This window comes from Carassius carassius, chromosome 28, assembly GCF_963082965.1.
Source record: "Carassius carassius chromosome 28, fCarCar2.1, whole genome shotgun sequence".
Classification (NCBI taxonomy): domain Eukaryota; kingdom Metazoa; phylum Chordata; class Actinopteri; order Cypriniformes; family Cyprinidae; genus Carassius; species Carassius carassius.
The window spans coordinates 17,779,961-17,851,861 of NC_081782.1; the positions used below are offsets into that span (position 1 = coordinate 17,779,961).

At 38.4% G+C, this 71,901-nt stretch overlaps 4 protein-coding genes across 5 annotated transcripts; 1 reads left to right on the forward strand and 3 right to left on the reverse strand.

Moving 5' to 3' along the window:
- Nucleotides 1-1,293: 1,293 nt before the first annotated feature.
- c2cd3 (C2 domain containing 3 centriole elongation regulator) lies at nt 1,294-33,430 on the reverse strand. The gene is made up of 33 exons (XM_059514712.1): nt 33,261-33,430; nt 32,695-32,961; nt 32,382-32,539; nt 31,564-31,754; nt 30,824-30,942; nt 22,942-23,068; nt 22,708-22,845; nt 22,411-22,558; nt 22,231-22,316; nt 21,957-22,151; nt 21,738-21,847; nt 21,544-21,662; nt 21,327-21,458; nt 19,227-19,676; nt 18,958-19,109; nt 17,573-17,804; nt 17,313-17,490; nt 17,055-17,238; nt 15,927-16,099; nt 15,681-15,816; nt 15,269-15,537; nt 14,710-14,790; nt 13,653-14,273; nt 12,352-12,660; nt 12,139-12,277; nt 11,873-11,937; nt 11,583-11,788; nt 11,014-11,147; nt 10,783-10,926; nt 3,644-3,834; nt 2,747-3,569; nt 2,417-2,525; nt 1,294-1,618 (listed from the first exon to the last, which is right to left on the reverse strand). The coding sequence occupies exons 1-33, from the start codon at nt 33,310-33,312 to the stop codon at nt 1,487-1,489; spliced, it is 6,570 nt and encodes a 2,189-aa protein (XP_059370695.1). The 5' UTR covers nt 33,313-33,430; the 3' UTR covers nt 1,294-1,486.
- Nucleotides 33,431-34,184: 754 nt separating this feature from the next.
- On the reverse strand, nt 34,185-35,769 carry med29 (mediator complex subunit 29). Its single transcript, XM_059515162.1, has 4 exons — nt 35,461-35,769; nt 35,299-35,369; nt 34,650-34,734; nt 34,185-34,565 (listed from the first exon to the last, which is right to left on the reverse strand). The coding sequence occupies exons 1-4, from the start codon at nt 35,626-35,628 to the stop codon at nt 34,341-34,343; spliced, it is 549 nt and encodes a 182-aa protein (XP_059371145.1). The 5' UTR covers nt 35,629-35,769; the 3' UTR covers nt 34,185-34,340.
- A 1,933-nt stretch (nt 35,770-37,702) lies between these two features.
- On the forward strand, nt 37,703-43,310 carry rrp8 (ribosomal RNA processing 8). The gene is made up of 8 exons (XM_059514717.1): nt 37,703-37,796; nt 37,997-38,111; nt 38,198-38,471; nt 38,549-39,347; nt 40,040-40,169; nt 40,251-40,357; nt 40,486-40,582; nt 42,931-43,310. Exons 2-8 carry the CDS (start codon nt 38,028-38,030, stop codon nt 43,042-43,044), a joined length of 1,605 nt encoding a protein of 534 aa, XP_059370700.1. The 5' UTR covers nt 37,703-37,796; nt 37,997-38,027; the 3' UTR covers nt 43,045-43,310.
- A 502-nt stretch (nt 43,311-43,812) lies between these two features.
- LOC132108144 (uncharacterized) lies at nt 43,813-52,322 on the reverse strand. 2 transcript variants are annotated; one of them, XM_059514716.1, is made up of 14 exons: nt 52,152-52,322; nt 50,181-50,507; nt 49,764-50,072; nt 48,888-49,175; nt 48,657-48,804; nt 48,281-48,450; nt 47,895-48,182; nt 47,201-47,512; nt 46,655-46,939; nt 46,411-46,567; nt 45,102-45,262; nt 44,936-45,011; nt 44,562-44,601; nt 43,813-44,479 (listed from the first exon to the last, which is right to left on the reverse strand). In XM_059514716.1, exons 1-14 carry the CDS (start codon nt 52,216-52,218, stop codon nt 44,348-44,350), a joined length of 2,760 nt encoding a protein of 919 aa, XP_059370699.1. In that variant the 5' UTR covers nt 52,219-52,322; the 3' UTR covers nt 43,813-44,347. The 2 variants fall into 2 exon arrangements, 1 of the variants encoding a protein (XP_059370699.1); XR_009424411.1 differs by having other exon boundaries at nt 44,393-44,479; nt 44,835-45,011.
- Between the last annotated feature and the right edge of the window lie 19,579 nt (nt 52,323-71,901).

Sequence of the window (71,901 nt, forward strand, 5' to 3'; positions counted from 1 at the left end):
ATTCATAAGCTTCTTAAGGAGAAGACCAATCATTCCTTGAGTCAATCTGAGGTACAGCCGAGATATACGTTTCATGAAATGCAGATTCAGATATCAAAGACTTGAAAAAGTGGTTTCAAAGTTTTGATTGAGATTTCTGTCTTTCACTCTCCAGAATCTCTGGCAGAAGTTCATAGAAGGAAAGCTTCTTCTGACAGATTTTGTGGAATCACTTCAAAGCTCTCAGATTCTGTGTCATCGACGCCTTTTTCAAGCTGAAAAGATCCATAACCTCATAATACACGCACAAATATACAATCAAGAAGCTGATTTTTACCGTTTTGGGCATCATCCAAACTTCTTGCACTCGCCAACCACAATCAATGTTTTCAGTGGCAGCGCTCCTGTTATCTTGCTGCCTGGTTTCCAGTATCCTCATTTATCTCCAATATCAAATCTTCCTCCTCTTAATCATCAAGGCTGTGTGGCCACATGCTCCACTTTGATATCCAAAAATGACTCGAGCGCTGAGGCTCGCAGATGGTCTCAAAGACATGCTGCTTTACATCCACTCGACAAGATTCAACCTAACATTCACCAGACTCCCAAGTAAAGGTGTGCTGCTGATCTGGGAACATTAAAATATTTTGGAAAACCATTTTGTTGCTGGAATAGATAACTCAGAATATATTCACTAAATATATTCCGACATACTGGACAGCTGATTTTTAGTTTTGGTCAATTTCGAATAAATCACCGTTTGATTTCAGAAATTTTGAGTGCAATTTTTTAGCATTGATGTATTAGTCAAATAAACAAATGCAACCAAGTAATTATAACAATTTTATCATTAAAGCCTCCTCCGACACTCAAAGTAGTAAAATGGTTAATAATTGGTGATAGTTCGTAGATTTCATCTATTCTATTTAGCTTAATTTGCAGCCATCTTCTACAGCTCAGAAACCCTCAGTTGATTCATCTGGTTTAGAAGAAGGTCAACATGAGGACCAGTTGCTTGATCGGACTCATCTCTCTAATTAGAGCTCATTAAACAGGCTGAGAGGGTAAAGGAGAGCTTTTGTCAGGCCGTTGGCTTCTTTTGTCTCTGGATAATACTTTGGTTACATCACTGTCAGTATGTGCCATTGTCTGCAGCAGCTCAAATTGGCCAATTTTCTCATCTGTCAGCTAAATGCTTCTAGCCTTTGAGCAGCTCGGTCTGACAGACATTAACTGCCCCAGACAACTGACAACGTTAATAAGAGGTAAAACTAAACAGTGAGAACAGGACCGTCAAAAACAATTACCCGTAGATGATGGAAATACAAAATTCTTTATTACAAAAATAGATTCAATACTGTAAATAAACAACTTTTTTAATGCGCACATTATTATAATTACTGTTTAAAAGTATATACCATATTGCATCATGTATGAAATAAATAAGGATACCAATTATGTACTTATAAAAAAAAATGTAAAAACACAGAAATCTTGAATGAACATATCAACTTTCTTCAGTAAATTTCGAAGCAAATATCTTTGCAATTCTTCTAGTCTCTTCACTTCTCTGTGATGGAGGGATGCTTGGTCTTGATCGAGGTACTCTTCTATATAGACTTCCAGGATTTACAGTCTCCTAAATGAATGAATTTTAATAGCTGAATCATGACAGGCGTAAAAACAAATAAATAATTTTACAAATAAGTAAGCGTACCACAATACACAAACTTTGTAGATTATGCTTACACAAGATTAGTCATTATTGACCACATTTGAAAATGTAGTCACTCATATCTTCTGAATAACCCGATAGATTAGGGTAAGCTTAAAAAGTAGGTTTTTCCCAAAAACAAACAAAAATAATAATAATCATAATAATAAAAACAGGTGTTAGGGAATATATATGATCAACAGATCTGAGAGGAAGTTTCAGGACAGACTGATATAAAAGACGGACAGACAGAACAACAGATTTTTCTGTGTTTTAATATGCTCTGGTCATAGAGCTTTTTAAATGGATTTTGAGGCTTTTAAGGTCGGGTAGAATCTGCGATCCCTGACCCAGTACATTTGTTGGCTTCCATGGCTGCAGTACACAGTGTTTTCCACCAACTTGCAACCAAGGGTGTTAAAATACTATTGGGTAAGGTGGCAGTGGGCGGAGTAACACAGACCAAAACAAAAACAGACATTCTGACAAAGAATGCACATTTCAAGGTCAAATAACTGACTGTAGCAATGTTTTTCAGAGAAACGAGTATGTGAACTTAGCATGTTTCCTAAATATCTGCAAACATATTAGTATTTTTATGCTTTAGTATAGTAAAAAAAAACAAGAACAACAACAAAAATATAAACAGTGCATTTAACTTTTTCAAGATTACCAAACAGTAGCAGCAACTTTCTTTTAATAAAAAAAAGGGAGCGTACTCACAGATTCAGTTGTTGCCGATGGAAAGACAGGTGCCATCCTCAAAGCCCTCATGGACGCCTCCAGATGGTGAGCCGACAGGAAGAAATTTGGAATCTCTACAGATTCCAAACTGCACAGGGGTGTTTAGATAAAAATAACCCACATATATTTTAATAAAAGCAGACGTTTAAAACACCTGTCCCACAGACTTCCATTTCTAAAGTTTTTTGCGGGGGTTTTACAAACTGAGACAGATTATTATTTTTTTTTTGGTAATCAACAGCATGCCACAAAAGAGCTAGAGAAAAAAAAAACTGATATTTTCGGGTCATACAAAGCTTAGAAGGATACGGTTTTGCTGTCCTCTCGTCACTTTCCTCATCTGTCTCAGAACCAGACTCTGCAGAGAGAGGCAAGTTTGGTCTCTCATCACTTTCTTCATGTGCACTATTACTTTGTTCATAATCTTCCACCTCACTAATACTAGAAAGATCCCCATCTCCATCCAGACCATCTAAAGAAGGTTGCTGTTCCCGATGATCTGTGACAATAGCACCGTCACTCCTACATGCATCAAGATCAGTTTCAGATCTTTCACGGATATCTGAATCAGAATCAACGGCTTGTGATTCTCCAGTCAATGACTGCGGGTTAAAGTCTGGAAGAATTTCTCTGCTGTTTCTTTCCTCTCCTTGAGTGTGGATGGTGTAGTCATGAGCGTGATGCTGCACTAACTCCAGACTCTCCAGAGATCCCATATCTGGGTCAGACAGTAGGCTGGTCCAAGGGCTGGTCCTGTCTGTGACTGAGGTGACCTCATTAAGTGTTCGGGGCTGTATTAAAGTTTCCTCAAAGTCTTCATGCTCATCCTCATCTACACACTCCTCTTCATCAGATGAGTGATCGCTGGAGCGGTGGTGGAGCTTCTCATCTTCAGCAGCAGCTGGTGACTGTCTGATCTCTGCAGGAGCAGGAGCGCTGATGGGCCAGACTTCATCTTCTTCCTCAGACATCATGTCTGATTCTTTATGAAAGCGTGGCTCTGTCTCACAGCTATCAGACTCTGATGATATCAGCTGATCTACTCCAGATGTTAAGTGCTCCTCAACCACATCAAGAGAAGCTGAGCTTTTATGGCTAGTTGTAGCCTCTTCTGTTTGGTGTTCACTTAAGCCTGATTTAAAATAAAGAGTTAAAAATGGCTTTAAATAAACAGGAAATCACACTAACAGTTAACAGCTGACTCACCTTTTATGATGTTATTGACCTCTCCCACCAGCTGACTGGACTTCATTAGCAGTTGAGTGGTGTCTGACTCTGAGTCTCTATGCTCGTCCAGCCTGGAGGTTCCTCTCAGCTCACTCAGCTTTGGGAAGGCTGGAGTGGACAACTTTCGGCTGAAATACCTTTGAATATCATCCAGCTCACTGAGGTTTTTCCTAAAAATGCAACAAAAAAAATTCTATTGACAATCAAAACTGAAAGCCAAAGTGGAACAAACTGTCAATCCACATAAATACCTAAATCTAGAAAAATAAAAAACACATCAGATTGTGTTGAATCTAGGGATGGGACATTAGGGGGTTAAAAATGTATCACTAAATTTCTAGTATTTATTCTGATAAAGATATCAAAGAAAACAATTCAAGGAATCCTGTTTCTATAGAAAAAAAGTATTGTCTTTCCTATTTTTTATTTATAATAGGGTGTTGTGAGCATTAATGAGTACATGTAATGTAATGACTGTTTAATTCATACTGCAAGAATCTCCACATATGCATCGCAGAAGAACTACTACTGAGGATGCTTTATGAAATACCTAATATGGACAAAGGTATCCAGTTAGCTGAATAAAATGAACAACGGAGAGAAAGAAATTTGAACTGATGAAACTTGGAAGAAAATAAACATAAGACTGCACAAAAAGCATGTCAATAAACGACATCTGTGTTGAACAACAGGTTTGTAAATAGGCTCATACACACGTAAAACGTCTCCGGTTACTATCGTAACCTCGGTTCCCTGAAAGGCGGGAATGAGACATTACGTCAGCTAAGACGTATATGGGAACTCCTCCCTTCTCCACATTCGCTGAAATCTTATTGGCTAACGCCAGCTGGGGACAGCTGGCCAATTGACGCGAAGCATGCAAATACTGACAGATCAGCGGGCAGCATAAAATGCATGGGTGCAAAAATTACATCAGAATCAAGACTGAACGCTAGCACAGCTGATCAAACAGCGATCACGGCGGCTAACGCAATGTCTCGTTCCCGCCTCTCAGGGAACCGAGGTTACGATAGTAACCGGAGACGTTCACTCTCGAGGCGGTAACTCAACATTATGTCAGCTAAGACGTATATGGGAACTGTATAAAATCCCGCCGTGAGAGCAGTGAATATAAGCCCTGAATGGAGTCAATCACCCCCACACATAAGCAGGACAGTTGTAGCCAATGGCCATGTCGCTAAGAGTGCTTGCATCTGATAGGCGGAACTAGACCAATGAGACATCTGCTCCAACCCTAACAAAATTTGCATAACTTCAAGCAATAAATGGAAGTCTGCACTAACCAGGGCAGACACAACGCAATAAGCACTCAAGCATGAGAGTTAAACAGAGTCGACGGCGTTTGCTGTGACAACTGCATAAACCATATAAACCATAACACAGAGTTAGCAGCCATGGTAACTACTGTATAGCTGGTTATAACAGAATGAATAAAACTTAACTCACCGAAAGTACATGTGACGCTACAGAGGGTACATCCAGCTTGTAAAACCTGGCGAATGTGCTCTAGGAAGACCAGCCAGCAGCAAAACATAAATACTGGACAGACATACCTCTAGACCAGGCCCATGAGGAAGCATTTATATTGTCCTTGCAGAATGAGCTCTGATGTTGAGGGGATAATCCTTCCCATGGCATTCGATAGCGTCCACGATCCAGTGAGAAAGTCTCTGTTTAGAAACAGCACGTCCCTTATTACATCCACCAAACACACGAACAGCTGGTCCAACTTACGAAAGGCGGCCGAGCGATCCATATACATCCGTAAAACCATAACAGGGTCCCGGCGCTCTGAGCATCAGCGTCACGTGAGGCTGATGGCTCAGCAGATAAGGCGGGCAGGGAAACAAAACGGTGTATAGAGTGACTTCGGAATGAAACCCGGTCTCGGCCGGAGAGTGACATTACAGTCACCAGGTCCGAAACAGATGCAATATCGTTCACCAAAAAATCATGAAAGTCTCCAAGGCGCTACGCCGAGGCGAGAGCAAGAAGCTAAGCAGTCTTCAGGGAAGATCCCACGGCGGCACAGAGGGCGGCCGTGAAGGACACAATCTCCTTGCTCCCTGAGAAAACTCATTACCAGAGCGTGCTTACCGATCGTTTGCCCGTCAACCGGGGAACGAAAAGTGGCAATAGCGGTCACATTCACCTTCAGCGTGGATGGCAAACTCCCGCTATCCATATTGTGCTGTAGAAAGCGCAAAACATCCGACACGGAACAGGTCCCCGGGTCAATATAAATGTCCTCGCACCATTTTGTGAAAACTCCCCACTTCAGAGCATAGCAGCGACTGGTGGATGGTGCGCGCGTCTCCGTAAGTGTGTTTAGCACTTGTGAGTGCAGAGCGTCCTGCTCATTTATGGTCCCCGCAGCGGCCACACATGAAGGTTCCAGAGCTCGGGGGCTGGGGTGCCATATCGTGCTGTTCGCCTGAGACAGCAGGTCCTTCCTGAGGGGGATTCGCCATGGGGGAGCCATCACTAACTCTCTCAGGTCCGCGAACCAGGGCTGATTCGGCCAGTTCGGGGCCACGAGTATAACTGACGCTCTCTCCTCCCTGATTTTGCACAACACCATAGGCAGAATCTTCACCGGAGTGAACGTGTAAGCCTGGCTTCCGGCCAACGCGATGTCAGAGCATCTCCCGGCAGGGGGGAGTGAGATAGCGAGAAGAACGTCTTAAAGTGCGTGTTCTCGCTCGTGGCAAACAAATCCACTTCCGCCCTCCCTCCCAAATAATTTGATCTGATCCTGGGTGAAGCCTCCATCTCCTTGAGGAATCCCATTCCTCGAAAGCATGTTCACTCCATGGTTCAGAATACCGGGGATGTGCGACGCTCTTATGGAGATTAAGTGTCGGTCCGCCCACAAAAGGAGACTCGCTGTCTGTTTAAATAGAACTCTGGAGCGCACGCCGTCCTGGCGATTTATGTACGAGACCACAGACGTGTTGTCGGTTTGAATCAGTACATGTTGCCGCTCCAAATTCGACCGAAAGGCTTGCAGGGCTAAGGACACCGCCTCCAATTCCAAATGGTTTATGTGCCACCTTCTCTGTGACTCTCACCACAGGCCTGAGGCAGGTACGCCCAGACACACCGCTCCCCAGCCTGAAGTAGACGCGTTCGTAGAGAAAAGAACTCCTGGGCTGAACAGATTCAGGCTGTTCCACGGTCTCAGAGTGCTGACGCAACTGTGAATGACCGTTATGTGCTGGTGGACGAAGACCACGCCCTCGGCAGAACTCGAGTTACAGCCAAAACTGTAGTGGCCGCAAATGTAGCAGACCCAGTTGGCACACTGAAGAAGCCGCCGCCATCAGTCCCAGAAGCCTCTGAAATTCCCTCAGTGAAAACGACCTGCCCGGTCTGAAACAGCGCAGAGTCGATGAAATTGCGCTCTAGAGAGAGATGGGCTCACATCGCCATCGAGTCCAAACATATTCCCAGATATGTTACAGTCCGACTCGGTAAAAACACGGTCTTCTGCATATTCACATGCAGTCCCAGCGTATCCAAACGGCGAAGCATTGTTTCCACGTGACTGATAGCACATCTCTTGAGTGGGCTACATTCAGCCAATCTTCCAGATAATTCAACATGCGCATTCCGCTCGATCTGAGGGGAAATTTCGCTCTATCGCTCCCTCTCGAGTAGACTGAGAACTTCTTGTTGCAGAACAGGATGGTTTTGGGGCAAAGTCAGTGACGGGACCACGCCATAGAAGCAGGGAGGTCTGCGTTTGAATTGGAGAGAATATCTGTCGTTAATTATTCCCAGTATCCACGGTGAAACGCCCAGGATAGCCCTCCTACCGTCTATGAAATGACACCGTGGACGCGTTAGCTCGGTTTTGACCAGGGCCCCGCCCCCGCGAGGCTAGAAGCACTGGCGGGAGGGCGGTTTGCTGCGGCTATTTAGTGGTGTGGCACTCTTGCGCCCTCGAGAGGCCATTATAATCATGGGTTGTGGCTCAGCGCTTCTCTGAGACAGGACGAGTGGCACAGTGTTGAGTGTAAGAGGAAGTAAAGCTCTTTTGTTGATTGTTGATCGTAGTAACATGGGGGACATGATGCACCTGAACAGGGAGAGTGACACCGTGTTTTTGTGGTGTTGGCACTCTCGCGCCCTCGCGAGGCCATTATAATCAATGGGTTGTGGCTCAGCGCTGCTATGAGACAGGGCGAGTGACACATTGTTGAGTGTAAGAGAAACGAAAAGCTCTTTTGTTGATTGAGTACATGCTTCTATTGTGGAACTCACACAAACAGCATTTAAACACACATAGCAATCGTCGCCCGAAGGAACATGGGGGACATGATGCATTTGAACATGGCGCTTGGGGGTGGGGCCTCCCGCGCGCTCACTCTTTCACTTTATCAGTCCGTCAGGGAGACGGCTCGGTGGCCAAGGATGGCGCACTGGCTCTCTCGCGGCACGGGGTCCACAACTGACCCTGACGTTTCCTCCCAGGCTCTTACCACTGCTGGTTTCGGCCTAAAACGAGCGTCCGGTTCGGAGCGGGGTGCCACGGCAGGCTGTTTTAGCTGGTCTTAGAGCCTGACAAGGTGCAGAACAGCGGAACCTCGCAGATGATGACTGGAGTGAGCGCCGGGGCATCATGTGGCTCATCGACATGGCGCGCTTTCTGCGTCTCTGAGAAACGCTCCATGACTCCATGGCGTCACCAAACAGGCCGGAGGGAGCAACTGGAACGTTTAGGAGCGTCCTACGGTCCGCGTCTTCCAGGTCAGCTAGGGTAAGCCATAGGTGCCTGTAAGGACAACCATGAGCCCCATGAAACGGCTGAGCAGAGCTCTTAGTAGCCATCAGCGTGAGATCAGTTGCCGTGCGCAGATCCCTGATGATGTCAGCGCTACTGTGCCGCCGTCTGCCTGAAACACCTTGAGTATTGCCCTGGCATGAAGAGCAGAAGCTGCCTTCCCTCAGAAGTATAGGCTTTGTCCGTCAATGGGCCGTGAACCGCACGGCTTGGAAGGCAGGCTGTGGTCCGAACCCAATGCAGAGGAAGACGGGCACAGGTGTGCGGTAACAGTCTCCTTGACGGGGGGGAGGGCTCCCGTCCGGTCCAGATGCGTGAACATGGCCTGCGTGGCAGAGTGGGCGCGTGCCGATTGGGGTGCAGCCCACGACTTCACCACAAGCTCTTGCATGCCTCAATGCCGTTTGGCAGCAGCTCGACTGGAGGAGCCACGAGTCCAGCTACCTTTTACAGGCTAGTTTCAAGTGCGTTGTAGGCGAGACCCAACTCCGTGACGGCCTTTTCGAAGACCCTGACGAGCTCCTCCTGGAGGTCTGCAGGGCCCTCTTGGTTCGGGGCGGTCCGACTGAGACGCCCAAACCTTTTACGACGTCGAAAGCGACATGGAGTCACTTTCCTCGCCAGCTCCGAAGAGGACTAAGTTCGTGGGGTGGAAGCTATCGTCCACCAAGCCGACGTCGAACTCGTCTTCAGGCGGGGGAGGGCCCACCAGCGGCTCGCTGGCGGCAGTGGGCCTCATTCCCGCTGTTTTCCGAGCCACTCTGGCTCTGAGGGCGCGCACTGGCAGCTCGGCACAGTGGGCGCACGTGTGGTCCATGTGAGGCTCCCCAGCAGGTCACACAGAACTGGTGAAGGTCCGAATCTAGCAGTAGCAGCCATCAGATGCGGAGAGGAAAAAAAGGGTGAGTATTCCTCTATTACAACTTCCACGATGACTTAGATAAGACTTCTAACATGAAGAAAGAGATTCTGATGTAATTTTCGCATAAATGCATTTTATACTGCCCGCTGACCTGTCAGTATTTCCATGCTTCGCGTCAATTGGCCAGCTGGCGTTAGCCAATAAGATTTCAGTGAAAGTGGAGAAGGGAGGAGTTCCCATATACGTCTTAGCTGACGTAATGTCTCGTTCCCGCCTCGAGAGGGAACTATCGCACACATGCTTCCTAGTACATTTATTCAGACTGATTTTTGTGCACTGTACAGCCCTAACCAAACCAGTTCCAGATTATAGAAGGAGCTCCTCATTTAGGGATAAACCCCTCTTCAGTTTCACGCAGGGTTGCCAATTTAAATATTGTGTTTACATTCGATTTCTTCCAAAAGCACATAGCAAGAAATGTAGCTATTTAAATTTATTTGGCAATTTTGGATAAGTGACTCAAACGATAAAAAGGGCACACAATTTCTAATCACACAATCTTAATTACACAAAATGAGGAAACCAAAGATGCCTAGGAGTACACACACCACATTAAGTTATGCGATTTGCAATTGTTCAATTTAATAATAATAATTGAAAAAATTGGTAAATTTATGATACACCTTAGCTTGTACCTGTGATTGAGAATATTGACAAATATAAAAAAAATTTTTGCTGAGATTTCATTTGATGAAGACTAAGACTGAAGACTTTTGATGGGAAGACTAATTCTTATCGTGGGGAGAATTTTTACCAGTATATCGCAAATGATAAGATATCACCCATCCCTAGTTCAATCCATGATATTTGCCATCTTAATCTGTTATATAACAAAGTAAATATTAAATCTGACAAATAAACTACTGTTCTATTGTTCAGGTCTGATTTGTAATGTTTTTGAAAGAAGTTTCTTATGATCATCAAGGCTGCATTTATTTAATCAAAAATATAGTAAAAATGTAAACAATTGTGAAATATTAGAGTTTAAAAACAGTTTTCTATTTTAATACATTTTGAAATGTCATTTATTCCTGTGATGGCAAAGCTGAATTTTCAGCATCATTCCTCCAGTCTTCAATGTCACATGATCCTTCAGAAATCATTCTAATGCTGATTTGCTGCTTAAGAAACATTTCTTATTATTATCAATCTTGAAAACACTGTTGATATTTTTTTGTGGAAACTGTGACAGATGACTAGAAAGTTAAAAAGAACTGCTTTTATTTGAAACAGAAATCTACTGAAACATTATAAATGCCTTCACTGACACTTTTGTTAGGGAATAGAATTTCCATATGCAGAACTTCTATTTGGAATACATCTAATCTGATCATTATCTGATGTGACACTTTTATCTTTCACCCAGGAAGCAGAAGACAGTGTGGGTACCTGAGGACAGAGAAGAGTGCTGAACTGGATGGGTGGGAATCTCCAGCTAAGGAGGACTGGGATGCTTTATCTTCCTCATGCAAACTCTGATGGAACATTCTTATGTTGTCCATGTGTTCATCGTGGCGATCCGTCACACTGTACCTGAACACACATCCCCACAGTTATTACTTCAGACAGTAAATCTGACAATAAGGCAGCTTTTCTATATAATTTTCCCTAAATAGATACCTGTCAGAAAGCAGTCTTTCAATCTGATCAGGAGGTGTGCTGATCCTCTGCTCTGAGAATCGACTGATGTGGCTGGGGAAGCTGCTGTACGTAGCTGTTGTTTGATAGCTAAGTGGAAGGGCGCAAAAGAGAGCCTACAACAGGCACATAATCATCACCAAATGTGACAACTGTGTAGACACTATTAGGTTTTTTTATACAGTACCAGCCACAAGTTTGGAAAGAAATCTCTCATGCTCACCAATGCTGCACTTATTTGGTCAAAAACACAGTAAAAAACAGTTATATTGTGAAATATTATTGCAATTTAAAATAACTGTTTTTTATTTTAATGTATTTTAAAATGTGATGGCAAAGCTGAATTTTCAGCACCATTACTCCAAGTCTTCAGAAATCACTGATATGATGATTTGCTTCTCAGTTCGTAATATTATTACCCAGGATCCATCTTTTCAGAATACTTCAAATTCTTTTGAATGGTAACATATGGCTTAAAAAAATCAGTGCACAACTAAAACTTTTTCAACATTGAAAATAATAAGAAAGGTTCATCTGTTAAAATGGCTTACACTTGAGTCTGGAGCAGCGGCCTCGTGGGCAGGCAGTCTTTGTGCCCGGAATTCCTGCACTGCCCTCAGAGGAGACACAGACACCTTCAGCTGCCCCTGACACTGCCCGCTGAAATCAGTGATGTTATACCAGCCACAGACTGACTGAAATCCTGACAGAAGTGGTGACAGGTCAACAGACACGAATCCAATCACCCGCTCAACCTCTGCAAACCAAAACATAATGCAAAACAAATCTTTTATATTTTCTGGTGAACATATGATGAAATACGGTGCTATGGTTTCATTACCTCCTTTATGCCAAACTTTGAAAACCAAGGACTGCTGGGGATCCAAAAGTAGCTCCTTCGACAGTCTGAAAACAAAAAACAGCCACGAGTTTCCACCTTGTATTAAGATGCATACACGCATGATTGCTTCCACCTGGTCTTTACATGCATATCCTGTGTGTTCGGATTTCATTGAGATCCTCCCTTCTCTAGTATAATCTGTCACAATACACTTTCTTTTGAAAAGGGCTCATGGGAAAAGTATGAGGAATGCCCAATGGGTTTACCTGCATTCTTGCTGGTGGTCCCAGACGGGGCAGTCACTGTCTTTGATGAGTGCTGTGGTCACCGTGCCCGGGTCATCGGCGATGGCGTAAGAAACACAGCAACTAGGCAATCCTCCACCACGCTCAGCAAGAGGACACCCTGAGGATGACAACAGTGTTTAAACATCATAAATGAGAAAGAAGTCATATCAGTAATCCCTGTGATTATTTTACCCTTCAGGCTCAGATGCATGGCTCTGTCCACAGTTATGTTGGCTATGAAGGTGTCTTCATTGGTGATTTCTTTGGATGGTGGAGCTTCAGTGTTCATGGTTGATTTGATCAGCTGTTTGCTGGGGGATTGAGATGGTCTTGACAGCGCTGTGGTGGGGAGGCCTCCATCCTCCTCATCTTCTACTGGGCTGTTGAGCTCCTCAGTGGCTTGAGGCTCATGTGGTACAGAGTCTGTTGTGACAGTGATATGAACTCTGAGAGCAGCGCCACTCAGGTTTACAGCAGAGCGCTTGAACAAAGGATACACACCTAGCATAAGAGAGAGCCATGTGTTAGTCAGGGAATACCAAGTGGAATATCAAGGGAATACCAAAATGTTACTAAAATATTCACACATCACAGGAAAATAGGATTTTCGTAGCACTTATGAGATCTAATCAAAATGGGGTTCAAAATAGGGACTGAAATGTATTCAATTAAATCAAATTTCTGTTCTTCAACAAAATGGCAATGAAAGGAAGTGCTTAACCTTCGGAGATCTCAAACTAAACTACCTATATGTGTTGTTTTATTTTACATTTATTGGATATACAGTTAGCTGTTTTTTCAACCACATTACCAAATATTTCTCTACAAAAAAAAAATGGTCTTAATAGATAAAAAAAAAAAAAAAACTAGGTTATGCCTTACATTTGGCTCCAAATATTAGTTAGTAATTATACAAACTTTAAATTAAATTGAAATAAACACTATAATTTAAATGGTCTTTAATAACATTAATGTTATAGAAGATTTCTATTTCAAATAATGCTGTTCTTTTGAATTTCTATTCATCAAAGAATCCATCAGCATATTAGAATGTTTTTTGAAAGATCATGTTTTGAAAGATCATTTGAAAGACTGGAGTAATGATGCTGAAAATTCAGCTTTGCTTTCACAGAATTACAATAGTGAATAGCTGTTTTTAACTGTCAAAATATTACTATTTTTATTGTATTTTGGATAAAACGAAAAATGCTGCCTTGGTGAGGATAAAAAAACTTTTCAAAGCCTTAAAAACAAAAAATAACCTTACCAAGCCCATACTTTTGACCGGTAGTGTATATAGTATATATATAGTGAGTATTCACTTGTCTTGCAATATTCTGTTTAATAAGGGTGAAATTATCATGTTGTAACAGTGTTGCTGCATAATGATCTTTAAAATGATTATATTAGGCCAGCACAATATTATTTAATAATAAAAAGATAAAGTGCACAAATATCCCCTTCACAGATAAATAAACAGAGCAAATATCTACCGCTGATTGTTTGATGGTGCTTCAAGCTCCCAGCAAGAGCAGAGAGATCCACAAAAGCAGAGCCCACCAGACGGTCGGCGTTATGAGGCCGGACTCTCTTCTCCTTCCCAAAGGCCACCCACACCTGCACCTCCAGCTTCTCCTCCCTCAGGTACCAGCGCAGGGGTTGAGTCCTCCTCAGCAACACGCTTTTGCTCCCCTGAAATGCCAAGGTGGCTAAACCTTCTTCTCCTTCACTCTCGTCAGGAACAGGATGTGTAAGTTCAGAGCAGAAGGTCTGCCGGTTGTAGAGTTTGTATCTGTAGTAGCAGTAGGTGGAACGCTGTAAGTCTTCATGTCCTGGCAGCAGCAGGCAATGGATGGGCAGCCACGCTCTAGGCATGGATAGTGATAATGCCAGAGACTTTGTGCTTTCTTCCAATGTGTCTTCGTCCTCTATATCTGCTTCATCTTCACTGTCTTGCCCCACGTCCCATCCCAGTCCACGGGCTGAACTTACGACTCGCTCTCGATCTACATGATGGGAAAAACCGATGGAGACTTCAAGTCCTCCTGCTGAGGTCAGACTGTGAGATGAAGTTGTGCTCTGAGGTAGAGAGAGACTGTACCAGCCAGAAATGCCTTTAAAAAATATATTTATAAGCAATTGTTATATTGCTATTAATTTAAACACTTTCATACCACAAATAAATAAATACAGAAATAAATCTAAATACTAAAACATAGCCAAATAGAAGACGAAAGTTTTTTAAACGTTTAAATGTAAAAAAAATAAATAAATAAAAATAACAAAAAAAAGTAAATAAATGACGTAAATAACTTATGTAATTACATTTTTATATGTATATATAAACTAACAATACTATATATATACATATACACACACACAATGTAATAAAATTAACAAAAATATTTCCAAGTAATGTAAACAAATTTTTTAATTCTAAAAAGTAAATATTGTAGTAATAATAATAATACTATATTATATATCTATTACGCAACAATGTACAAAATAAACCAAAAACTTAAATCCTAATAATATTCAAGATTTTCATACCACTTCTTTTAGCAATCAGATCTGCAAGTCTAATTTTCACAGTGCCCAAGACAGTGTCCTTCGATCTTGTGGTATCAGCCACTACAATGAGATAAAAAAAAAACAAAAAAAACATGCAGTATATAGTATTTATAATGCTGGAATGGAGTGATAATACTAAAAACTAACAAGTTAATATCAAATTATTCTAAACAGTAAATGTAAAGACATAAAAATACACAAAAAAGTGCCTGAAAATACATACCATAAACAGGTAAAATATCATAACTAAAAATAAAATAAAATAATAATCTGAACCACTTATGTAATAATACTAAATCAGCAGACAAAACTTAATCTACCCACTAATTAAAAGCTCTTTTTTAGTCCTTGCAACACAGATCTACACCTACACACTTTTTTTCTGGATATTTCGCATTAAGGGATTATGCAATAAAGGCCTGCATGTTTGTATGGAGTCATTTGTAAACAAAAGCTATCCAAACATCCTTAACAGAAGTTTATCATAAGAAAACAAATGTAATCTTCACTGTCTACCTTTCCAAGTTGGGTAACTCACTTTTGCGTGTGTCTCTGTTGTAAATGGTGAAGACGGCCACTGCCTCCTGCAGGAGTTCAGCCAGACTGACGCTCTCCCCGCTGTCTCTCTGCACCAGCAGGTTACAGCAGAACTCGGCGTGATGTTCAAACTCTGGGCAGAAACTGCGGGCCACCACATGTGTGCTTCGTACCTCACTGTCCGGCAGGAAGGACAACTGCACAGTGATGAAGGAGTTGAGCCCCACTTCAGAGTAATACAGCAGTGAGCCGTCTGCATCTGCAAGAGCTCTGAGGAACAAAAAAAGGCAAATAAAAATACTATTTAAATGCCAAAATTATACTCCATGTAATGTTAAATAAATGTAATCAAGCTAGATTGCTGTTGGGGTATTGGTTAAAGCTAAAGGCAGATTTGAGGCGGATTGACTCACTTGGCTGCAGCCTGTAGCCCGGCTGCCCTGTGCACCTGTATAACCAGCATCACTCTGCGGGACGGCACAACCCCACTTCTCACTCCCACACTCCTCATTGGTCGAGACTTGTACTGAACGCTCACTTCAAGTATCCCTACAAGTAAGCACAGACGAAAACAGGTTTTACCTTATTACATTGGTTGAAAATTCATATAACACTGTATCTGTTATCTGCAGTTTGAAGATAATTAGATATGCAACTACCAGGGGGCTGATACTGTGTGTCAACAGGTCGATCGGTTCTTGGTACCAGAGGAAGGGAGAAAAGATGTGCATCGGTTTGACCCTGTTTCTGCATGGTTACCATGTCACACAGTTTGGACATGGGCAGCAGTCCTCTGGCTACTAGCTGATCTCTAACATTTGGATAATAATACCTGCAAATGTTTCAATAGGCTTTTAAAGATGTAATATTTTACCAAACAAACAATTTAAAATATTACTAAATTTGAGACATAAAAATAAATGAATAGAACGAAATAATAAAAATATTACCAAAGAAAAGCAATATATTTTTAAATGCTGAAATAAATAAATGTTAAAATTAAATGAATAAAATGAAAGAATAATAATATTGGCAAATAAAATATTGCTAAAATAAAATAATACTTTAAACGTAACATAAAAAGCAAATAAATAAACATTTACAAATAAAAGAGACAAATAAGTATATTAATTTAAAAAGTCAAAGAACAAGCTTTTAAATGCTAAAATCTAATAAAATAAATTACAATAAATTACAAAAATATAGCAAAAAATATTTTTTAAATGCTAAAATGTAAACAGTAAATAAATAAATAAATAAAACAGATGTTTTTTTAATGCTACAATGTGAAATTAAATAAATAAACAAACATTGCCAAACAAAAAGGCTAATTTTAATAATAAAATATTGCCAAAACATGTTTTTACATGCTAAAATGTAAAAGATAATAAAAAATAATAATAAAAATGATGCATTGTTTTTAATTCTATAATGTAAAAACAAACACTGCCAAACAAAAATAGACACAAGATGCTAACATGTAAATACATAAAATATTGCCAAAAGAAAACATGTAAAAACTAATTAAAAAAAAAAGAATAAAAACATTTAAAATATTGCTCTCAATGTAAAAAGAAACTAACTAACTAAATAAAATATGTATCTTTTACTTGGTAACATTTCTAAGCACTAAAATATAATAATAATAAAAATGTATATGTACATATAAATACATTTAAAATGAAATTATTGCCCCACACACACAGACACACACAAAAAACAATTTAAATGCTTAAATGTAATAAATAAATTTCAGGACTAAATTACAATTTCTGCATTTCCTGTACCTGCACCAAACCTCAAACTGCACCCCTCCTCCGTTCCTCAGCCCTTGACTGGCCAGTGAGCTCAGCAGTATTCTTTGCACTGGGACGTCAGGAGGAGCCAGCAGGACATGAGTCTCATTATGTCCAAACACGGGGTCAGGCATACAGAGAGTGGTCTCAGTGCGGTAGGCCTTGAGCTCCACATCTATGGAACAGAGCGTTGGTTGAGCTGAACAAAAAAAAAAACCTTTTAATATGGTCAGAAAGAAAACAGCTTACTGCTCTCAACAATATGTGGGTCCGTGTCCTCTCTCGACTCATTTTGTGCAGGGAAGGAGTACTGGATGTAACAGTCAGCTTCTCCCCACACTGTGGACTGCAGAGGCGTCAGACCCTTTACTCGCTCTACACGGACCATGAAGACATGCTCACGCAGAACATCCAGAGTGGTACTGGCCTGCAAAAACATCAATTTAAAAACAAATGAAGCTTCATTCTGAGCATCAGTGCTGCTTTTGGGAGTTTTAAAGTGAACTAGCCTTGGTTTCTGCATGTGGCCGGTGGTCTAACATGTGCGCTGGAGATACGTGGGTCAGCTCATCATCCCTCATTCGCTGCAGTGCCCCGATCTGCTGTGCTAGGCCCATTGCTAGACACACCCTGAGGTGTCCACGAGTGCTGCCGCTGAACACATCAACCACAGGCATAAAACTGTCCACTCCAACCACCGGACACTGAGACTGCAAGAGCAGCTCTGTGATCTTGGGGTCTCTGGAGACAAAGTCAAAAGAAAAACAAACTGTTAAGCTTACATGTTCCAGTGTTATTTTACTATTCTTTTATTTACTATTAGAGTACTTAATGTTTTTAATTACTTTTATTTTGATTTCAGTTTTATTTTATTTTATTATTTATTTTATTAGTTTATTTATTGTTTTATTTCATTTTTGTCTTCTTTTTAAATAAAAATATATTTATATATTACACATTTCTTTTTATTTTCTGTTTCAGTTTTACATCCCAACTCAATCCGAGCAGCTATATTAATCTTTATTTGACCCTATAACTCTAGCACTCTTTATTCTAAATCCATTCTTAAAAAAACTTGCCTCTTTTAGACTTGCACTCTATTAATCTACTAATTATTAAAAATAATATACTAATAATAAAAATAATAATAATAATACTAGCCTCTCTTTTTTCTATTCTGTCTATTTCTTTGCTTTTTATTTATTATACAATTAACAAAAGCAAAAAAAGCTGTAACACTAGTACTACGTTAAGCTGAGACTTGTCATAACACTTATCACATATCTTTTGTTGTTTTGATTGCTTCCATTGTAAGTCGCTTTGAATAAAAGCATCTGCTAAATCACTAAATGTTAATGTAAAAGTCATCTAATATTTACCCGCAACTCTACAAGGAATAAGCAGTTCAGAAAATTTTATCTTATTTTAGATTTATTTCAATAAATAAAAGCACTTTTTAATAGTTTTAGATTTATTTAATGATAACTACACTGATATATTTGATATAAAGTAATTCATCATATAGTGTTACTATTAATATAAAATGTATACTAATTAATATACATTACTAATATAATATAATGTTATTATTAATATATACTGTTGCTATTATTCTATTTATTATTATCATTGCATTATATAATAAATAATATTTTATTTATAACAAATATTTAATTTGACGCATTTTCACATATTTATAGGCAATGCATAATAATAAATTAAATATACTGCAACTACAAAAACTACCACAAAATGAATATACTGCACATAAATAGCATTACTAATGTTATATTTATGCCATCACATACATACTTATACATATATATATATATATATATATATATATATATATATATATATATATATATATATATATATATATATCTCGATCTACCTGAAGGACATGTAGAACTGGTGAAGAGGTAGTTTTACCAAACCAAGAAGTTTATCATGGTCTGAACTACTGGCCCTCAACCAAACTTCAATGACCATCATGTTGTTCTTCATTCTCTCCAACAGTTTGCCGGTCAGTGTGACTGGAGCCACCTATACCATATTAGAAATTAGATTGAAAACAAAAGATAAACTAACTTTATTGTGGGAACCACAAAGTAATATGGTAAAAGCCTGTGAACTTTCCTCGATTCTATATTTAGCACCGACCTGAATAAAGCCGAACGATGGATGTTTTTGACCCCAGCTCACTGTCGATCGAGCGGTTTCATCAGATCCGAGGAGCTTACAATTCAAGTAGATGTTGGGCTGCATGGGTGCACAGTTAAAATCTTTCCCTCCAGGCACCATGAGCAACATATGAAGCAAAATCTCAGTCTCCTCCACTTCCCGCTGCAGAGGCCCATGAAGCGAGCTCTGGTATCTGATGTGTGGTGATGTGGACCGTGATCTGGTTGGAGGTATCAGGATACTCTGGACTTGATGAACACTTGCACTAGGAGATGGGTCTCTCCTATGGTCAGTCACACATAAACCCTTTGGCCCATCCTGCTCTTCAGTCAAACGGGAAGGAGGAGGTCTTGCTGGACTCAGCATTCCTTTCGCAGGTCTCTTTTTGGTGGAGAAACCATTTTTGTCTGCTGCTAATTCAAATGAAACCTTAAAAAAACACGATGGACAAAGAATGAATCACTTACAGCCATGGCCAAAAGTTTTGAGAATTACATAAATATTAGTTTTCAAAAAGTTTGCTGCTAAACTGCTTTTAGATCTTTGTTTCAGTTGTTTCTGTGATGTACTGAAATATAACTACAAGCACTTCATATGTTTCAAAGGCCTTTATCGACAATTACATGACATTTATGCAAAGAGTCAGTATTTGCAGTGTTGGCCCTTCTTTTTCAGGACCTCTGCAATTCGACTGGGCATGCTCTCAATCAACTTCTGGGCCAAATCCTGACTGATAGCAACCCATTCTTTCATAATCACTTCTTGGAGTTTGTCAGAATTAGTGGGTTTTTGTTTGTCCACCCGCCTCTTGAGGATTGACCACAAGTTCTCAATGGGATTAAGATCTGGGGAGTTTCTAGGCCATGGACCCAAAATTTCAACATTCTGGTCCCCGAGCCACTTAGTTATCACTTTTGCCTTATGGCACGGTGCTCCATCGTGCTGGAAAATGCATTGTTCTTCACCAAACTGTTGTTGGATTGTTGGAAGAAGTTGCTGTTGGAGGGTGTTTTGGTACCATTCTTTATTCATGGCTGTGTTTTTGGGCAGAATTGTGAGTGAGCTCACTCCCTTGGATGAGAAGCAACCCCACACATGAATGGTGTCAGGATGCTTTACTGTTGGCATGACACAGGACTGATGGTAGCGCTCACCTTTTCTTCTCCGGACAAGCCTTTTTCCAGATGCCCCAAACAATCGGAAAGGGCCAAGGGGCTTCATCAGAGAATATGACTTTGCCCCAGTCCTCAGCCGTCCATTCACTATACTTTCTGCAGAAGATCAATCTGTCCCTGATGTTTTTTTTGGAGAGAAGTGGCTTCTTTGCTGCCCTTCTTGACACCAGACCATCTTCCAAAAGTCTTCGCCTCACTGTGCGTACAGATGCGCTCACACCTGCCTGCTGCCATTCCTGAGCAAGCTCTGCACTGGTGGCACTCCGATCCCGCAGCTGAATCCTCTTTAGGAGATGATCCTGGCGCTTGCTGGACTTTATTGGACGCCCCGAAGCCTTCTTTACAAGAATTGAACCTCTTTCCTTGAAGTTCTTGATGATCCTATAAATTGTTGATTTATGTGCAATCTTAGTAGCCACAATATCCTTGCCTGTGAAGCCATTTTTATGCAACGCAATGATGGCTGCACGCGTTTCTTTGCAGGTCACCATGGTTAACAATGGAAGAACAATGATTTCAAGCATCACCCTCCTTTTAACATGTCAAGTCTGCCATTCTAACCCAATCAGCCTGACATAATGATCTCCAGCCTTGTGCTCGTCAACATTCTCACCTGAGTTAACAAGAGCTTTAACTGAAATGATCTCAGCAGGTCCTTTAATGACAGCAATGAAATGCAGTGGAAAGGTTTTTTTGGGATTAAGTTCATTTTCATGGCAAAGAAGGACTATGCAATTCATCTGATCACTCTTCATAACATTCTGGAGTATATGCAAATTGCTATTATAAAAACTTAAGCAGCAACTTTTCCAATTTCCAATATTTATGTAATTCTCAAAACTTTTGGCCACGACTGTAGATCGATAAAATCTCCCAAATTTGGTTCTTATGATCGATTCTTTACCTTCAGAGGACCAGCTGCTTGTTTATCAATGTTTCCATCCGCTGTTTGAACATGAAGGGCAGCAGAAATGCTCAGCGATTCACTCTGCATCAGGGAGCTCAGTGGAAACATTGCTGATCCAATGAGAACGGGCTAAACAAATGATAAGATCAGACCTCCAACAGATAAAACCAAAAAAGCTTTGTTTGATTTTGTGATTGGAACACACTGCACTTACTGTCTTTTGAAGGCTATTTCTGGAGTAGATCTTGAATGTGACGTTCATCTCCCACCATTGTTTAACAGATGACCTACTGAACCTCACTGGAAACAAACCTTGGTGCTGAAACATCACGACTGAAACAAAAACGAATCACCAGATTATTACACTACTTCTGGTTTCTCGTGGTTTTCTAAAACAAATGTACTCACCGCCCTCTGTTACTTTACTAGAGACAGCTTTTGTAATCTCCGAAGGCACACGTTGAACATCCTCAAACCCAGCAGAGACCAGTGGAAAAAGGTACTCTATGATATAAAAGCTAGATAAACGAAATATTTACATCCGGTTAGTTTTTAAAAATGGACACTATTTTCTAGCCACCACCATCTATGAAAATGATCAGATGTAAAATATCATGATTGTCATACCATTTCTTTGTGGTGAGGGGACGAGGCGGTCTTCCTTTTTTAGAGAAACTTCTTGAAATACTCTCAGTGGAAACTTTTAACTCACTGATGGTGACCCTGGCAAAACGAATATCTCCAAGCAAAGCTATTTCTTCCATGCTAAGTCCAGAGAAATCATCTTCTGCTTCAGAATGCTGCACATCTTCAGAATCAAGCCTTCAAAAAAAAGTATATATATACATGTATTTATCTTTAAATTATTTAAAGCATTTTTTCTTGCATTAGTGTAACTGACTGGGCATTTTTAGTTGGTCTTGTGTGTACTGGCTTCTCCGCTGGATCTTTGTTTTGATGCTCTTCTTCCAAACATTCATCTGATATCTAAAAAAAGAGGCGGAAAATGATTTACAAAGTTATATGTTTAAGGAAACTAAACTACATATAACAGTTTGCTGTGTTACACTGTATGGCTTACAGGAGCTTTGTAGAAGAGGTTCTCCAGAAGACTCTGATCATATTGAGGGTCATTTAGCTCACTGTCCATGAGCACACTACTGTGATCAGAAAGAGAATCTGGGAAAGAACCCTCACCATCCCAGAAGTGCAGAACAGATCCATTAACACTGAGGAACAGAGCAATTACAAACATTAAAGCATATAGTTTGCAAACACAGAAAAAATCATTTGTCTCGCTCTAAAAGTTTCATCAAGTATTTATGAGCAAAGTTCCATTTTCGTCACTTAATCTAAAGCTATCAGTGGCCTCGACTACCTTCCCAGTAGCAGATCCACAGCCATGTCCTCTGGGTTGACTCTCTTCTGACCTGGTTCTCCAAGGTACTGAACAGGATGTTGGTGTTCAGCTTGAAGGATGTTCTCCAGAAACTGTCCTGATGAGGGCCTGGCTGGCCTTTAGGAGGAAGATGATGCTCATCATCAACATTCTGCTATTTTATTACTATTTTGACCCCTCATAGGTATGTGAAAGAATAAGAAGAGTTCATACAAGGTATCAGTGTTGTCTTTGGAGAGAGGCAGGGGTATGTCCTTCAGAGGAACATCTGACTCCACATCAGATTTTAAGGCTGAAACCACCATGGCATTTCTCAGTTTGCTGCCACGCTCCAGAAGAACTGAAAAAAAAGTAATATATAATTAAAATTAAGTAAACTAAATAATGGACAATAGAAGTAAAGAATAAATAAACACTCGGCGTATACATCACTAACTAGTTTTAAATGAGTTTAAAGAGCTGTCATTTCTTTTTGTCTACAGATCTGCCAACAGAACTTCCACAATGGCTTCAACCATCTCTAACAAAAACTGTGTAATTTGTTTAGTGCTGTAGAGCCATGTCTGGCCCGTGTCCAACAGTTTACCAGAATTACTGGCCGAGCAAATCTCCCCCCCCTTCTCCCAAAACAGCTTAAACTACTGTTTTAGCTATCAAAATATTTAACTTTCGTATGTAATGGCAAAGTGATTTTGGTTCGTTAAATACAGTTTTTGTTTTTTAAAGTAACCACCAAGTGGCCAGAATTGTCTAAAATAAAATCTTTAGATACAAAACAGTTCAAGCAAATGTGCACAGTTAGACACATATTCAAACACACAATGTAGGAAAGGCCCCAAAGTTATGTTAGTGTTACTATTGGGGTGTAACGGTACGCAAAAAAATCACGGTTCGGTATGTACCTCGGTTTTAAAGTCACGTTTCGGTTCATTATTGGTACAGTAAGGGAAAGAAATTCAAACATTAAACTGCAGGTTGTTTATTACTTGAAACTTTTTTACAATTTGTTTGTCTTTTTTTAAACACTTTAATAAAATATAATAAAATATATATATAATAAAAAATGAATAAGAAATAAAATAATGCTGCAAATTTCTCCACTAAATAAAATACTCTCAGTCTCAAACCAATATCACATAATAAAATAGAATAAAAAATATAAATAAATAACTATGATTACAGTGCAGCATTACCAATCCCAGCTTGTAGGCCTGCTCATATTTAAAAATATATATATAACTTTTCCAAAGTGTAAAGTGCAGCAACAGCAGTTTCAGTTTTTAGACCTGCTCAGATTTCGTTATTGGGTTGGCCCGATCGGAATTAAGAGCAAAGGTCTGTTTAAATGCAGACGGGAGCTGTGTTTGAATTACGGTCGTTTTTTTCCCTAGTTGTAGTGATGTTCACACTCGCGTGATGCCTTTTGAAACATAGACATCATATAGGTAGACGATTTGCGGCCGCCATCTTGAACCGGTCATACTCCTAGTTTCGTTGCGTAGCAGCAGTTAAGATACCAGAGCACTGTGCAGCATTTTCCTGTTCTAATCGGCGGACCACCACAAGTATGGCTCGGGACTACTTTTCACAAGTAAGATTTAACATTACTATTGTACTATTGGTTGTTGTTTGTCCTTAAATCCAGATAATTGAGAAGGAGCAAGGATCTTTGATAGTACTGTACTGAAATCGTAGCTAGCTAACGTTAGTTAGACTATGTATCTCCCTCCCTCAACTCAAGTGTTTCCCACATAACTTACTATTCAGATCAGAAAGAAGTTTGAAAAAGCACTTGTTAGATGCACGAAACTTACTTTTAGCGTTAGGTAACGTTAAGTGCCTATTACCAACACAATCCAGTCTGAAGTTAATACATACATTGTTTGACAGAACATAACTGTTATTTGTGTTTGCGCACGTGATATCAGGAAGTAATGTATATTAAGGTTGCTTTGTTCATATTTTCTCTGTTCTGTAAAGTGTATTTGAGTGCTGTGTAAAGCGCTATATAAATATGTATTATTTGTATTCTTATTATAAGGTGCTGAGAGCTGCAGAGAGGGTGATCCGCCAAGCTTCAGCAATACAAGCTCCTAAGGTGTCAACAGTCACACACATTGTGCGGGAGGAGATTGGGACATAGGATGTTTTCCTACCTGGGGAGCACATTTAGGAGACTCAGTTTGGCATTGACAACCATCAGTCTGATATATTGTCATTGGTTGTGTCTGTGTTTCTAAAGATTAGGCTCCACCATGTTGCCAAACTCTCCTCTCTTGAACTACAGAAAGGGAGCACAAGAAAGAAGCTCTGCAAAACAGTCCTCTTTCAGGGGTTTTAGTGTGTGTGTGTGTGTGTGTGTGTGTGTGTGAGTGTATGAGAGAGAGAGAGAGAGAGAGAGAGAGAGAGAGAGAGAGAAAAGAGTGTGTGTGTGTGTGTGTGTGAGATGGAGAGAGAGGGAGGGTGGGAGAAGAGTGTTGTGTGTGTGTGAGAGAGAGAGAGAGAGAGAGAGAGAGTGTATATGTCACAAATTATAATAAATTGTTTCTTCAACTTATTAAAATATCTTATTTTACTGAAACTATCTGTTTCTGCTTCTTTATCATATTTATAGTGTGTGATTTATAAATATCCTACCTCACATATTTAGATTTTGGGTGTCTGGTCACTTATATCTTATATCAGAATATAATATGTAACTGTAAAGCCTATTATGAATATTAAAATATGCTGAACCATGTGTCCTGTATCATAGCTGCATGAATGACCTTTGCAGCAAAAAAACCCGCGTCAAAATCAGTTAGGTATTCAGTGAGATGATTAATTTAATGCGCTGACAGCTCATTGCACCTGGCAAACAAGTTACACTGAGTGGAGCTGGCGACCGGTCCAAGATGGCGACTCCACGGCTCGTTCGTGCCAATAGGCAGTAGCGTTCGATGGGGCATCTACCTATATGATGTCTATGTTTCCCTTTCATAGGTCACTTCAATGCTGCATTGACGTCACCGTATGGGAACACCTTTCGGTGTGATGAATGTCTGAAGCCCTATACCATTCCGCCAATCCTATTGGCCAAATAGCGCATGGCACCGACCTACGCATCGTATAGCTGAGTGCCGCGCGCTATTTCGCTCAGATTTCATTTCCTTCAGGAAAGCGAATCATCTGTGCCCTAAGGAAACCATCTCGCGTTCTCAGCAGTTTTTTCTTTGAGCAGTGTTCAACTCCTCTTCGCGGACGCGATGAGTCAACGATAGGTAAGAGCCGTATAATGGGTTTATCACGGGGAGGCACTTATTAGAGGTTCGTTTAGCAGCCTCTCTACATGTTCTCTCCGTGATAGCCTGCGGCTACAGTTCTGCGCTCTGGAGTGTATTTTCTATAAGCTGCCTCGTGTCTAACCCCCACCGTTACGCTTCTGCAGTCGCCGAGGCGCCACACGAAGTGGTGGTTTGGGGCGATGTGTGCAGCTTGGACTATGAATACAGCGCTGGAGTTTTTTCCACTTTGCTCGCTCTCCCCCACTCGAGTGTGTTAATCAGCAGATTTGCTTTTACAAACATTTACATTTTTACATTTACATTTTTATTCATTTAGCTGACGCTTTTATCCAAAGCGACTTACAATTGCTATATATGTCAGAGGTCGCACGCCTCTGGAGCAACTAGGGGTTAAGTGTCTTGCTCAGGGACACATTGGTGCCTCACAGTGGATTCGAACCCGGGTCTCTCACACCAAAGGCATGTGTCTTATCCACTGCGCCAACACCACCCAAAATTGACAAGCTATCTTGAATTATTTTGGTCTTGATGTATTTAAATTATGCTATGTTTGTCCACCGCGGTTTCGGACTCTGAATAGGCTCTGGCCGGCACATGCGGTTCTCTCCCTTTCCTTCCTCAGTGAGCTGTTGAATGTGGTTACCCGCATGGTGGATAAACTTTCCCCCCCGTGAGCCGCTACCCTTCTTCACGGACCTCCACCAAGAGGTTTCGAGGTCCTGGAAGCAGCCTTAATCAGCGCACGTCACGAACGCCGTGGGTTTCGCCACCATTGCTGACATGGCGGACTGCTGTTATGCAGCGATGCCGCTGTGGATGAACTCTCTAGCCGAACAGATCGCGCCGAACTCGCCCGCGGCCTAAAGTCTCGTCGAAGGCGTGTCGAGTCGCGTCTAATCTCTGCAAATTTACTTCACTTTATGGCGGTTCTTAACAAGAAAGATATTAACGGAGGCTGTGAAAAAGCTGCAAGGGCAACAGATTTGGCGCTAAGTGCAACCAAACATACTGCCCGAGCAGTGAACCGTTCTATGACCGGGATGTTAACGGTCGAGCGCCACCTTGGCTAATCTCGCCGACATTACAAAAACCTGAGTTGGACGGCAAAAGCCTATTGTCCTCAATCCCCACGCTCTAACATTGACTGTCTCGCAGCAAAGGCACCTCGAGCATCATTGGATCGAGCTATCACTTGAGTGCCCCCTCAGACACTCTGCACAATCCAGCCTTCAGAGTCTGAGGGACGGCACAAGAGGCTAACTAAGACGGCCTGTTTATGACGGCTCACACAGCTGCCGTAATCACATTAGCGGCGTAGCCCGATGTTCATTTTGTTGGATTTAATTCTGCCGTGGATACGCTTCAGGATTAGACACAACGAAACGTAATGACTTTTACACATGCGCTTTCCTTGCTTACAGACGCTGTGAGCTTTCCATGCTTGGACATTAATGCATGTGGGAACGCTGCAGGTGGAGGCTTGGAAACCACTACGTTTTATTGGCCGCAGGGTAGCGCTTGCCCGGCATTTTCACTATGGGTGTTATGCACAATTCGTCACGGATACACCATTCAGTTCAGAAAGGCCCGCCTTTTTGCCGTGGAAATCTCCCATGGTTGTTAACCAAATCGTGGTGCTGCAGCAGGAGCCTCTCTGCAGGGAATAGGGGCTATAAAAGTAGACCCCTCTCAGATGGAGTCAGGTTTTACAGCCGCTATTTTGGTAAAATAAATAAAAGTGACGATCTACGCCATTTGAATCTTGCACTCAAGATGAGCAAAATCAAGATGTTAACGGTAAAGTCTGAAGGATGCATATTTTCATATTCAGATCATCAAGAGACACAGGAAGTTCCTCAGATTTGCTTTAGAGGGCAAAGCGTATCAATACTGTGTTCTTCTTTCGGCTTAGCCTTGACTCATCGAGTATTTTCGAAACGCATGGATGCAGTTCTGGCCCCGTTGCGGCTCCAGGGCATTAGTGTATTGAATTGCCTGGACGATTGGCTGGTGTTAGTACAATTGCAGACTCAAGCACACTCCCATCGGGATCTTGTGCTGAATCATCTAAACAGCCTGGGCTTATGCACGATTTTCTAGAAGAGTGTTTTAATTCCCTCTCAGCGGATAACCTTCTGGGAATAGACTTGGACTCTCGAGAGATGACAGCAAGACTATCTCTCCCGCGCGCTCAGTCTCTCGCGTCAGGCGTGCGTCACTTCAAAGTGGGTCGCACAGTGACGGTGAGTTTGTGCCTCAGACTTTTAGGTCTAATGGCAGCGGCATCCCCTGTAATCCGTCTGGGCTTACTTCATATGCGCCCTTTTCAGTGGTGGACGACAAGCCGGAACATTTCACCCCGTTGTCTTCCGCATCGGACGATTTCGGTGACACGGAGGTGTGTTATGTCAATAAGACAATGGATGTCAACCGAATTCCTTCTGGAGTTCGGCTGGGGATTTGTGCTTCCAGAGAGACTGTCACGACGGACGCCTCTTTGACTGGTTGGGGAGCTGTTTGTCAAGGGCGCCCAGCTCACGGAGTATGGACGGCGACACAACGCAGTTGGCATATAAACAGGTTGGAATTACTGCCGGTTTTTCTAGCTCTCCAGTATTTCTCGAATCTGCTGTTCGGCCGTCATGTACTACTCAGGTCAGACAACATAGCGGTTGTGTCGTATCTGAATCATCAAGGAGGATTACGCTCTCGCCCCCTGTGCAGGCTGGCGAGAAATATTCTTCTTTGGTCTCAGAAAAGATTTCTTTTGATCCGAGCAGTTCATGTCCCCGGACGTTTGAACTTTGGAGTGGATTTGCTATCCAGCTTGTATGCTTTTCCCCGATTCATCTAATTCCAGCGGTGTTATCCAGGATACGGCTGGACAGAACTCAGACAGGACTTACTATCGCAAGCACAGGGAATGATTTGGCACCCAAGGCCAGATCTATGGAAGCTGTGGGCGTGGCCTCTGAGTGGAGTGAGTTAATATGTCCCGGTCTTTCTGTTGAAACCACCGAGACTATAATGAGATCTAGGGCAGCTTCTACGAGACGCTTATATGCTTTCAAATGGAAACTGTTTACGACCTGGTGTGGAATTCGTAATTGGATCCGGTTTACTGCCCAGTTCATTTTCAGCGTTTATTTGCGCATCTTCTCAGTTAACAACGGCTCTGTGTAGTAACAGCTGCTCTATGTGAAATCACGCACCTGATTGAATTTACCGCTGATTAGAGAACCGGCTTCACTGACGAGATGCACATTAATGATCGGCCGATTGTGATCGGAGCAGCCCTAGCAGAATTTAGCAATATTCAGATTGTGATTGGCAGAAAGTTCTTTATAGGGCTGTAGCTATCAAATATTTTAGTAATCAAGTATTCTACCAAAAATTCCATCGATTAATCGAATAAAATGTGTTTTTGCTTAATTAAAGTGCAATATTAATTATGCAAGAGAAAATAAGACTCCTGGGTCTCTTAAAACTAAGTTTCCTTTTTTAGAATTTTTTTTTTTTTACTTTTTAAATGCATAGAATGCAATGCATACATCAAAAATAAACATTTAATTATTACCCATTGTTTCTCTGTCTGTACTTGTACTGTGAACAATGACAATAAAGTTGACAGATGAATTAAGTGCTTTAAAGTGCCATTCAGTTGGGGTTTTAAATAAAGCATTTTCTGAGATGCACATTAAACATTAAACACATAAAACATTAAATTTATCTTTTAATTATTGACAATTAAGCAATCCTAAATTTTTGGTAAACAAAGGGGATTTACTATTAAAAATAAAACATGGAAGAAATGTTGTGTGATTAAACCTTTAAAAAAATAATGTTTTATTTTTTTTAGTAGTAGGCTATGTACATTCTGCTGAACAATAGTAAATACTTGATTCAAACTAAACCGGACTTATTTTGACGGGTTGACATACCTTTACAGTTCTGTGTATGTGATGTAACGCTAGTTTTACTCAAATCAAATGGTCAAATGCTCATGAAGTGACTGTCAGAGCAGTTCTGGAGATGTTGTTCATGTGTTCACGTCCTTATTTAGTGAGAAGACAGACGCTGAATTCACTGTGAGCGTCACTCGCGCTTCAGTGTGTGTTAATAAAGGAAGACGCGCTTCTGCTCCATTCATTAACAGAGACACACAGAGCAAGCAGGATTCATATTTAAATAGACAGTTCCGGCTTAATATTTACAGATATTAGTCCATATCGTGATTTGATGTAAGTGCAATTACCTATTTTTAATTCATTCAAAATTTGGCAAATCTCCATGCCATTCCACGTTAAACTGTAAAAATTAGTTTTTATGACTGGATTCCGCGATTCCCTCCGCATTTTCTGCATCGCGGAAATCATAGGGCCCTAGTTGTGGTATGCCAGCTCTATCTTGCAATGGACACACGCCACGACGTTCTCTTTACGTTTGACCGCACCCTCAAATCAAAACACTGCTGACTCCTTGCAGTATGCGATGTTGGACCATGTCGGACGCAGCGCTTGTGTCTCCTTCCGCTTTCTGGGTGACGTAAACGCATTGTCACATTAAAAAAATCATTGCGAAAGAACCAGTCGTGAGATTTAAAATAAATTAAAAGAGGCTTCGAGGCAGAGGAATTTGCCTCGATCATTTTTTGTAATCGAGTTACTCGAAGAATCGTTTCAGCCCTAGTTCTTTAATTTGACAAGTTCTTAAAAATCATCTATGACACAAAGTATTTAAACCAAAATGTTGCTGTGTTCAACTGTAAAGTAAATGTAATGAATTCAGTAAATCAAGTTAATGAGGTTTACCTGACAAAAGGTCAACAGGTGCGTGGCTATTTGTTTGGGTCGTAGCAGATTCAGGTTTTCCAGTAGAAGAATCTGGTATGACGTTACGGTTTTCTTGAAAATACAAGTAATCCTTCCCTCTAAAACAAGAATATTGGACAAAAACAATGTTTACTGAATAAAAAAAATCTTAAAACTTAAAAAATAGAAAAGAAAGTAACTTTAAGTTACAGTTATAAAATTACTATGATTAAAAATGGTTTAAAATTAAGTAAAGCTAAATACAAATATTGAAAAAATACAAATGACATAAGCACATAACTTCACTTAAACTTAAATGAAAACTGAAAACATAAGTTAAACATTAATAAATATTATAAATAAATTGCATATGATAATAATAATAAAACAACTATTATTATTATTATTATTATTATTATTGAGTTATTAATATTAAAATGATCATATTAGGAAGGTAATAACATAGTTAAATGATTATTAATAGAAAAAAAAAAAAAAAATATATATATATATATATATATATAAAATTTAACACTAGAGAAGAACTAGGAACACAGAACTACTTTATTTTATCCAAAATCTTTAGCATTTTAATTGAACTTGTCCGTTCATAGGCCACGTCAAGTCTGCAACTAATTCCAAGATCAGTCATAAGGATGAGAGTTGTGAACTTAATGCTCTAACAGTTTGTTTCACATTACTCATTCAACACTCAAACCAACCAAAATATAAAAACAAACCTAGGCATGTGGCCAGAGCTGCTGCCAGCCGTCTCCTTCACACTCAGGAGAGGCTGATGCAGGGATGAATGTGCAGGCATGTTCTGATCAGTTGTTACTCCAGGAGCATGTGCGTCGAGGCTCATATCAGTCGTGGGTACTGAACTACTGCTGTCATATCCCTCTGATAATGCTTCCAGGGCAAGTGTGACCTACGGTACACATGAAACAACACATATTTAACCCTTGTGCTGTGCTTGGTGTTCCCAGTGCAAATTCCCAGAACTTATATATCTCAATTTTTGAGAGGGGAAAAAAAAATTATTATAATGATTATAAGATAATTATGGCAATGTTCTCTCACAAACGGAAGTGCATAAGCTCAAATAAATAAGTCCTATGATCACTCAGTTCCAAAATTAAATACAAAACACAGTGCTTATTGAAAGAAAACAAGATGGCAAAGAGACTGAATACAATATTTGTTTATAATATAGCATTACGAGAGATTTAGAAGTATGTTTTTGCAGGCAATTTTGCTTTTGACCAGGATCACCATAAATGTAACAGGGTGTGAAAAAAATACTCAAAAAAAGTGGAAACATTATACAGTAATTTTTGGGAAGTTGTTATACCGTGTCCGCTAAGTCTGATTCTAGTGCGATAACATTAACTAAGATTTTCACACAAAAAAAAAAAAGAAAAAAGGAATTCCTCTCTGGGTCAAAATGAACAGAATACGTTTAAACTGAAAACCTAAAACCTGAGAAGAAAAGAGCATATTCAAAGTAAATTTGATCAGCTGAGTAAATGTGAATTCTGCTGAGCATCTCACCCACCTGTAGCTCTCCAAGTTTTTCTGATGACGGGGAAACAAGAGTGAAATATCCATTTATGGAGTGAGACAAAGACAGCCGGGCAATCCCTGGGATTTGAACTCGAGCTATAGGCAAATGATCAACCTTTGTAAGCACATCCAGCACCAATGAGCCCATATCTGTTAACAGAGAAATATTATATTCAGTTATGCAACACATGTCATCAATTTAGGACTTCTGCAGGTTCAACAAATATTTTTTAAGATCCACTGAAACCCTGAAATCCATACATACAGTAGGAATAGCCAAGCCATCACCTACATAGTGATCTAACCTGTCAAATAAGAAGTCAGCTGTTTGGGTCCACATCGAACTGGAAAGCGGGCAGTGGATTTGACCCCTTTCTGCTCAGCATGTCCATCTCTAGGCCTGAAGAAAGTGCCACTTGAAGACTCTCCCCACCACCTGAGCCTGATCAGAGTCACAGGAGGAGGTCTGGTGATGGTCCACAGCACTTTACTCACTGTCACCCTCAGAAAACATCTGAGCTGACCCTCCACCAGAGGAGGAATACTGCTGGATGGAGACACATCACTGAGCACTGCAGAATGAGGACAATAAGAAAGACATGAGATCAGGCAGCGTTCCTAACTTTCAATAACCTTGAATACAGATGTTTATTTATTTTTTTCACCTAATAATCCAAGCGCAGACAACAATTCAGCATTAGTTTTCAATTCGGCTGTCTTAAAATACCGTGAGCCCTAAAATGCTTTCTAGGTAACGTTAGGTAGATTACTATTTAGAAGCAGGTTTTGTCCTCGCAAAGGTTACGAGATTTTAAATCTCTTTAAGACTCGGATTTGTGACGAATACAACCTCCAAACAGACGTAACTTACCTCTTTTTCTGTTGCTTACGCCCTTTGAGGGTTTCACCTTTTTATTCTTCATTCCTCACATCGAGAGTGTACTAAATAATGATATTAATGAATCAAAGCTTTCATAATTTGTTGACAGTTGCATTAACAAACATAATACCGCTGAGCAACAGCTCAACCAATCAGAGCCCGGAACGACTTCTTCTCTTTGCTTTGACAAGTAGCGTGAGGGGATTCTAGCGCATCTCAAGGCGAGATATGAAATTACAAGGGAGCGAATTGATACTACGATCGTTTTGACAAACCGGTAAACAACAATGTTCTCTATATTATACTTTTCTTCTTCTAATTTTAGTAAGCAATTAAGAGTGCAGGTCATCATTGAAAAGAGACTGTTTCATGATAAGTGATAGATTGAATTGTATAATCCACTCAAAAAGAAGTTGCTATCATATAATCTCTATTCACATATCTATTGGAGAAGAAAATGCAGATTTTAAAGATCTTAAAAGAGAAGTATTAACCCACAACAAGTGCTAACCCACAAAAAAGAAAAAAAGTGTGGTTAATGCTGAAATGTAAATCATTCACAATAATTTTCGTAAATTCAAATAAAGTGGAAATTAAATATATTTATAGGATTCAAAATGCTAAACTTAGATATAATTCCTTGGCAAATAAATGAAATAAAATAAAAATTCAAATAAAACGTAGTTAAAGCTAATAAAACCTAATAAAATGACGACATAAAATTGCACAAAATAAAAGGCAATTATAAACGAATAAATACTACTGAATAATATATATATATATATATATATATATATATATATATATAGAGAGAGAGAGAGAGAGAGAGAGAGAGAGAAATAGAAATTGAGTAGACAGGACCCATAAGTAGCTTGTTAGACCAAAAAAGTATATTACAACACACACAAAAACAAATTCCTTTTCAAGAATATATAAATGTAATTGTACAAGTACATTTGTCACAATAGTAAACAGACCAAGGGAAATGAAAATACAAAAAATATATATTCCTCAATCAGCATCAAAGCTATGTAAAATACAAATAAAAAAGCAAACTAAATCCAATCCAACCTAATTACAAGCTCCTTGACCCTTCCCAGCGATCTTCTTCGAACACTCTAAGAGAGCATTATGAATGTCTTTAGCACATGAAATCTGTGATTTGATCATACTGAGATACTGAGAGTAAGACAGAGACTCTGTCTGCACCGTGTCCGGTTTGGTGGCTGTAGGTACGAGATTTGGAGAGTGCTTTGTGCTGTCGATGCTCTGCGATAGGCACTCGTGGGCCAGCCGCTGAAATAATAAAATGTTAATCGAAATAAAACAAGATCCCTGAATGACATTTTTTTTTTTACCAGAATCACGGCAGGTTCTTACCAGGCAGAGCTCCAGTTGATCACAGAGAGCATAAAACTCCTCTAAACTTTTGTCAAATCGCTGAACTGCTGCATCATTACCCTTCCTATATTTTGAGAGGTGAGATATATATACACATAAATAAATATTATTCATGGTTTAAGAATCAAAAAAATCTTTCTACTTGAAGCTTGTTTCTTGCACAGTACTAAAATTAAGAAATTTTCTCTCACGATTTAAACTATTTTGAGTTTACAGCGCACAATTCTGAGAAAAAAAGTATGAATTTTGAGGGGGGAAAAGTAATAATTATGTTATTTTTCATTCAGTGGAGAAAATAAAAATAGAGTTTTGAGACTTAAACTTAGAATTTTGAGAAAAAAGTAAGATATAAGGTTCGAAATTGTGAGAAAAAATAGGATTCTTCCAAATATATATATTTTTATTCTCAGAATTGAAAGATAAAAGAGTCATAATTGTGTGATTAAAAAGTATGACTTTTTTTTTCTTGTGGCAAAAACAGGCTACCATATATTTCCATACATTCATGTACAATAATAGACAAAACGGACAGACATCTACATACATACAGCAAGCAAACATATAAGTATGTTCTAATTAAATATTCATGTACCATGTTATTTACATAATAATAATAAGGGAATCTTACTCGGTTGTGTTTAAGCCGTTGTCAATAACTGCATTGTGTCCAAAATTGAGTGAAGCAACGGTCATTACGTTCTGAAAACATAAAGTTGTAAATTAATGTTGGTATTCTATTTCATACCCGTGCTTTCAGCTCCCACGTACAATGACAGGCACCAAAACAAACCTGTAAACTATCTTTGAGCAGAGGAATCAGCATTTTGAATCTGTGAACGGGATCAAAATCCTGTTGTTGACTGAGCTGCTGCTGCTGTTGAGACTGAGTTTGCTGTAAAACAGCCGCTTGCTGAACGCCCATCTGAGCACTGTTACCGACTATCTGCTGCGACGCCATTGTTTTGATATGATTAAGATGAAACTCGACCACTTCTGCTAGAAGCTATGCATAGATGTATATATACATATATACAGCGTATATATCTATGGAAGCTATGTAGCAAACGCTGCTAGCTAGTTAGTTGTTATGAGACAAAAATGTCGTCTTACAGAGGGCGCTAAAACACAGAGCCGATTGGCTCATCCTTTATCAGCGCTGAGAAAAGTAACAGAGCATCATTGCAAAGTCTTTGGGCAAACGCTCCACGACGGAGTCAACAGCGTGGGTGAAATTAAATCAAATCCCGCCATCTAGAGGAACATTTGTGACACTGCAAACTATGTAATGGACCTAAACTTTTTCTGAGCTGAGGCGACCCAATCTGCTTGAAATAATTGACGAGTTATTTATTACTTAAGTTTATTATTTGAATCTAACATATCATTGCAATGCAATAGGCCTAATGTTTTAAGAGATGTACAAATCATAATTAAAAGCCTGCCTTGATGTATCATATTTGATATTCATATGAACAAAAATATGAAAGTGACATACAGCCAAGTATGGTGAATTCATGCTCTGCTTTTAACCCATCCAAAGTGCACACACACAGAGCAGTGATAACACACACACACAAACACACACACACACACACACACACACACACACACACACACACACACACACACACACACACACACACACACACTGTGAACACATAACCCAGAGCAGTAGGCAGCTATTTATGGTGCAGCACCCAGGGAGCAGTTGGGGGTTCGGTGCCTTGCTCAAGGGCACCTAAGTCATGGTATTGAAGGTGGAGAGGGAACTGTACATGCACCCCCCCCCCCCCCCCCTCACCTACAATTCCTGCCGGCTTTCGATTGTGAGTCTGACTCTATAACCATTAGGCCACGACTTCCCACGTGTGTATAATCCAGTAAATCTAAATTGCTTCAGTCCATCAAGATATTTTTCATGTTTCATGATAATACGTTACAGTAGTTGTGTAGTAGGTTTTGGCATTTTTAATCTGAATTGGCTAATTTAGTAATGTTTGTATGTAACTGGACTTACATTGTATGTAAAACTCACTTATGTAGGTTTCTCAGTTTTATTTGTTTCGTAGAACATTGCTGCCTACTAAAAAATTAAACAATGCACATTTATTTTAAAGATTTAACAGTAACGTTACTGTATGTTAGAAAAGTACAGAAGCTCTTAGTTTTGTGCAGGAATACCAGATGTAATCATTCTTGCTATTTGTGTTTAATAATTATAATGTGACTTAGCAGCACCTATATTTTTATAGTCTAATTTTCCATAACTAACATTAACACAAATCTTGAATAATACTACAAATGTATTGTTCATTGTTAGTTCAAGTTAGTTAATACATTCACTAATGTTAACAAATGATAACTTATTGTAAGTGTTTCTGATTTATTATCATCAGCTTTTTAATAAGAAAATGTAACCCCCAACAGTCACACATACTCCTCCATTTCTTTTGAAATATCTAGCTATGCAGTTTATGTGTAAATGTTTGAATGCAATGATTATTGGTGGAATGTGAGGGGACACCAGGTAAATCTTGCCTAAGCAAATTGGCCTGCAAAAAGCACTATATTTAAAAAAAAAATCCATTTCATATTAATTTTATATACAAAAAAAACATTCATTACATTTAATTTAAACACACATAAGTATATTATTTCTATGATAAATACTCCTTTTACACAAGGGTCAATAAATAAAGCTAGGCTACTACAAATGTTCTAAAAAATCATTCATGACCATTAATAAAAACACACGATATTAATATCCAGGATAAATTTTAACTTATAAGTTTGAACAATATGACTTGTAGTGTTACTTATTTCGTATTCGTTATTTTTCGAACCCATAAGCGAAAACGAGCCGTATTTTCTTCACTACAAAAAACACCGTAGTCAAGTTTTAAAACGGTCATGCAATTCATAAATTAACCGTTTTCCTCTCACAATGTAATAAATGATTGAGCTTAATAAATAAGCTTTATTCAAATAAACATTTGAATAAAGTTTAAGCGCATTCGGAGAACCCAGAATCCGAGTAGCTTGTAAAGGAAGTTGTCACGCTAACCCGGATGTACACAAAACCACGTGACGGTTCTTTCTTTCCACGTGTAGAAGAGCGAAAAGGTTGTAAGTACGCTGTAACGTACATTAAAAGTACAATGTACATTAATTTTAAAAGCGTTGTAGGATACTGTCATAGGTTTGTGGGGGCTCAACAATAATTTCTGCCAGCACTATGATCAATTTTCTCATCTGACAAGAAATGCGAGCACATTATAGTTAGCTTGCAAATTCTTTTCGTTTAACTCATTGTGACGGTTTTACAGTGTTCATCCAAAATTAACAGCGTTTACAAACATGTTTGCTGAAGAGGAATGGACTGATTCTCCATTACCAGATGGAACATCTCACACTGTTAAGATGCCTCCTGCCTCTGGCAAGGTATTATTATTTTTTTCTCCTACTTATTGAAGTGTAGGTCTGTCACATTAATTACATTTTTCATCTAGTGTTTTTTATCCCGACAGGACAAGGTTGTGCGTAAAAAAAGTCTTTTGAGAACCCTGCAAACATTGGGTTCAGTTCCAGACTGGGGAGCTGGGGATGTTTCTGAGGATAGTGAAGAGGAGAAAGATGCCTCCACTAACGTTACAGTCAAGACAGCAAAAAAGAAAAGGGGTAAAAAGCGTAAAAGAACATCCAATGCTGAGAATGAAGCGAAGCAGCAGGATAAAGGGGATTCATCTGAACCACCTGTGAATAAGAAAAAGAAGCCAGTGAAGAAGACCGTTAAAGAAACAAGTGAGGACATATTCTAGTCATTTTATGTCTACACTCTTAAACATTTTTGACTTTTTCACATCAGTTTGTGTTTGCAGAATCTAAGGTGTCACAAGAGTCCAGAAATGATAAGACCGACAAAGGAGTCGGGCCTCAGTTGGAGAAAAATGAAAGTCAAGCAGAAATCAAGCTGAGCAGAAAGCAGTGGAAGAACAAGATGAAAAACAAACGAAGGTCCAAGAACAAATATCTTCCAAAAACGACAGGTGTTGATCATGCCATTGCAAATGAGGAACCATTGCTTCCAACACAGGATGTCAAAGAATCCAAGAAAGTGAAGAAACATGACAAGGCATCCAAAAAAACGAAGAAAGCTCATAAAACGAATGGTATTTCTTCCATCACGGACAATGCTCGAAATAGCCAAGACTCTAAAACAGATGAAATGCCCAGCACAGGAACTAGAATAGTAGATGACTCCCGAAGTAACGATACAGTCTCACATAAAGTGGAAGAGAAAGGGAAAACTTCAAAAATGAGTAAATTCCACGCAGAAAAATTGCGTCGCATTTTAAAGTTGCAGTTTCCTGATGACAGTAATAAAGCCTCAGAGGAACTGGAAGAACCCAAAGAGACAATAGTAAGTTTGAAGGGCGATGAAGAGCATGTGGCTCCTGACCCCTCGACTGCTTTAAGGATGAAGATGGAGAAGCAGTTAGAAGCCGCTAGATTCCGCTACATCAATGAGCTGCTTTACACATCGACCAGCGGTGAGGCCAAACGCATGTTTGAGCAGGACCCAGAGGCCATAGCAATTTACCACAAGGGCTACACGACACAAGTTCAGTACTGGCCTAAAAACCCCGTGGATTCAATTATTTCCTATATTTGTAAAAAGTGAGATGACCTTCCTTTTGCTGATTCCTTTATGTAGCGTTTTGTTGTTTTCTATATATATATATATATATATATATATATATATATATATAGATATAGATATATAGATATAGATATAGATATATATAGATATAGATATATATAGATATAGATATATATAGATATAGATATATATAGATATAGATATATATAGATATAGATATATAGATATAGATATATAGATAGATATAGAGGTATATATATGTATATATATATATATGTGACGAATTTATTGCATATTGCTTTTAACTTTATTTAAAATATTATTTCAACATGCTCTTATTTACTTGTTTTTTTATCTTTATTTATTTTAAAAAGACCTGATGAAGTTATTTGGCATAACAACAGCAACCGTAATAATAATAATAAATTAACAATAATAATTAATTATATAATAATAATAATAATAATTTTCCATCCAGTTTTGACATGGCTGTAGTTTCCTGAACTACAGTTTGATTTGTTATTATTATTATTATTATTATTTTTTTTTTTTAAAGACATTTAAAACAATTAACAAATTAACTGGCTTGTCTTTATTAAATCACAGTGGTTGGGGACAGAATCATCTTCCATGAATGAACTATAGAAATACAGCATTTTTGGAAGGCACTGAAAGTTAATGATTTTCGATTTCTTTTTCTTTCCCCCAGACCAGCTTCTTTAGTTGTTGCTGACTTCGGCTGTGGAGACTGTAAAATTGCTCGGAGTGTAAAGAATAAAGTACATTCTTTTGATTTGGCTCCGGTTTGTGATCTTGCCACTAAATGTGACATGGCAAAAGTAAGTTATTGTAGTAATAAAGTTATAATTTGTAATGCAGCTAAAAGACTAAAGGCAGCACTGTTTATGACTTTTTCCCAGGTGCCGCTTCGTGATTCTACTGTAGATATTGCTGTTTTCTGTCTTTCTCTGATGGGGACAAATCTGGGAGACTTTTTGGCAGAAGCAAACAGAGTCCTGGTGATGGGGTAAATGCCGGCGCCTTTTTGTTTTTTGAACAATCGCCATTATTTTAAAAGTTTATTAGAAAATCCAAGTCTAGTGATTAGCCAATATATTCTCTTTCCATTTATTTATTATTATGTTTTTTTTGCAGGGGTGTTCTTAAAATTGCGGAAGTGGCCAGCAGATTTGAAAATGAGCGTTCGTTCGTTAGTGCATTGTCAAGTCTGGGCTTCAAGTTAGTCCATAAGGTAAAGTGCAATTCCTTCCTGTGGACATACACTACCATTTAAATGTTTAGATATATATCACCGTTTCTTCAAAAAATCTTTCTTCATCTTTTTTTTTTTGTTTGTTTAATAACTGTCATGAGACAGACCCCATTACACTGACCAGCACACCACTGAAGGCACCCTGTAGCATAGAGAAAACGGTAAAATATGATTCACCAGGCCATATTACTTATTCCAGGATCTGCTTTTATTTTTTTGTACACCAGGATGTTCATCTCCTATACTTCCTTTGGATGCAAGCAGCTTCTAAATGTCAGGCTAATCATGCATTCCCTTTTTTTAAATCTCAGAATATGCAGTTCTTGACATTACTTTTGAAAACTCCAAATATAAGCTTATTCAAAATATTAATAAATACACCGTACATAAATAATACTAAATTAACCCAGGTGCAGAGCAGAAAATGAGGCAAATAGTCATTGGAAAAATGATATTTTAAAGTTGGTGATCTTTATTTTTTAGATGACTCATAACTCATTGAAACATTTTCTGCAGACTTGCTGTTAAAAACTGACAAACATGCAAGTCAAAAATCATTCGAATAATCTCCTCCCTAATTCTCATAAATGATTGTTAGTTGCAGCTCTAATGCTGTACTAGAGATGGAAGGTCAGGCCAAGTGTGCAGTGTTGCAGACTAGAATTGTGCTGTTCTGCAAGTATGGAGATCAATAATGGTATATATTAACAGCTCAGACTTAAATGTTCTTTATTCAGTAAAATAGGTCATAATTTAGTAATCATAGAGTAGTTTAATTTACTATTTAAGGATCGATATCATAATAGAGTGCCTTTCAACCCACACAATACTCAAAAATGTTAGTTTTAATTGAGTTAGTTGACATAATTTGTAGACACTCAAGTACTATAGAAACACATTAGCTGAGCTCCCACACTTTTTTAGATAATTATGGGCCATTATTCGAAGCATAGCCCTTAAGTTATGTCCACCCTGTCATGGACATGTGTATTACTGTTAAATATGTTTTCATTGCAAAATTAAGATGCAAATTATATTTTTGAAAGGTATGATGTCCCTTTAGGGTTATTTGTTTGCACTTACTGTAAATTATAAATACATAAAAAATGTTATGTAAACCATGTGATTTTAAAGAAACCCATACAATTCACACATGTATTTTGTCTTATTTGGAGAAAACTGATATTTGGATGCAGTTTTTTGTTTGCATGGTGTTGCCCCCACACCTAGCTATTGAACACACTGGATTATATGGATATGATTGAATTATTATTTGATATATTATTGTAAAATATCAAGATGACAGGATGGACACATAATGCAGAACACACAAAATATGACAACGAAACATTTATTCAACTTTGAAAAAAATAATGTAATAATAATAAATAATAATAGACAGCCTCAGTCACACTGATAAGTGTTCATTTGAGCAATATTAACTACAAATGAATGCTATGTCCACCCTGTCATGTGTATGTGTATCAGGTCTAAGTGGTTGACAGGGTAGACATTTTTAGTTTCAATTAGCATATTAGCTTAGAACAAACTTTGAAAAGCTATAAATTTAGTCTGGTTGTTGAAGAGAATTTGGCATATTTAAACTTGCATATTTTGAAAATGCTGTATTCTAATCACTTCTGGCATGCTTTATGTCAAAAGGGGGGACATGTTAAGCTTTGGCAAAGCAAGCAAGCAAACTCAGACAAAGAAAATTTGTCATTTGAAAAGTCACCAGCTTACTCACCTCAGCCATTCGCCACTGAATCTGTTCCTGATCTGAACCTGATGTCACTAAAGTGATTTTCCTTTTCTTAAAGGGGCGGATTCCCCAATATGACAGGGTGGACAACCATTCTGGGGCCATGGACAAACTGCTCTTTTTTTTAATTTATTTTATTTATATTTTATTAAATAAAAATATAGTTTTTAATTACCAATTGATCAATACACTTAAATTGAATAATCTCTTATTTTACAAAATATCTATAGGAGAACAAATCTTTTTTTATTTTTTTTATTTTATGATTTGACAATATTCCACTATCATTCAAATTTAATGAGCAGTGTACGGGACATAGCAAAATAACATGCATCCTTTTACACAAAACTAAAATCTAGAAAATTTATCTAAAGAGCCAAGTAATGCTTTTGTTATGAATATAAAAATGTACCCTAATATAACACCCCCTTTCATAGTCATTTTTATGTTATCATGGCAAATGAGTGATTTATGTACAGGCCGCCAGAAGGCAACCTACAGTGATATTGAACCTTACAGAAAAGAGCTGTTTACAGGCTATTTATGTTCATCTTTTTTTTTCTAGGACACAGAAAACAGTCACTTCTACTCGTTTGAATTCATAAAGACAGGAAAAGCACCTGGGAACGCGAAGAAAGTCAGCCTTCAACTTAAACCTTGTCTGTACAAGAAACGATAAATGTATATAAAGTACATTTCTTTGCTTCTTTATGTATGGACTGTGTGTGAAAGGTTTATGAGCAATAATTCAGTTTAACTCCTGGTCAGATCTCTTCTTAGCGTTGTATGTTTTGTAAATCAGTGTAACAAGAAAGTGCATTTTATAATATGATATTCAAGAATTTTGTCCTTCGTGAAAACTATTTGTCATATATCGTCTTTTACCTGATAAACAAACAAGACTCGATAAGTATATAAACTTGTCAAGTATTTTATTGTATTTTTTTACAAGTGTCACAGTGACATCATTTACCCTGGAGATGCCTAAACATCTTACAGCAACACAAAGGAAGACCAGTCGTCATTCATACAAAGCCTGTCAAGGGAGTTAAATCTTATAACCAAAATATCAGACTGGACCCGGATGTGGATTCTCCCACTTTATACTGCAGGGTCACCAGAGGGCGCTAGGAGCTACGAATTCAGTCAATTTGTGCGCTACAAGTACAACTGGAACAAAAACAAGTTAGAAGACACCAACCAGACTTTTAAAGTATATCCCTGTGTAAGTCAGAACAAAGCAACAGTCTTAAAACTAGTAAAACAATAAAAATGTGCAATAATAAAGTAAATCATAATGCTAAAAGTAATACCAACCTACTTCAATATTTTCCTTACAATCTGTATTTGTAGTTGAGGAAAAAATAATTGAGGAACTACATATTAAAAATACCAACTGCAATGTGTATATACAGTTGGGTCCAAAACCCTGAGACCAATATTAAATGAATAGTTCATACAAAAAAAAAAAAAATTGCATCATTCTTAGGCCATTTGAGATGTATATGAGTTGTTTCTTCATTGGAATGGATTTGGAGAAGTTTTTGAGATACCAGATATATTATGTGTTTATTACAAACACAGACTTGACAGACAATTCCCAATATTTTAATCGATATACTGGAGTTTTAACGATTACTTGTGGATTATTATTATGTTTTTATCAGCTGTTTTGACTCATTCTGATGCCACCCATTCACTGCAGATAATGCACTGGTGAGCTAATGCAATGCTAAATTTCTCCAAATCTGTTCTGGTAAAGAAACAAACTGTAATCTTGGATGGCCTGGGTCGAGAAAACAAAAAAATGTTCATTCTCTTTTTTTCATTACAAATGACACCATCAGCATAACAGTCTGATTAAAAATGAATGAACAACTTAAGCATGAAATTCTTTTTAAAAGCATGCACTCAAGCTGCCACAAACTCCACAAGTATGTGCAAAAACTGATATATTGCAGTCGTAAAACCCAACAGGTGCGTCACACTGTGCTTTTAGCATCAAAAACAATGGAATAGTGCACAATCTCAGTCTTGCTTGGAATCACAGTCTTCTCCGGGCAGCGAGGGTCCTGCATTAGAGCTGCTAGAGACTCACGCTCGGTCCTGTTTTTCTTTTGAAAAAGAATTAAATGAAATGAGCCATTGATATTGATTGGACTACATGTTGAAATGATTATACAACACTTTGTCTACCTTTTGTCCCTTTTGTGACGTGTGACTTCTCCCACTTTTACTAGAAAGAAATAACAATAGGAGATTTAAATGTCAAGGTTTTTTTTTTTTTAAATCAAAGCCACATAAACGTTTGCAATTTAAATTGACACGATTTTCTGCTGCTGAGACATGAACATGAATCTGTTTATGTCGCGTGAAAGCACAGATGTGGTAGATGCGGTCTTGTTCTATGCAAACCACTATGTATCCTGTTTATGAACATGATGCATGTCATTGGTCTAGGTAAGCTACCTTGCTTCCTGTTTGCCTCCTCCGATCTCACCTGTATTGTAATATGCAAAAAGAAAAGAGCAGAATTTAACCTGATTTTGTTAGAAAGCAAGTATACTCACCAGAGGACAACCAAAATGATAATCAAGATGAGGGTGATTGCAGCAGCTGACGAGAAGCAAATAATGATGAATATCACTGCGGAAAACAAACATCTATTACAAATCAATTCACCACACTTCTAAACATCAGTATTGATAATCTAGGCCTGATATATGGAAAACTCACTGTGTTGAGTCTCATCACTAGTTACATCCACCCGGATGAAAACATTAGCCGTGTGGTGGTGGTACGAGACGTGGCATATGTACAGTCCTGCATCCAGTTCAGACACTGGCTCTGTAAAAACTAATGCCATGCCCTCTGTGTCAGCTGCTGACCCGTCCTCCCTGGGATGAGAACAATTCAGAGCAGTGTCTTAATAACAGCTTTAAAAAGTCTCCTTTTTCATTGAAACTGCTAGATGGAAGATTTAGAAGAGTTTTGATAAATATGTCTGAAATTAGCACAAACAAAACTATGTTACAATGGATGTCTGAAAAAAGTTAAAGGGATAGTTCACACAAAAATGAAACTCCTAATTTACTCATGTCTTTCTTTCTTTCTTTCTTTCTTTCTTTCTTTCTTTCTTTCTTTCTTTCTTTCTTTCTTTCTTTCTTTCTTTCTTTCTTTCTTTCTTTCTTTCTTTCTTTCTTTCTTTCTTTCTTTCTTTCTTTCTTTCTTCCTTCCTTCCTTCCTTCCTTCCTTCCTTCCGTCCTTCCTTCTTGGAATTCACATTCTTTCAAGCTCTGAGTCAGAACACAAAAAGTGAAGTTTTTTTTTAAGTGTGTACGTTTTTGTCTTAATTTTAGTTTTTAGTTTTTTGTGGTTTGTCATTTTTATAAGTTTAAATATTTCTATTTAGATTTATTTTTAGTATTACTATTAATTAGTTTTAGTAATTTTAGTATTTTAAAAATTATTTTATATTTTCTGTCTTCAGTTTTAGTAGTTTTGTTGTTTTTGCCTTTTTTATTAGTTAATATGTCTATATATATATATATATATATATATATATATATATATATATATATATATATATATATATATATACATACATACATACATACATATATATATATATATATATATATATATATATATATATATATATATATATATGTATGTATGTATAAATAAATATATATACATATATATATATATACGTATAATCATATATATATTCGTTTTAGTTAATCTAGTACTTAGTACAAGTTAAACTAAACAAAAATAAGAAATTCTGCCGCATTTATTGTCAAGCAAAAAGAATCCTTTAGAACTTCACAGCCTAATGCAGTAAAAAAAACATGTAAAAACTTAAGCTAGCCCTATTTATCCCTTTGGGTGTCTGAAATGAAAGAAAGTTCAGTGTGATGCATTTAGGTTTTGAGAGCGCTGCAGAACTGTATAACAGGACTTGATACGGTCATGATGTTTTCTGTAACTTTGAATTCTTGAGTATGTTGTGCCATATTTAAGCATGCATGATTCAACATACCTGTAACATGTTGTCCTATATGATGGAACATTGCCGTGGGCTCTGAGAAGTATCTTCTGATTCGAGAAGTTTTCTTGCAGTGCTAAGCGATGCTCATTCTGGCCATGACTTCTACGTTCAAGTGTGGTTTTGTTTAAGACCTCAATAGGTGAGATAGCTAAGTAGAAGAAAAAGCAGATTAAATTTACTGAATGAATAACTAGAAATCATGCCAGTCAATATTTTAGGGTTGAGAAAAGCTTACAGTATTTTGGAACATGTATTGTCCGTCTTTCATCCCTGCCGAGCTTGTTCTGGATCAGACATATCAAATCTTTCCCCTCATACTGACTGAGTTGAAATTCATGAGTTAAATTGACTTCTACTTTGATTCCATCATATCTGGATTCAGTAGTCACCAGCATTACAGTGTCGTCATCGGGAAAGACCCAGGAGATGTTGGGTTTCACCCCATCGCCGGTGTACTCACACACAGCTTGCCAAATAAGAAAACTCTCTTCACCCAGAAACGCACGGCTTACAGACGGCCCTAAAAGCAAAGAGATTTTCATTACTTGATGTGTCGATTTTGTAGTGGTCATTTTAGGGTTAAACTTAACTTATATTGAACGCAGATTATTTCTTTAAATTCAAGCGATAAGAAGCATAGCAGTTTCACAGTGATGATTAGATCGTTTAAAACGTATGAATGGACTGACATTTAGCTTTCTTACACAATCACATTCATTCATTTCTAAGTCTGGCTCAAGCGTCAAATTACTTTTGGGGTTAATGTAATAGTAAAACTTACCTAACGATGGGAGGACGATGCTCTTGTTCTCTGGTTTCTCTAACCCTCGATGCTTAACCACACAGGTCACAGTGCATCCGGCATGTGAGTGAATAGGAATACGTGCCACGCTCTGAATGACAACCATATGACTTTGCTGAAGCTCATGTTGAGTCATTGCAAGTTCACTAGAGCTATTATTGATGCCATGGCACTCTACAGGCCAGGTGATGGCCGCTGCTGTGGTCTGGCTCTGCACTGAACACACCAGCGATGCGTAAGCAACGCCACTGTCCCATTCAACACTAGACTGCAGGGTAATATTCAGTGGTGCTACAACTAAAAAACATAAACTACATGTCAGAATGTTTAATATATAGTGAGCTGCATTTGTCAACAGGATCCATGCATCCATCTATTAATCCATATATACTATATCCTTTTATCCATCAACCATTCATCCATTGTTCTATCCATCCATCCATGCACCCACCTACTTATCCATTCATCCATCATTCATCTATTGTTGATTCATGCATCTATTTATCCATTAAATCATCCATTGTTCTATGCTTTCATTCATTGATCCATCCATCCATGCATGCATCCATTGTTCTGTCATCATCATCATACTATTCATCCATCTATCCATCCATTCTTCTGTTATCATCATCATTGTACTATTCATCCATCCATCTATCCAACAATGTCTTACCACACACAGGAAGAGTAATCTGTCGCCTCTCTTCTTCCGTGAAGTCAGGATGGTGGACTATGCACTCAATTACATATTTGTGAGCCATGCAGCTAGGCACAGTCAACACACTTCTGACAGAATAAGATCCATTATAGTGTAGGTCTTCAGACTTAACTGTACTATTAATATTTTTGGAATGAACCCAGGACACATTTGCTGCAGATACAGCATTGGAGGCCAAACATTCAATGTGAATGTAGTCTGAATTCTCTAATATATTCACACTGATATTTGGGGGAAATGTCACTGAAAGTGAAATTAAATCAAGCTTAGTTGACTATCTTTAGTTGTAGAGTGTAGAATATCAGTACAGTGTGATGATATTATAAAAGCAAATATAGTACCTGGCAGTAGGATTTTTGGATTTACTTCAATTGTAAACTGCAGTGAAACTTGATGTTTACGGTAAGAGGCCTGGCAGAGATATTGTCCAGCAAGGTGCAGCTCAACAGGTCCTCTGACAAAGAGATCTTTGCCAACCACATCCACATCCTCAGGTAGTGGTTGGCCTTCCCTTGATCAAGTGATACAAAAGTGCAAAGCAAGCTTTTTACAACTTGTTTCAGTGTGCTTATTCTGTAGTCAACACACCAGAATACAATATTTAAATTTTTAATTGTGAATGAAATCGACAGTTTCGTGTTGTATCAGTGCTCTTTTGAATTTTTCATTTTTATGCTCATATTTAAGGCCTTCAGGGATGATATTATAACATCTTACCTGGAACATTTCACTTTAGAATTTGGTACATTGCCCAAAACATCCATCCTGATTGTAATGTCCGTGTCCCCCTCCACTAGCAGCAATGAAGTCTTGTTCTCACTGTTATTAACATAATCAAGGTTCTTCAGCTGAAGTGAGGAAAGATCTAGATGGAAAAAAAGTTTTACAATTTAGAAAGTGCTTTTAATATATGTGCATATTTTCAGTTTAAATAGTGCTGGTTCTCACAGTAAATTGGCAAAGTGATTGTCCTTGTGTTTATGAATGGGAGAAAGGCATAGCTAAATACACAAGAGATATTTTCTCCTTCATAAGGATCTGATGGGAACTGATATGAACTGATAACTGAATCTGGTTTGGAGACATTTCTCTGTAAAGGTGGCGTGTTTTTGAATTCCGGCAGCATCCATGTGATATTTGGATGTGGCCTCCCCCCTGTTGCTGTACAGATGACCTCTTGAAAGTCTTTTCCTCCTTTTTGGACAAGGACGGTCTTCATGCTTATAACAGGCAAAACTGTTAAAAAGAAGAAAAGTGCCAGTAAGAACAAGGGAAGTTCATGACAAAGAGACTGTTCTTTTTAGAAAACTGAGTATCTGTGAGTTTAATCTTAAGGTTAAACAAGCATACATTTGAGTTTAGAGGAGTTTAAACAGCTGCTCTGTCTGTTTACCAAGCTGTTGGAAATGCTAATTATAGCTTCAAGCAAGGTATTTCTCAGTGAATGAAAGACGCTTGGTTTAGATGTCATGATTCAAGAAAAGATAAATGCCAAAAGTTGCGCCAATTGCAGTACTCTGAGTGCTAAAACCTGTTCACTAACTACTTGCAAAATGATTGAGCATTTAACACTTAAGGATTTCAATTAAGCTGCACAGTGTGCTACGTTTGTGGTCAGACAGCTGCTACAAATGTGACAGTACCACAGGAAACACTTGCAACCTTAGTGCAAACATCAGGCAGTGGGACAATACCAGCTTGATTTCTCAGTTCTTTCTTTTAGGTTTCATCCTGAACAATTGTAGCTATTGCAAAAGAACAGAAAAGTAGCTTGTGTCTTGCACTCCCTGGCTTTTCCTAATAACGCTACAGAACCGAACTTACCAAATGTGTCCACCTCTATGTTGGCTCTTTTGGGTTCAGTAAAAGCTGGATGCTCAACCACACAGGTAACAGTGCTCTCATTATTCATAATTAGGGGGAAGCGAAGTACACTGGCTGAACTGGTTGTACCATTGGTATTAACTCGATTAATCATGTTCACAGAGAAGATGTCGTCTCTTGGAAGGGCACCAGAGATCTCCCATCTAATCACAACCTCAGGCTTGGCACCAGAGGCAGAGCAAGTGACAGCATGGTAGAGGGTCCCATTCACAACTTCCTTTTTCACAGTTATGTCAACATCAGGCCGAGCTTAGAGACAAATCAGAGGTATTGATGAATTTTTCATAATTTATTCATTATTCATATTTCAAAACCATACATGAATTTCTGGGGAGAAATACATTTTTGCATACTCACCAATAACACTAAGAAACATGGTTTCCTTGGTTTCATCCTCATCAGAGTCAAAGACACATGTGTATTCTCCCTCTTGATCAAAGCTTGTCACGTTCACCTTTACAGTAAGGTTTGTGATTGATGCAGGGATGTCAAAGTTTTCTCTTTTGAAAGATTTGCCACTAGATAAGAAACCTGCCATTTTCTTTGCCCTTTTTGAAGAATCAATACGGTTCCAAGAGGAGTAAAATATGCTACTTTGTCCAGTGTACAGACAACGCAAGTAGACCTCCTCCCCCAAAATCCCTATCTCCTTCTGGTTAAGAACCAAGTCTCTAGTTTCTGGATCTATAATAAAGAGAGAAGGACAAATATTACTCAGTTTTAATGACATAGTTCATTACAGTAATCATTACGCTAACAACTAATTTTATTTGTTGTTTACATCTATTATGCCCCCCCCCTCCATATATATAAAGCACAGTCAGGGGAAGTGTCGGCACTTGGCACTCTTAATAAACTAAGACTTCTTAATATGTGACAGGGCAGCCAACAAAAGCATTTCTTGACATGTCCATTTAACACCTGAAGGGCACATATTATGGAACCCGAAGTAAATTAAGAATCCACTTTCTTAAAAGGAGAGTTTAAATAGAAATACTGTCATTATTTACTCGCCCTCTTGTGGTTCCAAACCTGAAAGACTTTGAGATTTTGAAGAATGTCTTGACTCATCTTTTCCATGTAATTCAACTGTAATTCAGACTTTTTTGCATGCAGTTCCCTTTCATTGTGATGTAAAAGAGAGGCCAGCACAGGATTCAGAATATCTCCATTTGTGTTCCAAGTAAGAAAGAAAGTCAAGATTTAAAAGGACATAAGGGTAAATATATGATGACAGAATTTTAATTATCTTAAAAATGTAAATGTATTACTGAGGCAATATTGCTTGCAATGTTTAAAGAATATTAATTTGGCCTTAGTAGCAAAAGTGCCATCACATGAAGCGTGCATAGAGTCTGAGCTGCTTTGCACAAAAGGAAGCAGATGTTTCTGGTTTTTCAGTCATGTGACAAGACTTTCCAACACAGCTCTTTTACACACATGTTGCATGCTGCTTTAAACCACACACATACCACTCACCTATTCTGTGTTCAAAATCACAGCTGTTGAATGCGTCATTACTGCTCTGATTTGATGATGTTACAAATCTTACAATAATGGCTTGAGCAAGAAAAAAATTAAAAATAAATAAAAAAAACATATTTTTTTTGCATCTTGCATTCTGTTGCTACTGTGCGTGCACTAAACAATTTAAACCACAAAAGAAAATAATTTTATGTTTTCTAGTAATCTAATTACACCACTACCAAATGAATACAAGCCAGAATAGATTTTTTCCATGCCCCAGCATTTATTGGTTTCAGAATGAAAGGTTAAGTGGTGGTCTGGCGAAGGACAGTGGAAATGCCTAAAGCAGAATTTGTGAAAGAATCTTCATTCATTGCATGCAGCTCTTCTCAATGAGCAACAGATTCAACAGATTTTTATCATTATTATTACCATCACATACTTAAAAGGCTCAAAAAAGCTCCAAATACCAATATCAATGATTCAAACAAAAGGCTAATATATATATATATATATATATATATATATATATATATATATATATATATATATATATACACACACACACATTGCACATTGCACAACTGCAAATTCTGAAATTCTCATTCCCTCCCTTTTCTCTGGAAATATCTTCTCAGTGTGAGCAAAATCACAGACTGAAATGAAATGCAATGCAATGTGTTCACATTTTTTTTTTTTATCAAATGCTATTCATTTACATTATTCTATCTGAAATCTGTCTGTTTTTGTATCTAGCCTATCAGAAAATATGCAAGCTTTTCAAAAGGACCAGAAAACACAACAGCATCATCATATCAAATTAAGCAAAAAATAATTAATCCTGAGACAATATGAACCTACCTTGAATGTCCCTGCTGTGAGCAAAATTCAGAACCATTGCTAAAATAAAAAATATTGGCATGCCCATGCTGAAGTCATTAAAGAAGGCAACTGGAGCAAAAAACACTTGAATGTGTGTGCCTGGGTGTGTGTGTGTGTGGTTGAATCTGTTAGACTGTGGGGCAGAAGAGGTCATAGTCAGCTGCCAAAGAAGTGTGTGCATATGTGTGCTCACTCCTCACCCCAAACCCCAAAATAGTCAGGCTTTGAATAACCCACAAACTGCTTGTCTACACTATACATTTTTAGATCATTACATCAAAAAGAAATCTCACACATATTTATTATGGTCATAGATATGATATAGCATCTTTTTCCAGTATGTTTTGGTATGACAACCTGTAATGATCTTATGATAATGAGATAATAATAAGATGATGAGTTGTTTGTGTGATTTTTTTTTCAAAGATAAAGCCACAAATTTAGAAACATATGCCATAAAAGTTTCCATTTACATGTTGATGACATTTTACTGCCAACCGTTGAGACCAAAGTCATACGATTAGAGAAACTAGATCGGTCCTGAGATTGATCCTATCAAAATACTTGTGTTTTAAATATGATTCAGCAAACTTACAATCAATTACTAAATTAACAGATTATATATAATGGGAAAAAAAATCATTCTCATTGTGTAAAAGCTGTCAAAACAGCTTTTTAGCCCCTGTCACTCAAGGTATAACCTCTATTTGCTTGCAACTGTCAATTTGTCAGTTATCATTCTTAGTCATACATCCTCTTTCAGTCCTGTTTGACAAGTGAGTTGTAGAGAATGGAGGTCCCTGCTTTGGAAACTACTCTAAAACTGTTGACTCATTGGGTTATGGGGTACTGAGGTTTCAACTGCATTTTTGACTCATTCACTGAACAATGAAAAAGCAGTTTCAGTCCACGGCAGACACTTCTCTTGAGGTTTCTCAGTTTCATATTTCAAATAGGTTGCTGGATTGTTTTCCATCTGTTCTGTTAAGATGTAGGAGTTACTGTAACTTGCTATGAGTATTACTGTGCGCAAAAACTGTCTCAGATGGGCACAGAAAAACTGACATGTCAGTCGTAGACACAGACACGTATTCTCACACGTTTCTACCACAGAATGACAGTTACCAAGGTAAACAGGAAGACTATGAGCAAGATACCAACCTCAGTGCTGGGTTCCTGTTAGTCACTGTTAAAAGTTAAAATCTCCTTTAAAGGCAGTCAGTGGAGCTTGTGCACAACCCTCTATATTCATCACATATTCACTTCCTGCTGCCTCCATATCAGTTTTTATTACTAAAAAATGGACGTGTGAAATGTCAGTAGATTTGTCTATAATGATACTGTGTCATTGTCACACCTTATAGTTTGGAAGGACTGTAATGCAACTGAATACTGTCGTCAAAGGCAATTACATTTACAATAATTACTTTTGGAGATAAATAGTTCATTGATACAGAGTCCGATGAGATGGACTATGCTGTGATTCACTTTGATGAAATGCAAACGAAAACTTACAAATATACAGTAAAATCTTTAGCACATAAAAAAAGTGTATTAATGTTACATTAAAAACCTGTATGTAACTTTTTTACTGTATAACAATTGTTTTGTAGAAAAAAAAGTTAATTTGCGACTTTTCCCTACAACTCTAACTTTTCTTTTCAACAATTGTGTTTGCATCTTGTAATTTTGACTTTTTTTTCACAATTGCAGGTTATACTGTTGTCTCATCAGAATTCATCTCACAATCCTGTTTTTGTTTCTGCCACAGAATAAAACAATAAGAAATGTAAATATAACTTTTATCTCACAGTTTTGACTTCCCCCCCCCCCTCATAACTGTGAGTTTACACCTTACAGTATTTTGGGAATTGCTGTGCATTACATATACTTGTTTATTAGCCATTGTTTAAGGCCATGAACTTTAAGCAACAATGTGGCCTTCTAGTTAGCCGCCTGTGTTTCATGATGTTTATTAGTAGTTTATTTGTAGAAATGTTAAATGTGTGCTTAGAATTTGTAAGAAAGCCTGATGCTTACATATAAACATCTAATATTAATGAGATTGATAACAGATGGCAGATGATTTAATGTCCACCCCACGTTTCTGAGAGGCAGCCAAACTTTCGCCCACTACTCACTGTCGCTGCGAAAAACTAGCAAACTAGGTAGCTTTCCCATGCCAACAAGCACTGATGTCCTAACATTGGGGAGTCCACATTTCCTACAGCCAAGGGATGATGTCAGCAGAACATCCTTCTCATAGTGGAGCTCAAGGGACATTTTACTAAGCCTACTCCATTCCAGATGGATAAAATCAATCAATCTTACATAACAGAAGTAAAATGGGTTTGATTCTAAAAAAAACTAATTTATTCATATAAAATGTAAAAAGATGAAAGTCCAGTTCTGATGAAAGTATTGCATGCTGAGACAATAAGCTTGTGAAGATTGGGAACAGAATGCTATTAATTAAGTGGCAAGTAATTACAATTATATCTCCTTTCATGCGTTATTTCTTCAAGCTGACACAACAGAAAATCCACACGCAACTTGTGAATGAGAGCATAAAGTGCTGCGTGCAGAAGCACGACATTGGAGGGAAAAATCAATAAATTTCTTGAAGCCGAATCCTACATAAATGCTCCCTTAAGTGTGCTATATTTCGTGCCCTGGGGAATCCAATTTAAGCATAGTCAGCATTCCACCTGACCGGCCAACCAGATATCATGCATTTTTATGAGGCCATTAAAACTTTATGTTTTTATATTGTTTTCAGCAATAGGTCTAATCATTCCCAAAATGTGTCCTTTATGATGAGCACTTAATCAAACAAGTATCACTTTCTGAGGGAAATTTTAGAAGGAAAAGAAATAAAACAAGTCATCAGCCATGCCAAGCACAACCCATGACTGCCATCTAAGGGTAAAAACACAGTGCCACAGATGTTCAGTAGACAGTTCGCAAAAGAAGACATTAACATGAATTTGTATATAGTAAAATAAATGTTCAAAACTTTAATAGTATTAGTAGTAGTAGTAATAATAATAATAATAATAATAATAATAATATAATGAATAGTATATTAGTAAAATTTCAATAATCTTACATTTAGAAATAATTATAACAAATATTTAACTTTTGGCTAGATAGTCTGAAAATCCATATAAAAAAAACAAGGAAATAAAAAATAACATTGGGAACAACAACAACAACAATAATAATAATAATAATGTAACAAATATCAATTATTTAGCTGTGTTAGATGGTTTACACACACACACACACACACACACACACACACACACACACACACACACACACACACATATATATATATATATATATATATATATACAGTACAGACCAAAAGTTTGGAAACATTACTATTTTTAATGTTTTTGAAATAAGTTTCTTCTGCTCATCAAGCCTGCATTTATTTGATCAAAAATACAGAAAAAATTAATATTGTGATATATTATTACAATTTAAAAGAATTGTTTTTACATTTATTATACTTTAAATTATCATTTATTTCTGTGATGCAAAGCTGAATTTTTAGGATCATTATCACATGATCCTTTAGAAATCATTCTAATATGATGATTCATTATCAAAGTTGGAAACAGTTCTGCTGCTTAATATTTTTTCAGAACATGTGATACTTTTTAGGATACTTTGATGAATAAAAAGTAAAAAAAAAAGCTATGTTTTTAAAATATAAATATTTTGTAATAACAATATACACTACTGGTCAGTAATTTGGGGTCAGTAATTTTTTTTTCTTTCTTCTTTTTAAATAAAATCAATACTTTTATTCAGCAAGGATGTGTTAAATTGATAAAAAGTGATAGCAAAGAAAATATATATTATATATATATATTATATATTATATATTATTAGAATTATTTTTTTTTGAATAAATGCAGTTCTTTTTAACCTTTTATTCATCAAATATATTAGACATCAGGACTGTTTCCAACACTCATAATAAATCAGAATCTTAGAATGATTTCTAAATGATCATGTGATAGACTGGATGTTACATGTGACACTGAAGGCTGGAGTAATGAAGCTGAAAATTCAGCTTTGCATCACAGGAATAAATTATTTTTTTTAAAGTATATTCAAATAGAAAACTATTATTCTAAGTTGTAATAATATTTCACAATATTACTGTTTTTTTTCTGTTTTTTTTTATCAAATAAATGCAGGCTTGATGAGCAGAAGAAACTTCTTTCAAAAACATTAAAAATAGTAATGTCTCCAAACTTTTGATCTGTCCTGTATATATATATATATATATATATATATATGGATACTTCATAAGGCCAATATAAAACATTTTAGTGAACTGCTGGTCCTCTGTGTGCATTGAATTTATTTTTCAATTTGAGTTGAATTACTGAAATGAACTTTTCCTCGACATACTAATTTATTAAGATGCACCTGTATATATATATATATATATATATATATATCAGTATGTGTGTGTGTGTGTGTGTGTGTGTAAAATACCTTTATATGTATTATCTAAAATAGCGTTTTCTTATATTTCATATAATCTAAGAGTTTATTTTGATGTCTTTTAGAAACACTTCCAAATGTGTATTAAATGAACTTTTGGAGGAATCTACATTTACATTTATTTATTTGGCCACTGTAACAGTATTAATTGCACATTAGGTGTAAAAAGCAGTGCAGCTAGAATAAAGAAACACATTTATTCTTTCCATCTCATACCCTCAAATTCTGATAAAGAAAAGCATGAATAAATGCAAACCAAAAAAAAAAATCTCCTTAAAGCTGCATTTCCCAGGGGAGCTGTCTCTGTGCTGATCTAAGAGGTTCAAAGTGGTGTTCATCTAAAATGGTCTGTCATGCTTGCTGTTGCAACTGTCTGTTCATTTGCATTATTGATCTGGCTCTAATGACCTTACAGTCAGCCTTTGCTTTCAGCATCCTTGTGTATGCTTCAGTGTTTTAAATGCACTTTATATAAGTTGCACAATTAGGTTTCTGATAGTGTCAAACAGCTAAATGATGAGCCTGCACTGATTTTTATCACAAATAAATGTCTAAAAAAGGAATGGACACAAGATAGAAGTGCTCTCTGCATTTGTAGCTTCCTGCCAAACTGCTCCAGCCACATAATCACTGCTCAACCTTTAATGTGATACAACAGAGACAAAAGATTCTGTTTACTCTCTGTTTGCTTGTGCTGACTGTAGAAATAAATGTGGCCAGGAGTATCAGTCAGAAGCCCTTGCCCTTGATGTTTATAAACAACAGCTGTAGTAAATCATTGCCGATGGCGAGATCAATTGCCCTAATAGGCCGATGTTAATCGCAAGTAATTAGTTGTGCTATTAACGCTTAATGTGAGGTCGTTTCAGCTCAAGATATAAACAACCATGCACTTTCTTCCAGACAGTTTACCTGAAACATAAATAGGAAAATGAAAGAAATGGTTAAGAGAAAATGTATTACATATCAACCAATGACTGTCCACTCTTTATACAGTAGAAGTGATTAAATAATAATAAAAATAATTTATAAAATGCATATGTACAGTGTCAAAAATTTAACAAACAAATAAATAAAATTCATTAAATGTTAAATAAAATGTAAATATTCAAAATGAATAAGCTTGTGCTTGTGTGTATACAGTACGTGTGTGTGTGTGTGTGTGTGTTTGTTTGTTTGTGTGTGTGTGTGTATAAATTTCACCAATTTTAAAGTTTAAAGTTACAAATAATTACAAAAATACATTTAGCTGCTGCTGATGGCTAATAAAAAATGTCTAATAAAATAGAAATAAACAAGCAAGAAATAATTAAATGTTAAATAAAATGTAAAATATTATTATTTTCTCATACAATAGATACATAATATAAAATGTATAAAAAGAACATTTATTTTTTTAATCATTTTGTTCATTTAATGGTTCAATAATAAAGTTCAAAGATAACCAATATGTAGCCGTTAATGATGAGATTGTCAGTTAAACAAAAATAAAATAAAATAAATAAGAACCATCACTTCAAAGACTAAATGTTTTGATTTTTCTACAACATTTATTTTGGTGTTTAAAATCCAAAATATTTAATTATTTAATTTTTTTTTTTTTCACGAACAGTAGCTGAAGTTCTCATCAATGGGTATTAAATCAGTTCATTTATATTTATTTATTTTGTACTACAAACCTTCTGAACGACCTTCCCAGGTCTGCAATTCAGGAAAAAGCCAGCTATAAATTCAGTCAAAACATCTCTATACAGCACACTCCCACAAATTTAATTATTAAAAGCAAATGTTATGCATCAGTTGGGGTGATATTCCCCGTAAATATATTTCTCTCCTCAAGGGCGTTTTGACTTAACAAATAAATTGGTTGTTCATTAAATCACGTAGTTTGCCTTACAGATAAAACCGCAAAGAGAGGCTGAAAAGTACTGATATATTAGTTTTTTATAGATTTTTATTCTCTCTCTCTCTCTCTCTCTCTCTCTCTCTTTCTCGATACTTTGCTGCTCTTTTGTGATTTAGTGATGGAAATACTGAAAGGCAGACACTTTGTAACCGCAAAAAAAAAAAAATCATCCAAACCCACCAAAATAAAACCTGCAACAGTGGAAAATTAATCTTTACACTTAAATATCAGCCGCTTCTACCAAAAAGCAAGAAACCAAAACGACTCTATAAACTTTAATAGATAAGAGACATTTAATACCCACACACAGACCTCTAATACCAAAGTAACGAGTGCCAAATAAAATAAGCAGATCTTTGATTTGACCTGTAACCCAACCAGTTTTTCAGTGTAGGCTAGTCATTAAAACATGTGAGGTTTACCTCCCGGGTGGTTAGTGACTCACTTGTTCATCAGCAGCTGCTTTATGGTGTCCAACAGCTAAACCTACAAGGAACAAGATGCTATTATTCTACATGACATTTCGCTACTAATAGTTTTCAGGGCTAGAATTTTGGTTCAGTAAAACAGTCCGACTGGAGCCAGACATGAGGCTAGACAGTTTTATTGCATTCTGGCATTACACAAGCAGCGAGAAATGAAATTGCATTGTCACGGCTTCCAGAGCCTTTATCCCCAATGATGGAATGACATCAATGCACGAGCCCTCCAGGTATCGCTGCCAGTGGTGAATTTAATAACGTGACTGGACGCCCGGGCAACATGGGAACTGAGAAGCTGTCAGAAGGCCTTTTGTTACTCAGACACCAGGGGTGGCTCTAGTGAGACAGAACTAATTGAAAGCACTATATTACTCTGTGATTTACAGTCAGTGGGGTTACAAATATAACTTTATGGTCTTGCAGTCTCATAGACTATTTAATCACTTGGTTGTTCGAGGGTGGAAATATACTTTACACAAGTAACCGACACAGATGCAAACCTCGGACATACAGTACCTTGTTACTTAATGGCACAAAGGAGCTACATTAAGATATCTGTCTGCCATTAAACTGGATGTGTTATTATTCAAGTTGCTATAAACATATAGATTTTAACTTACTTACTCAGCAAGACTCATCAAACTGTTGTTGTGTCATGACAGAAGTTGAAAGTATGATAGCCCATTTCCCTCACTGAATAAAACATTTAAAAAGTTAATCACAACTTTATGTCTAACAATTGTGAATTCATATAGTTATAAAGTAGGAATTGCATGTTAGAAAAATCATGAAAAAAATGAGGAAAAAGTCAGAATTGTGAGATATAAACTTAAAACTGGAAGAAAAAGTCAAAATTGTTAGATATAAACTTTTTATCGTTATTACAAATTTATATTTCACAATTCTGACATTATAACTCACAATTTCCAGTTTACATCATGCAATTTTTGTCAATGTTTTTATCATTGCAAGTTTACACACAACTGCGACTTTAGATTCTGCAATTCTAGTTTATTTTCTCGCAATTGCAAGTTAACAAAAAAATCTCACAAAGTCGGAATTGTGAGGAAACATGTGATAACTGTGAGATATAAAGTCGCAATTACCTTTTTAAATGTAATGGTAATGGAAACGCGGTAACGTGCGCTTCTACATGACAAAGACAAAACTGACAGTAAGCGAATATTTACACTATAGCTCCACTTGTGGGAGTGTAGAGAATACAATATGTACAATAAGTACATATTTCCCAAAAGAGGCTTCTGTAGCTAAACATGTCTGTGTACACACTTGTGGACACATATTTTTTTTTTTTACACAGGACACATTTTTCCATTCCACTGCACTACTTTAGCAATCTTTTGTTTTTTAAACACTCACTAGACAGAAGTGTCTGACAATTGAGCTTGAGCCTTGCAGCAGTGCATTCTAAAAAACATGTTTTTTGCCCATTTGTCTTGTGTTTTTTAACCACATAAACATGTTCTGTGTGAATGACCCTTTAGGCCTAAAAAGTTGTTTAGTTTTATGTTTTTGTTTAGTTTTGTTTTGTTCTCTTTCCACTGATTCGATTTTTCATTTTCATTGTTTACATTGTGAGTTTAATATCATTCTACAAACAAAGCGAACATTTTAAGATCAAACACAGAGCTGCTTGCATTGGCCATTAGGCAAATTAAAACCTAAGCAGACTATTTTGACAGCAAGATTAAATTGTGTCTGCATTTTGCTATAAATTGTTTAGCCCCTGAATCCTTTGTCAAACAATGCTAGGATGAACAAGACAAAATAATTTTGTATATTTTGTCTTTGAGTAATTTATTATGTTGTGTTGTGGGGTATGTTGTGTACAAAATTTAAATAACTTTAGTTAATGCACCATCTACGTAAAACATTTGGCAACTAATAACATTACATAAAGAGTATTACATTAGTTTCCCCGCAATGTGGTATTGATTAGAAAACTGCAACAGGGGCCCAGAGGAGAAATTACACTGAAGGAAACAAAGCGGGCCAAGGTAAAGAGGTGTTACTTGAATACTTCCTTATAGTAGCTTTTTCGACTTGTAGAAAAATGCTTAGCTCTTTTCTTCTCCTTCTCCTCCACAGTTCATCTTTCTTTCTGTGGAATTTTACTTGGCACAGGCACATAATAGAGCATTCGGGGGCAATTTAGACTTATTTATTATATGTTTTAATGGCTTTTTGGGGTGTAACCATGGATAAAGTCAAGTGTTATTTAACACTGAAGTCTGAATTTGCATTCTTACCATTTTCTCTTCTCATTTGGTTTCTTGGCAATGTGACTGAAAATCTTAGCAATGCGCAGCACAACTCTTCAACGCTTTGACAGGGAGAGTCTATTTTGCTTCCTCTAGCGCAGCAGGCCAAAACAGAGGCTAACATTTGACCATCACAGCATGAATGCAGCACAGCCCGATGTTAAGTCCCTGTAATTAGGGCTTCAAGCTGCTTGACTTTAATGGCTTTTAAAGGCTGGCTGTTCCCCTAACATTCTATCATAAGCAATTTATTAGACTCTTTAACCTCATCCTCCTCCCGGCCATTGTAGAAATGTATTTTGTGGTGGACCACTTTTAAAAATATAACAAATCCGTTTTAAAACTGGGATGCCTTAATCCCTGGTCTCCTCAGCTTTCATTAAAAGAATCAAGAAGGAAGAGCAATTAATCAAACCAAATGACTGTGGCAAGAACGTTTAACTGAACAGCTGCTAAGTTACTTATAGCAGGGCAGATGGGGGGTTGAGGGATGGGACGAATATAATGAACTTGTATTAAAATGTAATTGTTCTGATATGTGAAATAGTAAATATTATTTTATAAAGTATTTATTTGCTGTAAAGTCATATTTTGTTGTTCTTTATTTATGCCTAAATTTAAGATGTTTTAAAAAATATATATTTAAAGCTTTATATATTATATTATAGTTACGGTTGAGCTCTGCGGCAAATAAAGGAACGAGGAGACGAGAATGAACTTAACAAACAGTCCTATAATAATCGAAACTCCAGGGAACACAGGACAGGCAGAGACACACAGGAACACAACATGGATGTTACGACTAGAACCGACAAAAACTAACTGAATAGACTGGGGCTTTTAAACACAGGATAATCAGAGAGGAACAAGATACACCTGGAATTAACACAATCAATGGGAGACAGAAACTGTGTCATGGAGCACATGAGGAGCAGAAACACACAAAACATGGGACAGAGTATGACATAACTCCTCCCTCATGGAATGGGTGTCCTCGCAACACACAACATCCAGCGGGGAGTGGGGGTGGGCACTCTGGAGGTCTTTTAGGACAGACACAGGATGGTGGGCCCATTCTTGGCACATCAGGAGACTTGGGAGGCCATGGTGGATCTGGAGACTCGGGAGGCCATGGCGGAGCAAACAGTTCAGGTAGCCATGGCAGAACCACCTCCGAGGCCATGGCACCAGCCCCCACCTCGGCCTCTACGGCTGGAGCCTTACTAAACCCCCAAAAAATCCTTGGGGGAACTTACAGCGCTGAACTCAGGACCTAGGGCCCTCCTTAGTCTTAACGGGGGATCAGGAGTCCTCCCTGGGCTTAACTGGGGAGTCAGGAGCCCTCCCTGGGCTTAACTGGGGAGTCAGGAGCCCTCCCTGGGCTAAACAGGGAATCAGGAGCCCTCCTTGGGCTTAATTGGGGGTCAGAAGCCTCCCTGGGCTATATTAGATTAGATTAGATTAGATTCAACTTTATTGTCATTGCATATGTAAGGTACAAGGCAATGCAATGCAGTTAGCAATTAGCTTTAGCTTAGCTCTTAGATCTCTGCGCTTACCCTGCCTTTGTTTACGATCTCGATACTGCCTGCGAGCACTTCCGCCCAGCCGGGTAGAGTGCGTAGCCTCGGGTGTTCTGGAGATCTCAGGGGTGAGTCGAAGATTGGTGTTGGTAAAGTCCTCACCAATATTCAAAAGCTCCTGTCGGCTGTAGGATGTTAAAGCAAGCTGTTCAGTATGAACAGATCCGAGATGAGCAGGAAAAATACTGCAAAATTGCAAAAACTGGACTGGACGATGTGTACACACTGCCATCTTGGTCTTCTATATGGGGAGTCAGGAGCCCTCCCTGGGCTAAACTGGGGGTCAGGAGATCTCCCTGGGCTAAACGGGGAATAAGGAGCCCTGCTTAGGCTTAACTGGGGTCAGGAGCCCTCCCTGAGCTAAACGGGGAATCAGGAGCCCTCCCTAGGCTAAATTGGACTGAACTGGGAAATAGGAGCCCTCCCTGGGCTTAACTGGGGGTCAGGGAAGTGCTTGTGAGCTGCTGGCACTGGAGGGTGCTCTGGAGGAGCAGGCACAGCAAGATGCTTTCGAGGAGCTGGCACTGGAGCGAGCTCTGGGGCTGGAGCCGACACGGGAGCAAGCTCTGGGGCTGGAGCCAAGATGGGAGTGAGCTCTGGGGCTGGGAGGAGGGCTGTGAAACGCCTTTCCCTCCTCATCCTCCTCCCTTGGTTATGGGTAAACCAGGCGGCTGGTGAGCTTGTGTAAGTCGCGGCCAATGGTCTTGACATCAGCGTGGCCGGCGGGCCTGACTTGGGAATGGCCGGCAGACATGACTTGGGAATGGCTGTCGGAAGGGTTACAGATCAATATCAGAGGCTCTCCAGACACCGGATGACTGCCTCTTTCCAGTCGAGGTTGGTGGTGTCTAGGAGCTCTGCGTGGTGATGATATGTTATGCGGATCCGCAACAGAATCATTAGGGTTCCCCCCTCGAGGGAGATGGCAAGGGTGAGTCGCATGAACACCCTCACATAACTAACAGGGTCAGAGTTCGATTGAGCCACGGCATGCTCAGTCCACCATGTTTAGTCACCATGTTTACTTTTTAAAAAAAGGAAACCAGAAAAGGGTAGAAGGGGTTCCGCTTACAGTCATCGTTGGTTCTTCTGTCATGGTTGAGCTCTGTGGCAAATGAAGGAACGGAGACGAGGATAAACTTAACATTAAAACTCTCACCTATGGTCTAGAGCATTGGTTCCCAACCTGGGGTCCGCGCCCCCCTCAGGGGTGCGCCAGAGTTCACAGGGGGGGCGCGGGAGCGGATATGCTTTGAGGTGAATAAAGATGCATAAAATGTTCTACTAATAATTTGATATAAAAATATTTTTTCAAAGTTTAAAAAAAATCATATGCTAATAATGCCGATTTCAATTACAATTTCGTTATTTCAAATGTAGGCGCGTTGCGCGTGGCAAGCGCGCTCATAATGTAAGAGATGCCGGCGCGACCACAACAGTGCCCAAAAACTGCTCGTTATTGTGTGGTTGACGGACCGTTTATCAGTTTGGACCAGTGCAGCGCGAGGCGATCGTTATCATGCGACGCTGTTACTACACAGCGCTGATAAGAGATCCAGTAAAGAAAGCATTTGAATTCGGCACAGAAGTAATAACATCGCTGCGAAATCTAGAGAGAAACATTCACATTTCTCTGTTATTAACGGATCAAACAGCGCGTGGAAACCAGGAAGAAACATTGTGCCGTGAATGAACTATCCAGTGTCCAGATCTGCAACCATGGATTTACGGTAGTAACACTAACTGCAACCATGAAAGTTTGTCAGGAATAGTAGGCTATAATGCCTTCAAGTAACATTACGTCGGTTTTATTTTGACCTTATGATTACAATTGCTGCCCTCAAATGTTAATCTGAAATAAAATAATCCTTGGTTTATAACTATAAACTATAAATTTTTTCCAGGAAGCTGTTTTGTTTTATGTGCTCATAAGAAGAATCAATTATAGCTCCAGAACTACTCAAAGTAAAAAATATCACACTTTATTATGTTAGTTTTAATATAAATAAAAGAAATCAGGGAAATTTCTCTGGCATTTCTTTCTTTTTGCTGTATCAAAAACGTACTGAACCGTACCGTGACACAAGTGTATCGTATCGAACCGAACCGTGAATTTTGTGAACCGTTACACCCCTTATATATATATATATATATATATTAGTGCTGGGAAAAAAATTAATCGCAAAATTAATGCATAATATATGTGTGTGAACTGTTGTAATTATTTTGCATATAAATACACGCATTTGCATGTATTAATTTAAAAATTTTGGCATGTATATACTGTATATACAGTTATACATAATTTATATTATATATAAATATAAATAATTTATATATAAATAAATAAAAATATTAAATATATACATGCATATGTGTGTATTTATATATACAAAATAATTATACACAGTACACACACATATATTATGCAAACACAAACTTTTATTTTGGATGCGATTAATTTTTATATATATATATATATGGGGTGGGGTCACGGATTGTTAAATATGTACATAGGGGGGGCCCCAAGGAAAAAGGTTGGGAACCACTGGTCTAGAGCTCCCGAATACAGGCGGCTTAAATGAGCTTTCTCCACAGGGTGGCTGTGCGCTCCCTTAGAGATAGGGTGAGGAGCTCTGCCACACGGGAGGAGCTAAGAGTAGAGCCGCTGCTCCTCCACATCGAGAGGAGCCAGGTGAGGTGGCTCGGGCATCTGTTCCGTATGCCTCCTTGACGCCTTCCTGGGAAGTTGTTCCGGGCACGTCCCACCGGGAGGAGGCCCTGGGGAAGACCGAGGACACACTGGAGGGACTATGTCTCTCGGCTGGCTGTGAACGCCTCGGTATCCCCCCGGAAGAGCTGGAGGAAGTGTCTAGGGAGAGGAAAGTCTGGGCGTCTCTGCTTAGACTGCTGCCCCTGAGACCCAACCCCGGATAAGCGGAAGAAGATGGATGGATGAATGGATGGTATTAATGTTTTTACAAGACAGTCTTATCACTGAAACTGCCTTTTTACAGTAAAACCGCACAGTTGTGAAATACTGTATTATTAAAATTTAAAGTAACTGTTTTCTATTTAAATATGTTTTAAATTGTGATTTATTTTGGCAAAGCTGAATTATTTTTGTTGTCATTAATCCAGAAGAATCTAAATTTTTAAAACAAAAAACAGTAAAAAACAGCAGTATTGTGAAATATTACTAAAAGTTAAAAGAACAGTTTTCTATTTAAATATAATTTGAAATGTGATTAATGGTTGATGTTTTGACATTCAAGAAAAATATTATTATTATTATTATTAATATTCTTTAAATTTTAAAAACTGTTGTGCTGCTTAATATTGTATAATATTTTTGTGGTTTCTCTGAAAATAACTTTAAAGAACTGTCTCAGGTTACGTATGTAACCATAGTTCCCTGAGTAGGAAATGAGACACTGCGTCCTCTAGGGGGCACTTTGGGGAACACCTCGTCGTGACCCGTGTCTGAAGCATACATTGAAAAAACACCAACTTGTTGGCCGGCGACAGCCTCTGACGTCACTACCGGCGCGACTATAAATCAGCACTGGGAGAGCACATCATTATCTTCTTCGTCTGAAGCTTGCGTCCGAAGCATGGCAGGGAGCTAGAGGATGCATTGTCTCGTTCCCTACTCAGGGAACTATGGTTACATACGTAAACTGAGACAGTTCCCTTTCGAGGGAACTTCGAACTGCGTCCTCTAGGGGGCGCTTTGGGGAACAGTATACCCACGCCGCCATGCTGAGGGGAGTGCAGGCCAGAATCATGGCGAGCACTAAGTACCAACCCAGGGTAGAGCTGAAGGCTTGGAATCAGGAAAGATTCCTTTAAAGGGATATGGCTAAGAACCTAGCATTTCTACCAAGTCTTGCCTGTCACACAGGGGCTACCGCTAGCTTACGCATAAGCTTGCTGAAAGAGCTGTCTCGACAGTTCTCTAGTAGCAACACCCTGTTTAGATAGGTATCCAAGGATACATAGGTGGAGTGCCGCCCAAGATGAACGGGGCTTTTACTAACTCAAGAAAGGACACAAAGCAACCGCGCGAAGCCCTCACCATATAGGATTTTAGAAAGAACGCAGAATACTAGCGTGCGAACTTACCACAGTGTGGATTTCAGAAAGTGTGCAAAGACTTCACGTGCACACTTACCATAGCATGGATTTTCAAATACTGTTCTAAGGAGGGGCTCTCGTGGCACTCTGATAGAGCAGCTCATAGATGAAATGTTGCATCTTAAAACAATATGATTGAGAGTCATCAACTCGATCTATGGAAACAATACTGGAGCGCTCTGTGGAAAAAATCAGAGAACTCAGTCTCATATGCGAGGAGAACTCCGAGCTCAGAGTAGCGCGCTCATAGGCTACCCTTTTTCTTTTTTTTCTTGGAAAAAGGGGACCGCTGCTAAGTTACCACGAGAATCACCCAAATATCCCCTCATGTTGAGGGAAGCGATGCTTGAGGTGTATAAACAAATACACACTGTCTGAATGGAGCCCAAGGAACCAAGGTCTAATCATCTCAAGAAAGCGAACGAAACGGAGCGCGTAAGCCTTATCGTACAAGATTTCAGATAGTTTGCAGAGTCTTGCGTGCAAACTTAATCCACTTGTGGATTTTTAGAAAGTGCGCAAAGTGTTCACGTGCACACTGACCACCATGTGGTTTTGAGAAAGTACACAAAGCTTAGCGTGTGTACTTAAAAGTTCCTAAGCATCGCAGAGGCGCTGAATCTCATGGGAGAGGCAAGCTCAATTTTACAAACCTCGGGCGAGGGGAGCATCACCTGAGGCAGCATATACAAGAAGACTTCTGTAACTGCCACCTCCACTTCCTGCTAGATGCGACAGCACCCCTAAGCGGCCAGGAGACCCCTCGGCAATTAAATACACATAAGTATATACAGAGAGGGTTACATTAACTCACCCACCCTCCTGCGCTGGAGCCACGCACAAGAGGTGCCTCCTTTTGGTCTGGACCATCAGTCAGGTGGTTGCTATGAACATAGAACCATAAAAACATTATAGGTCTAGCATAGGAGACTGTTATGCGAGAGGTTTCCACCTAACCTCGATCAGGTGGAGAGCTGGTGGTTACAGGGGAATTAGGAAGGGGAGGATAAAAGCAGAAGTTAACCCTCTGAAGTAGATTAACGCATGTACGCGTTATGAGGCTATTTTTCCTGATAACCTCTTAGACTCCAGAGGGTTCAAAATCCCCAAAAGGAACGAGTAGATACCTCTGTATCACTCTGATTTGGACGAGAACGTTGCCTCGTGTAGATCATACCCCTTAGGTTCTGCTTACCTCCTCGTGACCCACGATTCCTCTAACCCCTGCCCGCAGGTGGGGGAGGAGCGCGAGTTGCGACACTAGCCTTCTGTGGCCATCTTTGATCCTCAGATCGAGACAGGCCAGGACCCCTATGTTGTTCGGGCTCAGACCTGGACCTTCGTGGAACGAAGGATCTGAAAGCAGCAGAGTGCGCCTTCGTCTCCCTGAACTTCTCAAATCGCCGTCTCAACGGAAATACCGAAAAGCTCAGAAGGCGAGACCTGAGCATTGAGAAGAAAGCATTTTCTTTCCTCCCGATGTCTGCCAGGTTCATCCACAGATGTCTCTCCGCTGCCACCATGGCCGCCATAGTCCTGCCCATGGCAGAGGCGGCCTGCTTGGTAGCACGGAGAGAGATCCGTGGTGCAGTGCAGCTCAGCTACCTGATCAGAAAAAGGCCCCTGCCTCTATCCAGGTCTCTTAGCAGATCAGTCTGATATGCTTGAAGCACCAGCATTGTGCTGTAATAAAGCCACAGCCTGACCTGCAACTGCGTATGCCTTGCCATTTAAGCGAGATGATTTTCTGAAGAGGCTTAAATGGCAAGGAGGGAGATTAAGAGAGGATGAGAAAAGAAAGCAGAAAGAAAAAATTTTCACAGATAAAAATTATTTATAAATTATTTATAAACATTTTTGCTCTTTCTACAGGGGACATTCCCTCATAGCCACTTTCGAGCATCACCTCGATGTCGGCAGATTACTTTCATGCTGAAACTGATGGATGCGAGAAGAAAACGGCATCTTTAATTTCTTTTTAATCTCTGTATGGAGATCATGCAGAAATAAAAGGCTCACCTGAGCTGGAGGGTTATGGTCAAAAGGGTTTTTAAATTTTCGCTCAATAACCTCCAACAGCTCTACATACAGGAGAATTGAGAAGGCTCAGCCTCAGCTTTTTCACCATCCTCAAATATCTCCTGCTTTTCCTGGGTAAAAACCCAGCAGAGCACTAACCTCAGTATGAGAAAGTGTTAAAGATATAACATCATCCTGCCGAGGCTCTCTCTCGTCCACCGCCCTTCTTTCCTTTTTTTTTTTTTTTTTTTTACGAGCGCGAAAGGGAAAGTCCCTCTTTAAACTATTCAGACAGATCCACCTGTATTCTCACAAGCTCATTCACGCCTCAACGCGGACAGGTCCTGAACCGCGGGAAGCAGATGGCTGCCTTTTTTCCCCCTTTTCTTTCAGAAGAGAGACGAACGAGAGCGGAGCTTTTTCCATTGAAAAAACGCTCACAATGCACGCAGATTGCCTCCTCAAAGACATCGCGTGCGTGCTCTTCAACCAAACAAATGACGCAAAGATCACGTGTGTCATCGGGTGTCAAATAACACAGACACGGATGCACACATCGTCTAAACGCTTGCTAGTTGTCGCCATGATAAACAGAGAAAGATCGCCCTTACCGGTTCTTTCAGATGCACGCTTCAAACAAAACAGTCAGTGAAGATGAAGAAGATAATGACGTGCTCTCCCGGTGCTGATTTATAGTCGCCGGCCAACAAGTTGGTGTTTTTTCAATGTATGCTTCAGACACGGGTCACGACGAGGTGTTCCCAAAAGCGCCCCCTAGAGGACGCAGTTCGAAGTTCCCTTGAAAGGGAACTACATTTATTTGAACTCCTGTATGTATGTAATGTAACACACATTCACTATCATTTTTTAAAATCAATTTAAAGTATCCTTGAATAATAATATTTATCAAAATTAAATAAAAATATAATAATAAATAATATAAATATTCTAAAACCCTAAAACAGTGGTGTATATATTTTTAATATTCAAAGACTGCAGTTCGTCTTTGGACTTGAAGAAAATCTTTCTCCAAGTCTCAATATGGCAGCAACTACAGACGCTTTGGGAAATTAAAAACCAGAAGTTGATAGATGTTTTAATGATAGAGGCAGTGCTGATGAGTGTCCATGTGCACACATACTATAAATATACTCTCATATATTCTAATTATACAGTCCTTAAACCCACACAATGCCCATTCTGAGATGCCGCTATGCAAAATCCTCTGTCTTTTCTTGTGATTCTTATCTGGTTACTGTTCACCTGTTAGCAGCACAACAGGTGGGATAAACACATCAAAATGCCTCAGCGACACAAGGAAACTGTTGAAGTAAGTGTCTCACTAAAGAAACATTACAAAGAGAGGCAGATGGCCACACATGGTATAATAATCAAAAGATTTAGGCTTGAAAAAGAAATCATTAAAGAAGCCAAAAGTCCAGAACTACAGGAATTGGGGGGTTGTATATTGTTTCAAAAGATTTCAGTTCATGTAGGATTATATCTGCTTTAGCACTGAAAACACTGTGAGGTTGTTTCACTGTCAGTTTTCAGTTAAATTGTTGCCCACCCAAACTGTTCACAGGGCTTACATGCCACCATCCCAATTAAAGCCCAGGTCATGACAGAAGCTTTAAATCAAACATGTTCTCATTAGAAAAACCACTAACTACTGAACTGTATTTTTAGGTTCTGGTTCTCAACAGATCCCAAGACTAGTTGAATGGCTGGAGCCAATATGCACAAGACATCTGAGGGTTCTCATGGATTCTGTACCAACTTCTCACATTTTGTCTACCATCTGAAGCTTCCAGTATTCAATGCAGTGATGAAACATAACCCATTCTGTCTTTCTTCTTACTCTCACTGGGGTTCAATAATAACAAACAGTCTTTTGTTGCTTTGAAGTTTCTGTATATAAAATGCCTCATTTAGAAAGCATTTAAAAGTCCACTGGTTCATTTAAACATTTCTCATTCAAATATGAGTATGTGTCTGTGTAAATGTTTAGGATATATATATATATATATATATATATATATATATATATGTTTATTATTTTTATAAAAAGTTACACAGTTGAGACAGTACTCTTTAAATGATCTTTAAAAACAAATATAATTTTAACAGGAAAAGAATGTAAAAAAATTAATTAACAAACAGACAGACAGACAGACAGAGAGATAGATAAACAGATAGAGAGATAGAGAGATTGCTCTCTATTAAATAATTACTGTTACAATATTGTACCACATTGTCATTGAATTTAGTACAAAGCTTATGGTAAACACAGCTGCTAAAAATTTACTGTCGATTCAACAAGCTTAAGAAGTTTCTGAGCATGCTGTTGGCTGCTGTTTCTCTCTGAGTGAAGAAACGCTAAACAACAAACAGTCGTGGGAGTCATATGGTAAATATTGGAGAGGCCTGTCGTGCTCAATGACTTGTCCTCATTCACAGAGTGCAGCAAGCCAAGTTTCTATGGAGACTGCATTTTTCTGCTGATGTAAGAAGAACCTCTTTAAACCACCCACATTCCCGCATTTTCGTCCAGATTCACTCACATAATCAGATGTGAAGCAGTGACCCATAGGGAACACTTGTTCAAGATAGAAGTAGACTGCAACTCTATTTCGTTTTCTGGATGAATTTTCCAAACCAGGCATTTTTTTCCACAGGACACCACTTTGTGTTTTAACTATCACCCACTGTCTCCCCCTCTGAAGCATTTCATTACTTCCAAATCCATGAGCTCAGACAATTTGTGTGTTCTGCTGTGTCAGTTGTGGCCTT

What these genes read in the sequence shown, in the direction of transcription:
- c2cd3 (XM_059514712.1), bottom strand. Translation starts at nt 33,312, where the DNA reads ATGAAGAATAAAAAGGTGAAACCCTCAAAGGGCGTAAGCAACAGAAAA. An exon ending in GAAATAGCCTTCAAAAGACA is followed by an intron (nt 21,459 to 21,543) that starts GTAAGTGCAGTG and finishes TCATTTGTTTAG; the next exon opens with CCCGTTCTCATTGGATCAGC. An exon ending in GACGAGAGGACAGCAAAACC is followed by an intron (nt 2,526 to 2,746) that starts GTATCCTTCTAA and finishes ACCCCTGTGCAG; the next exon opens with TTTGGAATCTGTAGAGATTC.
- med29 (XM_059515162.1), bottom strand. Translation starts at nt 35,628, where the DNA reads ATGGCGTCGCAGCAGATAGTCGGTAACAGTGCTCAGATGGGCGTTCAG. An exon ending in TGCTCAAAGATAGTTTACAG is followed by an intron (nt 35,370 to 35,460) that starts GTTTGTTTTGGT and finishes TTATGTTTTCAG; the next exon opens with AACGTAATGACCGTTGCTTC. An exon ending in AACGGCTTAAACACAACCGA is followed by an intron (nt 34,735 to 35,298) that starts GTAAGATTCCCT and finishes CTCAAAATATAG; the next exon opens with GAAGGGTAATGATGCAGCAG.
- rrp8 (XM_059514717.1), top strand. Translation starts at nt 38,028, where the DNA reads ATGTTTGCTGAAGAGGAATGGACTGATTCTCCATTACCAGATGGAACA. An exon ending in ATTTCCTATATTTGTAAAAA is followed by an intron (nt 39,348 to 40,039) that starts GTGAGATGACCT and finishes TCTTTCCCCCAG; the next exon opens with ACCAGCTTCTTTAGTTGTTG. An exon ending in AACAGAGTCCTGGTGATGGG is followed by an intron (nt 40,358 to 40,485) that starts GTAAATGCCGGC and finishes TTTTTTTTGCAG; the next exon opens with GGGTGTTCTTAAAATTGCGG.
- LOC132108144 (XM_059514716.1), bottom strand. Translation starts at nt 52,218, where the DNA reads ATGGGCATGCCAATATTTTTTATTTTAGCAATGGTTCTGAATTTTGCT. An exon ending in AATCACTTTGCCAATTTACT is followed by an intron (nt 48,805 to 48,887) that starts GTGAGAACCAGC and finishes TTTTCCATCTAG; the next exon opens with ATCTTTCCTCACTTCAGCTG. An exon ending in ATCATTTTGGTTGTCCTCTG is followed by an intron (nt 44,602 to 44,935) that starts GTGAGTATACTT and finishes ATTTCTTTCTAG; the next exon opens with TAAAAGTGGGAGAAGTCACA.